Here is a 57,791-nt window from a genome sequence, read left to right on the forward strand (position 1 = left end):
CGAACCCCGTCATCCATGCGTTCAATATCGCGAAAGACAGGCCGCTGTCGCCATTCTTGCTTCCAGAGAATTCGTAGACGGTCACTGCCTTTGGGGACAATTAGATTGTAAATCTGTCGAGGGCTCGTGAACCCGTTCTCAAATGCATCATCAGCCAGCGCCATTGCCATTATAGGTATCAACGGGTCATAGATCAGCATGTCATCCTCGCGGAAGGCAAACTCCTTGGGATCCGATGTGCCGCCGGACCTCTTGATGTGCTTCAGGTTCACCTTCAGCACAATCCGCGGCCGCGGGCCTCCGCTCAGCGGCGGGAACAGCTGGAACTCCAGGTGCTCATATAGTAGCTGACCGATGAGTGCGCCTGGCCGTGTAGCCGTGGCGCCAGCGAGGATCAGGTTTGCTGCAAGCTGCACGCGAAGGCGTTCATGAGCAAATATCTCTTCGTCTCGAACCCAGTGATGGTACAAGAGCATAGCAAGGTCCTCCACGAAGAGCCCGGCCTTCTCCTTCCTGCTAGTATCCAGGCCGTAGGTAGGTGTTACATACGTACGAATCCACTAGGCATGTCAGTATGAATTGACCGGCGGACACCATGGCTCTTACGTTCCGAATGTCATATAGCACCTCCTCCTTCATCCAGCTGGCCATCTTCTGGGAATAGACCATACTGAGAAGTTTCCAGTAGGTCAGGACTGATGACTCCTTCTTTATTCTTGAATTCTCGACCCTCCAAACTAGGTATACTTTGAAAACAGGAGAGTCACACGCCTTCAGGGTTCTCATTGGGTCAAGCCTCCTGTATTTGCAGAACCTGTCCCGTCCGGTGTCAGCCACGGATCGTCGAAAAATGATTCTCGTGTCCTACTCTTCCCACTTTGCCTCCTGCTCCTCCTCCATTCTCACTGTATTTCTGGAGTGGTCGGCTAACGTCGGACCTTCTGCCCGGAATCGCTCCAGCAACTCGTCGTAGTACCGGGCCTTCTCATCTGGATCCTCCTCTTGGGAGCCATAGCCGGAATCGAAGCCAGGAAAGTTCCGGTTCCATCCCGCCCGCTCGTCCGCAGAATCATCCGATTCAGTTTCGGAGCTAGATCCGGAGCTCGAATCCAAGCCCATCTCATACTCCGATCCGGATCCTGATATACTGGGTATCCCGCGTTCTGATACCGACCACGCCTCTTGCCCAGACGGCGACAAGAGAACGGGTGACTCCTTTTCAATTCTGAGGCGTCTGCGCTGCCACGCACGCCGCGGTACAACAGAATGTTTGGTCATGAATGCGGAATATGAGCGTCTCGAGGAGCTCTCTGGCCAGACTCGTTTACGGTGTAGTTGAAATGGGTTATGGTGATAACTATGATGCAAACTGACAACGGGCGAGATGGTGAAGGCCGCTCGCAGGACTTATTAAAAAACTTGCCAAACACGATACTCGCAACATGATACCTGACACGTACTAGTTTCGGTGGAGTTGGAGGCTTGGGAGATTCTATCCTCAACCTATGGTTTTGATGGGATCGGTGGCACCTGAGGATGAGATCCATTGGTCGGACTTCGGAAATCAATTGGTAGGCAGTCTTCGTGTGGCCCTTTCATTCGGCGACTAATTTAGATTCGTATACAGTACAATCAATATAGAGCGAGGTGATTATCTTCGCCAGCAAGACCATTCCTCTTTGCTTGTTTCACATTGCATCCCTTGTCGACGCCGCCGTCGAAGCCTGCAAGCCTTTATTGCTGGAGCAAACGAAATGACAAATCTATTCGACATGTGCTGAGGCAGGATGACGAGCTAGCTACCAGTGGTGGAGTCTGGCGAAATATAACACGATAAGTCCCGTTCGTGTGTGGCTCTATAGCTCAAAATCTCACTGGCTGAACAATGATTCCCTAAAATCAAATTTGAGCTCTTGAATTCACAACTGAATTTTGACTTGAACGTCCTGTCATGCGGGATCAGTCGAAAGGCGTGAGGTTGTGATCGCCAAACATTAAAATTATTGGATATACTCCCTGTCGAAGTACTGTACAGTACTGAAAAGTCATTGACCTCTAGAATAAATCCTAGGCTTAGGTCCTGGGCCCGGCCAACAGAGCAGGGGGCTCGTTTGGACGCTTGGCTTCTGTAAGCGTCACGCTGGCCAATCACGCGAGATCACGCCGCTGATTGACCTCCTTTTGAGCCGTCGACGAATTAAGGCTGTTAGTCTCCACGCTCATCGTCGGATAGCACCCCCTTGTCATAGCGATTGCTCAATCCAGTTCAATCCGCGATTGGACGGAATTATGGGCAACAGAATGCAGTCACTAAATGTCACCCACGAAGTACTTGCGACGGTTGCCTTTAATTAATCTCGAAAAGGCAGAGGCGTTTCTCAGGCAGGACCATCCAATTGAATTACAGCCTTGCTCTGGCCAACCATATCATAACTTACCCGCAAGCCCGAGTGGGGTTAGATCATTTTTTTCTAGGCAGAGGGCAAAAGCCAGTGGAGGAAATTGGTGGCAATTGGCTACAAGGTATCCAGAAACCAGACTTGATTCGGAAGGATGGACAATCATGGGCTTTGTATGGTACTGTATAACAAGTGATTTAGGTGCACGGTCGAGACCCAGGACGGCCTTTGGGTGCTGGCCCAATCACATTTGTACTTATGGGCTTCTTCAGCCTCCGACCTTCGCTTTATCATGTCTGGACATTCGTGGTAGCGGGACTTTCAGACGAGCCCTGCTCCCAAGTCAGATATGATGTCCCTTGTCCCGGGGGTCGGAACGCTATAAAACAAGTGATCGTCTAAACTGGCATGAATGCCCTCTCCTGTGCTGTCCACATTGAGTCCTCGCTTCTGTCTCAAAATGCTCGTCGCCGCCATCATCAGAGCTATTTTTCTGTTTCAGGTCTCGGCAATGTCCAAGTCCATTGGGTCCATCCAAGATGCTGAGGTGGCTTCGACTGCCGGGGGCATTGAGACACGCCAGCTTCTACTTCTTGACGGTGATGCCTCTTGATCAGCATAACGATAGAACAACGATGAGCTAATGCCCATAACTAGACAATTCGCACTCTGACGAAGATATAGGCCTCATCAAGAAGGGCGTAGACCTCTAATCTGCGGGTCTCGAAGAACTACAGGGGAAAAGCACCTTGGGGGACCCCGCGTTCGCGCCAGGTCCGGGGGCAAGAGACCTGGCACACCGTATCTTTCTTTCCGTTCCCACGGATGCCGAGGAACAAGAACCGGCATCGCATTGGTTTCTCGGATGTAAGTATTTTCTGTCCGAGAGAATTGTGCTGCAAAGAGCTGACTCGAGTATACTGCTAGTTCTCTTGTGCGCTTTACAAAAGCACTTCAATGTGCAAAACTCTGAAGGCGGTTTGATTTTAGATGATTGGTCTGCGGCCAGGATGGCCGTGCTCTCAACAGCGGCGTAAACAAAAGGATTCAACTCCTATCAGGTAGTATGACTGGTGAATGAAAAGCTTTTCCTTAATGGGTCATCATTCCATTGGGAATCTTCTTAGGGTGTCCTTTATCTCCAGTCAAGAACGAGTGGATTGCTTGAATGCGCCTTTACCGATCAATTTGGAATTTAACGGTACCATTGTCTTTAAATCGTCAGACAAGAGGCACATGCTGTGATGTGAAGTCACCAGGTTGGTTTGGAAGCCACAGCCCTCGAAATATTGGTCGAGGGTGTTTGAGTGCGTTGGCGCGGGCACATCAGCTAGCCTCCAGAGGCAAGATCGGGCTGTACGCCTGAGCCAAGCTTCGTCATCGTCTTAACACAGAAGAAGCTGTGATTTACTTTCAAAGCTCCGGCTAGTTTGGTCAAGGGAACGTGGGAATCTCAGGAGCCCCTGGCACTTGCAGTTTAAGTTGCGTTAATAATTTTCATTAAATATCACTTGATTGCTGCAACCTGATCTACTCCCATCAAACCATCACATCCTTTCCATGAGGTCTCATCCCTTCGGAATGGTCCGAGCGCGACGTCACTTCGATCTTGTATTTCGAGCCGGCTCTCTAGATTCGCCCTAAGTAGGCCACTGGCCTGGCTACGCCAGACACACTCTCTAATTGCCCACCAAATCTCAAGAAGTACTCGAGACGCTGAACGTGGGCGAGATGCCGGGTTGTGTGTGACCTCTTGGTTGAGAGCTTGGTCTGAATGATGTGGCTGCAAAAATGACCAGGCTATTTTCACCTCAGCCCGAGCCTTCCACATTTTGCCTAGCTTTTCATCTGAGTCAAGGATCGAAGGGAGGACGAGCATGAAGCGGGGTTTTTCCGTGGCGAGATGACCGATGCTGTTCGTATACTGAAGGATATGTCCAGCGCTCTCGCATACCTGGACGGGCAAGGCATTGTGCATAATGACATTAAACCGGGTAATATCCTCTATACCCCGGCGCCCTGGGAAGCGCCTCGGGGGCCTTCTCAGCTTCTGGGAACGGAGCCGTGTTAATTGATTTCGGTCTCGCCGGGCCAGTCGGCGAGGTTTGTTGTGGCGGCACCCCGTGGTACATCGCTCCTGAATTTATGGGACAGCAGCGGGGACTGCCAGCAGATGTTTTTGCTTTGGGGGTTCTGATGCTTTACGTTATGCGATGCTTTGTTATTCCAGACCAATTTTCATGTTATCATGGGAGGCATGGTGAGTGGTTCATTTCTCTGGTAGGCAGACAAGGAAGCCGCGAGCTTGAAGCCATGAAGGAATGGCTTAAGGAAGTCGACAGGCAACGCGAGTTACTAGGAGCAACCGAATCCACGGGTGTTGTGGAGGCCCAACTTAGAAAATTGATTGGCATGATGTTGTTAAGTCATGACGAACGAATTGTGGCTAGGGACCTAGCTAAAATCACGAAGGATTTGCATATCGGCTGCACCGAAGAAGGTACGCGGAGTGGAACGAAGCGGACCGCTGCGGCGTTGAAATGATGTTTGGGAACCCTCATAGATCACATTTTGAGTAGCACTCCACATTATTCCAGAAATGGCAGGGCGGACAAGTCAATCCAGAGGATGGCACGTGGATGGCACTGGATGAGGGCGGACAGTGATGCGGCCAGGTATTGAGATCACCCTAGTCTGTGAGCGTTCATTGGCGGCCTGCTTTGCTGGGTCCTGCGCTGCCCACTCATGCGCTGGCCACAATCCTCGCTCTTGAGCTTGAGGATTCGAGCGGGAACGATCCTTGAAGTCGTGAAAGACCTTTATGGGCACTCAGAGAAGAGGGGCACCAGCCATATCCTCTTCTATTCTGCAGATGTGGCGATGTTGCAAGCGGCATGCAATGGATACGGATATGGCGCAATGGATGCAATCACAATACATTAGAATCGTAAGTATAAGCAGACTGTACCATTCTGACTGTGCTGGCGCCTTCGATGTGGTGCCCTTTTGCAAGGCTTGGGGCGAATCAACTTCGTTAGGTCTATATGGAACCAGACGGTTCCGGAGGAGCACCAACGACGCCGGATGTCTACGGAGTTATTGATCGTCTTCCCGAGCCAATAGAGGACACCCTGAATTTCCTTGATGCCTGTTCAGGCTGTGCTCGTAGAACGTCTTAAATGTGCAGTGAGACTTTGCGCAGGAAAGCGGTCTCAAATTAATGCCCTGTCCCTGGGCCACGATTAAATGCCTCTCATCTACCCTGGATTTGCTTTGCATGTGCCATTGGAGACTCCTCCGTTGCAAAGCACTAAAGTGGCACCCCTCGGTGGGGCACCGGAAGGATCTAGTGTGTGTCTTGATATGTTGTTCAAAACTTTTTGTATTGAGGCAGGTGAGTTCGCAGTGGCAGCATGTCAAGTTGTTGATCTGTGACATGGATGGCGCGGGCGATGAGGTCGTAGTCTTGGCTGGTTCTGAGAGCAAATCGTTGACGCCGTCCCTTACGATTATCTCGTCATCGTCATTGTGATTACAAACACACCGAGCTAGAGACCATCAATACAACTTCGTTGGAAAACCTGCGAATGCTTACCAGAGAACAGATGCCCACATGCAGCACGCTCCCCCTCCTGCTCTTCGACATCATCCATTATCTCATCTTCGCTAAAATAACAATCGCAGTCATCTAGAGGAAATTAATGTGAATTCGTTAAAGAAAACTGTAAATACTTACCTGCGAGGCGCTGACATTTAGGACAATCCCCCAACTCTTCCACATCAATTGTATCATTCTCACGATTGCACTGATCTAAACTTGTTGAAGCTACTCTTGAATCGTGTGGGTACCTGAGAGGGTCGAATTGCACCAATTTGTTGGACTAAACCCGCATGCGGCATTATAAGTGTCAATTTCCTCGCATAGGTTGGGGTTTTCTACCTCCTCCACGGCTTCTGGCTCGCCTTCGGATATGCCGAGTTCCTTTTGGAGACACTCGAGAAGACGACGGACTTGGAGATCCTGTTCATGCCTGCAATTCAATATTTCTTGAACGGCTCCCAGTAACCGCCTTATTTTGCCCTTGGCACACAATGATAATGAGCTAGCCATGGCTGATGGGTTCTATCGCGTCAAGTGATGGAAAGGGACCGCTGCTGTGGGTAATCACGGGGTTTGAGTCTGGGAAGCGACAAAATACAATTGCGCTCAGAATTCGAAGGGGTCAGACTGCTCGGCATCCCTTAAATTTGCTTCGACGATGCATAGTACATGCACATGCTGTTCGCACGAATACCACGGTGATGCCTCGCATGCTTCTCGCATGAAGGTGGTGTTCAGCATCTAATCAAGGGGTGACTGCATCGTGCGAGTCCCAGGAGGAAATCAGGACAGGCCGGACAGGGAACACTGCAGAGGGGTGTATCCTCCTAATTTGTCACCAAGCACAGCTGGCTGGGCGATTAACTGGTCTGGAAGATCACGCCTGGCCGAAATTACCCAGGTTGGAATGCATGCGTGGCTTGGAAATAATGACATTCTTGTGTCACCAATTTGGCAACACGATCTGTGCCGCAATGACATCCCCTATTGCGAAACAGTGGCTTGGTGATCTGGTACAACGATTGGATCTCCTAGTCCTTGTGCAGCCCCTTTGAAAGGGACTCACGCCTTGGCAGGATCACACTTTGGGTTCCGAGAATAAATTCACGGAAATCCTTGTCGTCCCAGGGATTGTACATAACTATCCCCTGAGCCCAGAGCCCCAAGAGGCCGTACTCGTTTATAGACAGGGTGTAAAATATAATCCGCTGTGGGCATAGTGGCAAGTAGAGGCACTCGGGCAGGAAATGAGGGAGAGGTGAAAGGCCACTGAGAGAGGAACAACAAGGCGCGCGAGGGCGAGGAGTTGTGATTTTGTGAAGGCGGGTTCTTCGAAAGTGCACCACAATTTATCAACACAGGCCTCCCCTGTACTGATGCGTATTGCCGCCCGAAAAAAAAGTCAGTGCAACGAGGCCGGTCTTGTCCCCCCTCCCCCCCACCGCTTCTTCCATCCTTTCCTCCCCAGCCGCACCCACCCTCACTATTTAGAGCTCAAATTTAGGCTGTAGCGCTGTCACCCGGCCAGCGAATTGATATACCGGCATGCATTCGCGACCACATCGCATCGGCCCTGAGCCGATAATCTCCTCCACCTCCCTCTCCTCCTTCTCCCCATCTCACGTAAGGCACCGACGCGTGGTAGGTTACTTGGCACTTGATCGCAATTTAGCAAGTCCTCCCGCAGAAACTCCAGCGAGGCAGGTCATCCGCCAGGAGATCGAAGATGTTGTTTCCAAGAAGTGTGAGTGACTATAGATCTGTCCTCGACTGGGGTTTCCGTGGATTTGTTCTCCGAAACCAGGGTAGTGTTCGGTCAGGGTCGGCCGTGTGTCTATCGATTGGTTGTTCCACTACTGGCAACATGTATAGAGCCCAGACACTGCAACCGATCGATGCGGCCTGAGCGAGGTTGTTTTGGACAGATTGCTGAGGCTTCTTGCATGTCGGCGTTCAGTAACCCCAAACTACCGACGTGGTTCAACACGTAAGGGTGACCAGAGTAACTTTTAGAGGTGAGGACGTTCGTTCACATTGACAAGAGGGGTCCAAGATGTCTCGGCAAGAATTCAGCCACACAGGTGATACCCGCGTTTATAGCTGCCGCTGAGTAAAACTGTATCATCAACTTAGGCCCCCGACTGCTGCTGCTGCTGCTAGCAGAAATGGTCGCATTGCGGCCTTTTGCCATTTGGTCCACACAGTTCTCACGACGCTGTGCCAATTGCGCACCTTCAGCTGGGATCAGAGAGCGGGAGGGAATTGACGCCCGACAGGTAATGAGACCCATGTGCTTGAACGACTTTGCGCATATTGTATTGGTAAACAGTTGAACAGGCCTCCATCTTTGTCCGCCCCTTGAACGGAATAATGAAGGAAATTTTGTCTCAAAGTGTACACCTTAATAAGTGGCCGAGTTCTTTAATTGCGTGAATAGTTTATGCGGGAGACAAAAACCACCCATTGCACACAGAGCCCATTTCTGTGCTTCTGGATCAATGAGTGGTGCGTCTTCCGCGAGACTGCCCGTCATGTGTTACGTTATTGTCTGCAGTCAAATTAGCGTATCCAGGTCCCTGTCTCAAACCGCCTTATCCTCGCAGGAGTTCCGAATAGATGGGAGGGGGTATGAATTAGGGACCAACGGCCCTAGAACTAGGCGTCCATCTTCTGGGCCTGATCATGGACCGCCGGGGACGTAATTTAGACTCTGGCTTAGGTCTTTAGATGTGCGCATCCCTCAGCAGCACTTCTTTCGTTCTACATGCAGAAATCATGCCCATCATGTTGAAGCGGGAGACCGTATTTCCTGGTAGCAGCCAATGGGCCGCTGCCAGAGGCTCGGAGCCTGCTCTAGAGACAGACGTTCAACCCCCTGTAACTCCTTTATCCGTCACCAAACGAAGGAACCGATTAGCCATTCCTCGCATGGACCTGCCGGTCAATATTGCACATTCTGGTGATCACCATCCACCACCTGTCATCGATGGGTCGCCATGGAAGCATTACAAAACAGCCTATGGGCTTGAAATGGGCGGTTACGTCGCCGTTGTCTGCAAGATCCCCGCTACAGACAGACTATTCTCAATGCACAGTATCTCCGGCCCCAGTCGGGCGCAAAAGGTCGACGTGCTCCGGAGCCTAAACCACGACAATCTCCTCCTGCCCGAGGAGATATTCACATACGAGGACTCAAGCTGCGCTATCACCGAGGCTGCGGCCATTTCCCTGGGAGATCTCGTACTGGTCCGCCCAGACGAGATCCAGCTCGCTGCTATCGTAGGCCAGGTCCTGCGCGGCGTATGCTACCTTGCATCTCAGGGCTTGTCACATGGATCGATCAGCCATGCGAATGTCCTTCTGACCACTAAAGGGATTGTCAAAATTGGTAAGCGCTGCACCAAAGTCTCACGAATCGCGAATGGTTGCTAACGCACGCTTGGAGCTGGTTGCGAGGGATGCTCTTCTGCTATCGGAGAGACCCGGAAAGCTGATGCGCGAGCATTGGGAAGGGTCATGTGTTGGCTGATGGGCGATGAGACCGAGATCGCCGCGGGAGGTGACGAATCAAAAAAGAGCTCGCTCCGGCTGAAAGACCCTAAAAAGTGGTCGGCGGAGGCGGTCGATTTTCTGAGTCTCACCCTTAGCGTGTCGGTCCAGACGCTGGCGGAGGTGGGTCACTATCCCCTAGTCTCTTTCCGCGGATGTTGACGCCTGTCTAGCACCCGTTTCTGAAAAGCCCTCTCCAGATCAACGAGCTGATCCCGTTAGTCGGATTGGCCCTCATTTCATCGTGCAGATTCTACGATTTGCAAAATAGTTTCATGCGGCCCAGCTCGAGAACTTAGGAAACCAACGTTAGTGGATATTCGACCTCAAAGCCGAGTGCGGGACGAATTCCTGCTGGAGGAGTGGGCATCTTGTCGAGGAATGAATAATGTAATCAAGTAGAGGATAGATTCCTCAGTCGTGCTCTCTTGGTTTTGTTCACACGATTGCTGTGCGGACCTTCTTACCTTTGTATTCGAGGCACGATGTGACAAATTTGACTGGTCGCGGGAAATGGCCTGTCCAGGAATTGGGAAGCGACGTCAACTGCAGGTGTGTGTCTGCTACCGACAAGTATGCTCTAGGCTTAGGAACCTATTACATTTTCCTAAGTACAGTTAAGAGCATAAATAGCTTCCTCTTTTGCAACATTCTTCGAAGTTCTGACGGAAAACACTCAGTGCGGATTATGTTTCATAACACACTGTACACGCTATTTGTCATGATTGAGTGGCCTATGGTTTTGCATCCTTATCGATCATCAGCACTGCCCCGGAATTGTCAACCTGTGCCTTATTGAAGGTACCCTCGAACTTATTCGCACTGTACCTGCGGAACAAAGATGATTGGTCAGGGCTGCTGTTCTTGCTCAGATCGTGGAGTACCTGCAAAAGTTGATTGTCATCGGTACTTCTGTCTGTCATCAGGCTCTCGTTGCAGATGTTCCTGGAAGACTGAAACCTTGCGAAGTAGATCGATGTGACCCCAAGTCCTCACCAAATGCGGAAGAGTAAGTTATTGACTCGTGCTATGCTCATAACTGTAGAACGGTGGGAACCCTAAAATATACTACCCTCTATATCCCTACAGGTCAAATCAGGAATGCTGCTAAACGCATTTCGGAATGAGCACAGCACAAATTCAATAGAAACAGTGAAACAGTTCTCAGCTCGGCCCAGAGGATCTCTTCATCCAGTTCCTCTCCGATAAGGACTTCGAGATTAACATCCGCCGTTGAAGCTCAAACTCCTCGGCATTCACTGAGGCTCCACTATCTCCCAGCGTCATTCGTGTTGCATATATGCTTTTGGACGAAGCTTGACGGCGAAAAGTTTGTCTGTATCTGCATAGTATAAGTTTAATTTTAGTATATAGGCAACTCTCAGATACAAATTTTAAGCGGGACTCCGTTCTTTTAAATTTAAACTTTGACAATCGGAGCTATTTATTTAAGGTTACCTAGGTAATTAGTTCCAATGCCTGATCATCACTACTCTAAGACATCAAAACTTTACAGCCTGTTCTCAATACATTCTACTTGCTTCATTTATCTAAGCTTCAAATTCTAAAAACGACATCATGGCGCCAATCATCTGCGAAGTCCACGACTCCAATGGAAATGGAGTCCAGGAGATGGAAGTCTGTCTTCAATGTTTTGTTATACCCGGCACGCCTGACGTAGAATATGTTTCCTACACCAATGAAGATGGTGGTATCGACAGGTGGTTTCGCAAGGACGAAGATGGTGCGCCGAAACCAGTGGAGGCTCTTGACTACACCCACTTCCGCATTACCTTTCGGACAAAATCAATTTTCGAAACCGGCGCGCTTCCCTGGCTTGATGTGTGTACTGATCTATATCTCATTGGCAAGGTGCAGCATAATATCGCCCTGCAGTTCGGACCTGATAATCTCGCCTATCAACTTAAGCACACGTCGCGGCCACTTTTCAGCTGGGTGAGGGACTGTGAGGTGGATTGGGCCGGAAGGAGAATTCAGCCTCACTCAGAAGATAATATAGTAGAAAATCATGTTTCTGGTTCGAGCTCTGGCAATACAAAGCAACTCTCACCGGATTATCCAGACCTTGATTCATGTTCGGAGGGAGATTTGGACGACGATGAAGACAGTGACTATATCGAGAGTCAAAGCTTGCTGGAGGAAGACAGATCTTTTAGCAAGAGAAAGGCTTCATTTGATGAAGGGGATATGCCACCAGGAAAGAGAGTTCGGTTTAATTGAGAGACAAGGGAAGAATTTAAATAGTCTGCATACCCCCTGAGTTGCTTTTTCAAGACTTATGTGTTGCGCTTTGGAGTTAGCCACATCTTTGCAAATTGAAACTTCTCATAAGATCTGGGGAAAAGAATTGTAATCAGCGCCATCAGGCCCAATATGTTATGTGAAATTTTATATTTACATTTGAAAATCATCTACACGTATATATGCATTGATGTAGAGTATTCTGGAGTCTGTTGAACTCTGTTCGAAGCTGCACCTCTCTGGGTCGGCTGTTCTCTGGTTGCATGTACTTGCATGTGTTCTTAGTGATTGTGTACAAGCTCAGCCCTTGTTCCTTTACAAGAGTGCCTAGAACACACGGTAGCTTGCTGATAGTTCTTTTCGTCCCCCTCGGAAATGCAATCTGAACGTCGAGCTCCGAATTGGGAGAGTTGACCCTCATTAGGATATACTTTCCAAATGGTTTCCCTTCTCGGCATGCGCGCATGGTTTCAAACGGGCTCATCCCCCCGGAAGAGCAAGCATGCTTTATCATTTTTCAACTTCCTCAAAAGAGCCAACAGACCATCTCCCGATGGTATGCGACAGCGGACGATAGCATAGCAAGTCTCGGGGGACTGGTAAAATCTGGGGCTGTATAGAAGCTCCAAGTAGAAGAGAGAAGCTGTGAGATAGCTGCTCACAGTGCGGAGATAGCTGCTACTGTATGAGCCTCCCTCGTATTCGACCTCAAGATCGGCTTCACCATATCGACTTGCGTCTTTGAAATCCTTGGTTGCTAGATCCCTTCTTGGTATCTTATGGCCCAGCTGAAGTGTCCAAGGTTGTCGCGTTAAGTGTTCTGTTTCCAATACAATAGACGAATTGCTCCGATTTCGGATGTCTTGTAGACTCCAGTCCAGGTTGCGTCCAAAACTGAGTAGTCCTTTTCCTACATATTTTGGATCCCTCAATCGTGGCAAGTGATACTTACAGTCTTCCAGCCTCCAGCCCTCAAGGAAGATAGCGATAGCAAAAAACATACCTGAAATAATCAATAATGTTTCTGTTCGAAATGGGGCGAGACTCACCACGGCCAGAAGCTGTGACTATATCGAAATATGTGCGTAGAGATAGATGGGGTAGGCTCATGCTTTGCTCCATGTCTTTCAGAAACCGAAAAAGACCATCGGAATTTGATCCCCTGAGGTGGAGGACTCTCGAGCCTGCTGTTGGTGAGATGATCGCCAAAGGACGTTCATCGACTATAAGAGAGTTACAAGAAGGACACCGGTTGACACGGTATAGCCCCGGTTCTACGAGTATACCACACGTTGATACACAGGAATAGCAAAGCCGGTCGGTACAGCTAAGAGTGCAGGAGGGGTTGCGGAGGAAGCAGCAGGAGCAAGTATTGCTAAGAGAAGGTAGCGATGATCTCATGCTTGCGAGCCTCACCAGGTGTACCTGATGTATCGACTTGCGTGCTCTGAAAGCGTCACGCACTGTATTTTCGAAACTGAGCCGAATATCCTGTTCCAGCTTGGAAGATTTTACCTCAAGTAGTATTTTCTTTAGCTGAACTTCGAATAAAGAGACGAAGAGATCGGCGGGGGAAATGTCTGAACGTTATTAACATAGAGATATCTCTACGACTGGATATCACTCACATTGTGTTCCGTTAGGGAACGCATGGAAAGCGAAGATTGAGGACAGAAGAGGTGTAGGTGAAACCTGGTGATCCTTGCAGGACTGAATGAGATCCGTAATGTGACCCTCCCACATTTCAGGCAAGGGAGTCTTGTCTGCGTAGGCGATGGCAATATTGAAAGGCTCTGGTGAGGACCTTGCAAAATGAGTGAGGGCTTTGTGGTAAATATAGGGTGACTGGTATGCCTCCCGAGCATCTGTTTGCGCTAGACCATGAGCCATGCTCGAGAAAGTTTCCTCGGTGAAACGGTATTGCAAGTCACACTGTAAATGTCTATGGCCTATTTCCAGAATACTTCGAAGGCTGTATGCTTTTGTTGGGTCGCGAGCATTTATTTGAGAGAGGAGACCGGTAGAGATTTCGAACCAGACCAAGGTGTTGGTCACTCCATGATTTTTGTTGCCAAGTATAAGGTGAACATGGAGCCTTGGTGTTCCTGGCATAGCCATTGCCCTATATACCCATGATATCAAGAACTCTATGGTATGTTCGAAGCCGCCAAAGTCGTCTGTGAAGAGCAGTACTGCATGACTCAAAGGTGCTATTACCTCAAGGTAGATCCGATCAGAGATAGCGGATATAGTTGGTGGAGCGTTCTCGATTCGGTGGATATGGTAGTGGCCGGGACATGGCCCACCCATTAGTCGACTGATCTTGCTGTTTATATGCATTTCACAGTCAATGATCAAAGTCTTGTGAGTTCTGTGTTGCCTTAGACAGATCTTTCCAAGTTCTTCTTCGACTGGAGGTTTCAAATAACAGTTATCAAAATGCTGTCTTTTCACCTTTCCCCCAATCACCGTAATTACGCGTGGTGTCCGCCAGGTGCTGGTACGAAAAAGCTGATACGCAGAACGGAATTCCTGGAGAAACGGCCCGTCTAGGCCTGGTGCGCCTGAGCGAAGCTCAATCCAAACAGAAGGACTTTGCATGGTGAAGTGCTTGAGAATGCTGTTTTAGAAAGGTTGTGCATGGTGAACTTTCTGAGACTCAGGCCCAAGATGAGCATCATTAAACTGGCGTATAAAAGAGAAATTGGAGCAGTATGTACCAAAGGTCAAAAATAACTATTTATTTTTAGCATAGGGTTGGTGGTTTGTGTCGCGTATAGCCTAAGCGCCCATATTCTCAAGGATTTAAACCCTGCTGCTGTGAGATCTTGCCATTACCTTCCTTGGATAGAAGACAATATGTCAAGTTCTGCCTTTGAGCATTTGCTCGAGGCCATGAAGAACAGGAGGCTACTCAGTCTATTCATCGTTGTTGGCTATTCCTGAGACTAAACATCGATATCAGCTAAGCAGGCAACCTATAGCGACAGCCAGTAGCTAAATAGTGTTACTCAGATGTAATCAGCTTAGCTCGAGAGAACTTCTATTCAAAAAACCCATCTTACTGAACATTATACTGAATTGATGTTAGCTATCATGTTTCTATCTGATCAAGCTTCTTTCTTATTTCTACCTAATAATAACTTCATTCCTTTGGTGAGAATTGCTCACAGAATGATCCTCATCGCTTTCTCTTCTTCTTTATGGGATCACCTTGACAATGATCCTCATTAACCTTTTTCTTTCTGGTTCCAGAACCATCCTTTTTGATCCTCTTATGCTGATTGGTACGCTCTGAGGCATCTGAATTGTTTTCGTAAAGGACGTGCTTCTCTTTCATCTTACGCCGCCGATTACGGATGTCCTCTTTCGAGCTGCCCGCGACTGAATTGACTAATTGTTTGTTGAAGTATTTCCATCTCTCCAGTGGTTCTTTCTTCTCATCTTCCGGATCATAGAGGTTATTCTCGCGATATTTTTTCCATCTCTCTAATAGTTCCTTATCTCCATCTTTTGAATCAGAGACGTTATTTTGACGGGGCACTGGTGGCGCCTCATCCCGTGCTGGTGGTGCCTCATCCTCGCTGGTGATTCTAGCACGCTTTGAGATAATTTGAACACATGCGAGGAAATGCTTAGGGCCAATACACTCGACAAGTTCCTCTTCCAAGAAGGGCTTTATCGAACTGTCGTAGCGTTTCTTTGCTCGAATAGCCCATTCCCAAGCAAGTAGCATATAATGAATTTGTTTTCTGATTTCTTCTAAATGGGAAATATGGGTCTTTTCCAGCATTTTGAATGTTTTCTGCATGACTTCAGATTCGCTTGAATTTCGGAGCGGTTCAATCAGTGCATCTTCGTCGGGAGATAATTTAGAAGTATGAGGGGACTCTAGCCACTCATCACAAATTTCGAAGACAAGTAACTCACAATCATGATTAGAGAGATTCCATTGCGTGCAAATAGGAATATCTTGAGCCATTTTAGAAAGAATTGATATAGAATTCGGATCGAGATTGCTCAGATAGTTGGACAGTGTCTGCCTCTTCTCGCAAATGGTCTAATATAGTATGTAAATATGAGTTTTAAATAGCATGTTATATTTAGCAGAGAACCATGTATAGAAGATTGAAACAAGATGATCAAAAATAACATCAGTGCGAAGGTATCCGTTCAAGAGCACTCCAATAACCATTCAAGATCAAACGCGCACTCAAGCTGACCCAGCTTCCCAACCACTGACTCCCAGTCACCATCCCAGATATTCATGTTCATAAAAGTGAAGTCCATTCCCTGCAAGTGCTTCCGGAGGAAAGAGAAGAGCGAAGTCTCCGAAACTGTCATGTTATCGATGTGAAAAGACTTGAGATGTGGTAGGTGAAGGCAATCGAGCGGCACTGAGGTGAAGGGTGACGTGTCATCGATTCGAATCGTGAGGCTCTCGAGATTTTTGAAAGCAGAGAGGAAATCTGTTAGGTCGTATTTGCGCAGCGGGTCAACCTCTACAGATTGGATCTTTAGTTGCCGAATGTGATCAACGTTGTAGGCCGGGGCGAAGGCCTCAAAGTTCCCTTCTATGTCGAGTGAGATGATGCGAGGGAATTGATTGAGTGCAGGTAGAAGCCGTTTTGTTGCAAATCTGGTTCCTCTCTTGAAAGAAGGCCGTAACCAAATTCGGTTGACCAAAGCCAGATAACGAGGGCTGCTTGACGGCTGCCATGCTAGGCTATGAATGGGGGTGATGCGAACGGCTGACAGCTGGGGAAGGTGGCTTATGATAGAGGAAAAGCATAGGAAGTCTGAACAAAAAGTACGCTGCACTTCTGCAGATACGAAACTCGCGTACTTCAAAAATGCTCTGTCGCAGGCAGCCGAAGAAAAGACATCCAGCCATTGTTCTTTCCCCCCATGAAGTAACGGGTGTGTTGCCCATTCTGCTCTTGAACAGATTGGCCACTCAGCGTTGCGAATGGTGAGAGTCTTGGTAGACCTCCAGTCTCCTCGCTCAAGAACTCTGCATATTTCGTTGAGGGATTCTGCCGTGTTCATCACCGTTAGGTGCCGAGAAAGAATCGCAAAACAGGCGGCGGCGCAGGCTCTGCTTGTAAGCCGAAAGGAGTGAAGGTCCTTGACGGAATCCAATCCTGTGGCGACATGTCAGAATCTCTTGTGGCAGGCGGCGATCCATGTTTCCCGATGATGCCCGGTTGTTGGAAACACAATGGGGCTCACGGCGAACGGGTTCATACCTTGTCTTAGATCAACCTGGCTGGGGCTGAGTTTAAAATAGACTGTTAAAAACAGGATTCCATATTCCAAAATGCCAAATATAGTACAACTGGGCTACATAAAACTTTGACTTGAAAACAGTCTCAGCGTTGTGGGCGAGGCACATCCAAGTCTTCTAAAACCACCAATCACAATCGAACATCTAAAAATGGAAACCCATTGCCCGCGGTAAGTCTCAAGCGCTCAAATTCCCAGGGCTGTTCTGATTTCCGAAGCTGCTTTCAGCTGTTCTTTCCATACCTTGGCCAGTCTGCTGGCCAGCTGGCCGCAAGCCACCCGCCATGTTCTCAAGACCAGGGGATAACTTCAATCAAGCCGGGCCAAACAAAACAAAAAGAAACGGGAGCTGAATCGCTTCAGCAAGCGGCGCAGGACTCTATTCTTGAAGGCTGATGAGCTCCGTCGGGACTGTGACTCTGACTTGTACATTGTTGTCCGGAAGGAGAACCGGTACTACACATACTCGTCAACCAGCGTGCAAGTTGGTTCCTGGCCCCCAAGTGAGAGGCAAATAGTAAGTGACGCCTTTCCAACTTCACCTACGTCGTATCTCACCCTCGTACAGTCTGAAACATACCCCATACCTCAAAGATTTGATCCAGTCAAGATGGAGGAATTGAGGGCGCGTCAAAAGGCCAAGGCACCGGGGAAATTGGATAAATGCACACTATGAATTCAAGTAACGTCGCTCTTAGAAGCTAGATCTTTATCCTGTACGATGTAGCTCATGAACATCATTTTGTCTTCTATCTGCTTGCGTCCTGCTCATGAGAAGAACTTGGTCTTTTCCTCGTAGAACCCACGACTTGGGCCAAACTTTACCACATGACATAGCTTCTCACTACATTATATAGTGCTTATTAGCGTATCGACAAGACTGAGGGGTAGACAGTGTCGTGGCGTACCTGAGCAAGACTGATTTAGATTCGGCAGCGACTCGTTCCGAGACTTCACACTACTTTCAGATGGAATCATCCCCTTGGAAACACCCGGTTGTATCTTCATCTGGGACTCGGAGAGGGCGATGGTGTGAAAGCATATGCAATCTCTGCAGGGGATTCGAAGAAACTCGGGATGCCCGTGAAACCTCCATCTTGGATCGAAGGAGCCATGACTCAAAGGGCGGCAATCCGGTTGCATAACATCGTCTACCTTTTCGCTTCCAATCATGGTCACTTCAACTTTCCAAGGGCTTTTCTGAAAGATTTATGATCTTGGTGATGGAGATAGAACTAAGTGTAGATGCGAAGGCCCATGAGATGGAAGAAGAGAGGATCCTGGAACGAAAGAATGAGGGAAAAGGGAATTACAAACCCAGATGACGCCTACCGTCCATGCCACCGGAAGTCAGATCCGGGCTAAAATTGGCCGAAACAATCTGACCTGGAAGGGCCCAGCTCGGCCAGCCATGGGGAGCAGAACAGACTTCGAAGGCTGCCCCGTCGAGTGCTGAGACGAGGATAACTGTATTAACAGTGGATTGATAATAGTGTGTGGCATTAGAGCTGCTCACTTCTTTGGGAGTGTGCCCCGAGATTAAGGAATATGTGTTGGCTCATTCGAACCATCAGGTCCGAATTCATCTTAGTGGCTGATCACCTGACTCATATGATTACGACAGTGTTGGCTGTTGGTCACATATGATTACGACAGTGTTGGCTGTTGGTCACATTTCAATGTGATGAGATGGGATGTCGTCTTGTGCGGCTAATTAAAGTTTTGGCTAACTTAGCGCACCGTTCTGTCGGGAACACCCGCGCAAGCTAGCCGCTCATCGCTGCTTCATTAGGCTAGCTTCTGTGCGGCGCAGTCCAATGCCAAGGCTAAGCGACTTAGCAGACCAACTAGAGTGCGCACGGTGCTCTACTTGTAAGGCTCCTGTTGTTGATCTAGCTATATTTGGCATGGCGTTGCGACAGTGACGCACACAGTGTTTGGTCAAATTGCCCTGCGGCGTAGGCACTCCCATCCGTTAGAGTGAGGGCAGGGATACGAATCCCCCCAAGCGATGTCACCCTAATGGGATCGACGAACAGGTTGTAGTGCGACCTAAAACTCAATGCTATATTCACTCAAGCTATCTGTGTTCTCTCCATCGATCTCAGTGTCGATGTTCACATTGGTAACAAGGTTTGTGTCCCGACTAGTGTTTGCCAAGTCTGCCTCTGCATATATCCGTATTTCGTCACAGTGCGGTTCAGAAGTGGAGGTATCCATGATCCGGGATTGTGCCTCTGTGAATTCTTGATATTGTTCAAAGGCCTCACTAATGGTAGTAGCAATGTCTGCGACCCTCTGACGAGTGCGGGATGCCATGCGACACAGTCTGCGGTTGTCCTCCTGAAGCTTCGCAATCAGGTGCTCTTTTGCAGCGCTCGTACTTTCAAGGAGCTTTAGCTCTCTGCTGAGGTCCTCATTCTCCCGTCTTAGCTTCTGCAAGGGGTCTTCAGTGTCATCCCGATTGGTGGAGTCCAAGCGCGCATCTCTCCTCCGTGACTTGGACTGGGAAGGATTGTAAACGCTTGGCGACAGCCGTACCGGCTGGGGTGGTTGGGCATTCTTTACCAGGATCTTCCTTGCGGAGAGGGGCAGAGGGGGGAGTGGTTTATCTGCTTTCTGCATTCTATCAATCGATTGGGCTTAGAGTTTGGGGGTTCTGATGTTCGCATGGAATCTGGACCCTGAAAAGCACAACAGCATTTGACAGATGAGTGTGTTGAAGCAACATGTAGGGAGGTAACGTGGTGCATTTATCTCATGATCTAGTCCCAAACTCGGTCACTCTGCCAGATCGTTTATTTTCTAAAATCAGTCTCTCATTTTACAGATCCTAAAACCCGGTCCTACCCGTGCTGCGCATCCCCAGCCTCATCCTCCGGGCTGGGCAGCAAGTCAGTCACTATGGAACTGACGAGACTACCAATGGCGCTCTTAACATCACGGATACTGTTCTGCACCTTTGTGCTTTCGTGTTCCTGAGCCTTCAAACACTTTTCTCCTACCAAAACCAAATAGCTCACTTTCTCATCGAGTTTCGCAAGCTTCTCAGCAATTTCATCAAGCTGGAAAGAGGAATCCCTGAAACCGTGAGGTTAGTGATGATTCATATCAAACTTCGGACTCGACAGCCACGTACCTGGCTGGTCCATCAGTACCCAGCTGATTCATTGTCTGTAAAAAGCTCTGGTCCTTTTCCTGCCGCAGTGCTGTTTCTCCCGTCTCGGGCTCTAATTCTTGCCTTGGAGTACTGACTAAATCAGAGAACATCGTTTGCAACGGATCATCAGACAAGTGAGAGTGCTGAGGTGCATGTTCCGATGTGGAATATTCCTCGGGTATTTGATCAAACATCGGAAAATCCATCATTTGGTCTGGAAGTCCAAAATAAGCAGCCCAGTCTTGGGGTAGTTGATTGTTACTCATGATTGAGTCGGAGTTTGGTGTGTTTGTCCTTGCGAAGCTTGATAGGATGGACTGTTTCCGACTGTGTTGTGCAATTCCAAGGTTCTTTATACATGAAGACCAGGTGAGCACCAGCTGCTTGGGCGGGTGTCAATCCTGTGGGCCCAGTGTAAGCCAGATGGTTTCTATATTTAAACTTCTCCGTGTCCCAGCCCCCACCTCAATTTTTGGTGACGGTACTCGTTTTCCAAAATTTATTTCTCGAATTTAAACCAACAGCCTCCTTTTCTATTTAAATACAATCAGGACAAAGCCAGAGAAACATTTTACTGTGGCCTCATCGTGAAAGCTTTGCAGCCAAGATGAAGAATTCAAAGATTTTCCTCGCAAATTTATCTATATTTCCGTTCTTGACAGCCGCTCAGTTGCCTCCCCCATTCATTTGTCTTTCCCAGCCTCCACTTGACCTAGAAGCTGGTGTTTCCACGGTATCGGCGGAGTAGGTTGGCCCTGAACTAAGAGCTGTGTCAGATTGGCTTACTCCTTACAGTTTCGAGAATGTATCCAACCATCCATGCCAGGCCACAGTAGCATTCTCCGACCTAGACTTCCTACCAATCGTGTACAAGTTCAACACAATCCCCTGCGGCGGCGTCGAAGTGGCTAGCTTTCCTGTGCCAAAGGCCGTACCTAATGGAGATGCTTTGATCACTTGGTGGGCCAGTCCAAACTGGAGACCGCTCTTCCCTGACTTAGACGCTAATTCGAAACCAGGCAATGTCCCGGGATGCCACCAATCTGCAACCGCGCGGTTGTCTCTGGTGGTCTTGGAGATCCTTCACTAGCCTTGCAGGTAAATGGGACTGTCGGCTGTGCCTCTCAGGTTGTCACAACAAGTACCGCATTAGTAACTGTGACTGGATCATCTACAACCCTTGTCCAACCGTCGACAACCTTAATCACTGTCAGAAGTACTGCTTTTCCCATGCAAGATACAGCCATATCCTGGTTCTCCACCTCCACGATGTCCAATAGTGGCATCGCAAATTCCAGCACGCAATTGCCGTCTTCTGCTGTGCCGTCAAGTATGTCGTCTAGTAGCACCAACACTGTGATAATCGAGCCAACTGCGAGTGCTTCACCGCCTTCAGAGACCAACAACAAGGCTTCAGGGTCATCCTTTTTCAACTCCAATGCGGCTACGAATAATCCCATGTCCCTGATGCCCTCCGTGGCTGCTTCCGTCGTGACCAGCGCTACAGTGATACAAACCAGGAGCAGCTTCTGTTCACGATTCTCGATTTAGAAACATGATCTCGGTGCGAATTTGTTGGTCCAGAATGTTGGTTGTCACGTGGCGCATGCTTTTTAGCGATGGTTGCTGGAGGGCCTTGATACCTAGACAGAAGTTATATATATTTGTAGATGATCAATCCCATTTTTCCTCTCCGGATCCCTTCATATAGAAGAGTCCCAGACCATTTCTCTTCGAATTCAAGTCTAATATCTCTGCCCATCATGATGTCTTCCCACAGTCAACCCACAGTTCGGCCGCGTCTGACTTACCCTCCTCAGCCTGTTTGCAACAGTCAGCCAACTTCTTCGCCTCAGACTTCCCTCACTCAGCCGCCTCTGGTCCTCCAGCCGGTACCTCGTCCTCATCCGGCACCCCATCCTCCGCTGGCACCCCATCCTCAGCCGGCAACCCATCCTCACCAAGCAACCCATCCTCAGCCGGCACCCCATCCTCAGCCGGCACCCCATCTTCAGCCTTCACCTCACTTCCAGTCGTCACCTCATTCTCGGCCGACATCTCGCCCCCATCTAGCGTTTCAACACCCTCAGATTCCTTATCCCCAGTCCGTTGCATTCTCAAACGTCCGACCTTGTCCATACGGGTGTCTCACAAACGAAGATACCATTCAAAACAAGATTCTGATTGTGTCTAAAATCCTGGGAGAAGTTGAACGCATTTCCGGGTCACTGGGCGAGGTTCGTTCCATCTGCCAGATGATGGCAGCTCAGATCCAGGTAAGCAAGCTATGATGTTCTCGTAAAATCTATACTCAATACTAACGTCTGGATAGCAAGCAAGATACCAGACTCACTGGAGTCAAAGATCTTCTACACCCAGTCAACAGACCAATACCCACGATCCTAATCCCACAAGGGTACATAGTCCAGTCACGCCACCGGCAATGAACGTTAGCACACCACAGGGATGTCGCAGTAATGAGAAAGGAAACTAGGAGGGAATTGGATTCACTACATGTGTACTTTTAGTCTGATGCACTGTCATTACAGAGATTTTCTTTAAATAAAATATTGTCGCGCGAGATATAGAGCCATTGGATCTTGATTAAAAATAACCTATTAAAATTGACCATAATAGAGACAGTTACATGTCTATCAATGAGCCTACAGTCTGTATACAACCTAATCAACTGACACAATGTATTGATCATTGCACTCCTCTCCATTATTACACTCGCATTCAGGTTAGCTAGAATATAGACTCAAAACTAGAAACGTAAGACATACCTCCCCATGACGATAGGAGGACACATAAAGTGCCAGTCCGATTAAATAATACATAGCTGAATCTGTTGCTTGGTATTGTAGCATTGCGAAGCAAGTGGCAATCGGAAGAGTGATAAATCGCGCTTTGAAGCCTATGTTGACAGCCTTGCCAACAATCTGGTCAACTGGCAGTTCTATAGTAATAATGGCGAGGCTTAGCAAAAGATTAACCGTCTGCAGTATAGGCACAGGATGGACAATTATATCAAGCCGCTTTGTAGCAAAGTCGAAAAATACTTTTGGATTGAAGAAACCAAGAACTGCAGCAGCCAATTGACCTAAGAAATAATTAGTAAGTATCTACAATAATTTCAAAGGGATCCTATACATCCAGCTGCACTTAATGTGATAAGTCGTGCAAGTCTAGCTTTTTGCAATCTAGCCATTGGTATAATCAGGCATGAAGTTTACCTCTGGTTGACCATTCAAACTTTTCCCAAACAATATTTGTTATAGACTGTCAATTGAAATTTAAAATTTAAAATTCAAAGTTCAGAATTCAAAATTTAAAATTTGAAATTTGAAATTTAAACTTTATATCTTGATACTAGATTCTATACCTTAGTATTGTCTATACTATCTTTTATTAATAACATTTAAACCCTAAATGCATATAAATATACAATACTCACTATGAGAACTAATACTCATCTTTAACGATCAATAATAAGTCTGAGACCATGGATTCCAATACTCATGATGGCGATATAGTTATGCTCTCACCAGAAAAACTTACATACGAGCACATTGACACCAGGAATGCCCAAGACTCCTCCGAAGTCCAGATGACAGGTTGGACACCCAAAATAGCTGTGCAAACCATAGTAAGGCCTGATGCGAAGCTGGACTTTGCGACCCATATCTTCGACATCTATAAGTTTTGGGCCCAATTAAATTGTGATACCACGTTGCCAAAGAACATAGCCTGCACGGATCCCGCTGTTATGAGAGCATTTCAGGCAGTGGATCGAGTTATCGAGGGCAACGAACACCGTTTAGCCAGACTGGGACATGCCCGTCTAATACGCCTCTTGACAACACTAGAGGGTATTATAGCATCCGATCGGAGACATGGCAGAATTCAAACTAGTGTTGGTTATAGGAATGCTAGTGTTGCACTCGATCTATATATCATGGCCCGGGGAGAGCAGCAGGATTGCGCACGCGGTAAGCTCCATAAACGAACACGTACAGCGAAACGGTGGTTCCATCTGGGAGGAAACTCACCATTGTTGCTATTCGCTCATACAGATGCGGCCGAAAGTATCATGTGAGTACCATTCTAGCCTTTCTATCACTTATAGTAACTAGTCTGCGACTAAGAGGAAACTCTTCGGTAACGAATCGAAACCTTATGGAGCTCGCAAATGAGACATTATGCGTCTACCCTTCTGAGCTGGTGCAAGCCGTTACATTTCTAGCTCACACTACCGAACTTGTGGTGAAGTCCAGTAGCAGATTTGATTTCAACCATCCTTTTACAGATATTCTTGCCCTGCAGCACTTGTTAGAGTCATGAAGTCAGCATCTTTCCTAAATCCAATCACGATGGTTGCCTCCTGGCGTGACTTGACCTCTCTTTGGATTTGCTGTTGTAGCCCACATGTGGCAGACAGGAGCCTTCCTTTGGTGACTGCCTGCGATGACCTCTCCATTATTGACACTTGTGTGCTTTGTTTCGTGTCCTCTTTTTGTGAATCCCTTTTGTGGTTCCCTTTTGTTAGTGGTTTCATTTTCTGGCCTCCTGCGGTGTTCGCCCTTTTATTGGTGCTTGTGTGGCCTTGTGTGGCGGCCTCATTCTGTGGGCCCCTTTCGTGATCCCATTTCGTGATATCCTTTGGTGGTTGCTTTGGTGGCTTTCTTTGGTGGCTTTCTTTGGTGGCTTTCTCTGGTGGCTTTCTTTGGTGGTTTCCTTGGTGTCCTCACCCTTGCTCAATCTGCCTTGCTGACCTCCTTTTCTAACCCTCACTGGCCTACATGATGCTCGGGGGGACATATGATTTAACTACTATCTTAAAATTATGACATTCATGATGTGTTCAAATTCATGGATACAAAAGTTAGTGCATACGTCACGATAGCACAGCAGAACATTGTCAGTGCTTGTCCTGGCAGATATTCTATTCATGTAATACTCACGAGCTGACACGATCAAAATCCTGATCAACGCCCATCCTCACACTGTTCAATGGTTCGTGTTTATGCCGCCCTTGGGACAGGATTGTTACCTCTTCACCGTCGTAAATGTCCTTTCGGGCAACAACAGCAAGTCTGAACCGGCCCGATACCCTCTTTTCCACCAGTTGTGCAACAGCATGCGCCTCGCAAGCGTGGTGCAGAAGCTTGAACTTATTGCTCTCGTCACGACAATCAACCTGGCACTTCTGGGTATCAAACACCCAGTCATCATCCAAGGTTCCGGAGGGTATCAGCTTCCCTCTGAGAAATCCAAGGAGCTCGGTGGTTTGGTAGACAACCGCGTTAGGCTCTTCTGAGATGGCCTGTAGATAGAGTCCCTTCTCCGGGGACTCCATAATTCGAAGCCTTGCCTCTGATGTCTTAGAATCATAGCAGTTGCAAGATTGCGATAAGCAGTAGCATTGCGTTTCTGCGGGTGGTATTATCCATGGGTCTGGCCAGTCTGGGAATTCTGCTGTATCAAAACTGTCCTCGAGCAGTACTGGTACTGGCTTAATGTATAACAGGATCTCGTTCTCTGGGAGTTCGTAAAGAGGCTTGCTTAACTTGGTAGTCTCCCAGGTGAAGTAAATATCACTACCACCCAGAGACTGCTGAAAAGCCTTTCCTGCCATACAAAGAGCTGTCGTATAATTGTTGTTGAGGAGGCGATGAAAGGTTTCAAGTTGATGAGGATCTATACAGTGGTACTTTGTTGCTGAAATTTGCCACGGGCTTTCCTTACCTGACGGAAGGAAACATAGTATGCCGTCGAATGGTCCACATATGCTTCGCCACTTCATCCCTAGTCGCAGATAGCTGTCGTATTGGGCTTCACTTAGTCCTGTGGCTCGTATCTCCTTTTTGACCTCTGAACTAACTCGACGTTTACCACCCCTTTTCTTCTGAATGTCAGCAGCTAAAAGATACTCGTTGAGATGTTGCAGAGTCTTGAAGCTGTCTCTGACCTTGGTCAGAGTAGCAAGGCGCTGTGCTGCCCCCCCTTGTGCTGTCGTGAAGAGTTTGTGAAGCTGCGGGTTCCGTTTCGTGGTGACCAAGTTGCAGAATTGCTTTAGGGCATGACGACTGCGCACCATCATTGACAGTTGTTCCCCACTTATAAGATCAGGGCTGCCCAGCCTGTTGAAACTGGGGGCACTGCTATGCGGGTTTTCTTCTGAAAGACGGCCGTCTGTTATTGGTGACAAACGCTGTCTTGACCGTTTGGATAATTCTTGATATGATGCTACCCTTTTGAGTCCAGAGCGAGTAGGGCTCGGCGCTTGTGCAGATTGGAGAGAGTGCTGCTCACGCAAGGATCTGTTGAATGAAGCGATAGACGACGTGTGTGTGGAAGGGATATCTGGTGTCAGACTTGAGGCAGGCGAGCTTGAGGCGGAAGAAGGCGGTGGAGATAAAGATGAGGTAGCGATGCTGGGGGAGTTTCCTGGTTGTGGGATATCTTCGCAGTCATGCTCTTCTAGCGTGATTTCTTCCCGGTCCCCGTCCCGTTGCGACCGTGTCTCGAGGGCAGAACCATCATTCTGGGCCTCGTTCCCGGCCTCATCGTCATTGATAGTTGAATCATCCTCGGCTGCATCAGATGAGGTCTCCGATCCCGGATTCGTAGAGACTGCATCATCCACAGTGTCTTCAAGATGGTTGTCCTGCCCAAGAACGCTGTCGGTCGGCTCCAATTCGTCCGGCTGAGCCACCGCCTGAGCGGTAGTGCGGTATTCCTTGTGCCGTCTCCTCTCTGGACGACCCCGCCGTGCTCCTTTAAGGCTCACTTGTCTCTCGAGCTGCTGAATGGCAGGGTGCTGGAGTTCGTAAAGCCCACAATCTGAACAAACAAGGCTTGGTGATAGGGTAGGATCCTCTGGAAGCGCAAAATTGATTGCGATAGCAAAGCAAGCCGTTAAGTTCAACACTGCGTGATATTGGCCTGGTGTAGTAATAACCATGTCTCCAGGACCAGCAAGGACAAGGTCGAATTGGATATCCATCTCTTTAAGCTTCTGAGGGGAAATAAGGAGACTCAAGTGGCGTACCCACTGGCCACAGCGAGGCTCCTTAGCTGCAGAAGGATGGAGACTTTCAATAAAGCCCTCAAACTTTGCATTTGAAGATATATCAATAAGAATCCAGAGTTTAAAGCCAGCGATTGTGATATTACAGGAGCGTATAGCTCCATCCTCGTAGTGGAAAGCCGTCCCTGAGTCTTTCTCGCCAGCATGCCAGTAAGGTGTAGTCACGCCTGTAATTTCTCCAAGTTCAAGTAGTTTCCCAGGGCTGAGCAGAGGATTAAAATCCAGAGCAAGGGGGGGGCCTACGTAGTAGGCGATAGGTTTCTTGGGGGGTGAAGCAATGATGTTCTCAAACGACTCCTCGTATTTTTGCGGAGGTCGCGGAGGATCCGAGAAATCTGGAAAGTGGAAGGGCCTTTTTTCTAGATCTGGCACGGAAAGCCTCAGCTCCGAGACCCCATTTTGCGAGGTGGACAAGTGCTGCACAAAGAGCGTGGCAGATGTGTCTGGGTCTGGGTCTGCAAGTCTTTTTGAGATACGTGCCAGATCGAAAGACTCGAGGTCCGAGATGTGAATCTTGCCGGCGAAGTTGATGCCATACCGGCCAAGATTCTTCACTAGGTCAAAACCCATATCCACTATGCTGAACACAGGATCGGCGTTCCTCAATCCAGCCTCGTTTTGGCAGTTGACGTCGCCCGCAACCAACGATGCGTCGTTCGTGGCTGTTCCATAGTCCTGTCTCGTAACCTCCCGGCCTCCCCCGGTGGACGATTGCAAAAGATGGAAATCTTCCTTCAGCTGAACGAAGCTCTTGGAAAGTTTATCAAGTTGACCGATAATCGCGCTTGTGATCAAGTCCGGAGTGGGTGGTTGAGATTTTCGAGATGTTGGCTGAAAGAGCCCGAGAACATGCTTTACCAGTCGCTGTAGCGAATCCAGTCTCTTTTCAAAGTCCATGATTGTCTCGTAATCCAGCGCCGATACAGACGAGTGGTCTAGCTCTGAAGCGACTGACTAGATCACGTCCGTTGAAAGATGTTACGTCGAGCAGAATGACTAGGTATGATGGGACTGGAAAGCCGTATCGTGTCTGCGAGAAGGCGCCAGGGAAGAGATTTGCAGCGTCCATGATCGGAGTTAGACGCGGGCATGTTGGTTATAAGGGCGAGAAGCATGGGACTCATGAAGGGACGTTGGTCAAGCCCAGCGTTGCATCCAGCCACTCACGCGGCCGTGTGAGCATGTAAGTGCGGCCGAGGTTTGCGCGCGCGCCAGGCAACAACTGCAGGCACAGCCGACCCTTTCCTTCTGCCAGGTTTGTGCTAATTGGCGGGGCGAGGTACCTTGGAGTGATTTGAGCTGTTGGTACAGGGGTGCCCAGATGTGGGAGCAACAGGAACCGATAAGGAGAGCCGAGGCTGCGCACGGAGCACTTTGGTAACTGATGCATCAGTTAGCTTAGTCAGCCACTGATGGGCTTGCTGTCCTGGCTTTGGGACATACAAACGTTTAAGGGCATTGTAAGCTGCATTAGAATAAACGACTTTGAATTTCTCAGTGCTCAGTACTTCTAAGTATCCACATGAAATAATGCTCTGCGGATCAACAATCGACTTGGGACAGTTGGCGACAGCAGATTTTCAGGCGGGGACAGCAGCGCTCAATCCGTCTCTCGCCAAACGTTTCCAAGCGGGCCGGGCAGGAGACATGATCGTGTTGCAACAGCACTGAGTCCTGCCTGCAGGCGCCGCAGGACCAAGTCACATCACCTTAGCAGGACCAACCCATAGCAAGTTCAAAGTTACTACACTTCTTCAACCCCTTTTTATTCACGTGACAACGCCGCAGCTCTTCTGCGATCCTCTACTACTTTTGCGCATTCTTCTATCGGAGCGCCGCCCACGTGCACCCATTCCCGCTTTGACTTCTCCAGATCTTGACATCGATCAAGCAGTATTTTGTCCGGGTTCCGCAAAAACTTCCACCAGTCTTGGTATGGAGAAGGGGGTGTGATCAAATAATCCCAGTCTGTCTTTTTGTGCGGCTTACGGCATCGGGCTGAGGCTCATCAGTAGTGCGGAACTTGAAGGCAGAATTTGTACTCACAGCAAGCCTTATCTTTCCTTTCAATTTCATCAAAATACATTGTTTTGCACTTCCCATGGATGGTGTAGTCGTGACACCAGCCTTCAACGTCACGACTGGGATGCCCGCATTTCCACTTATTCTAATGAGTGTGAGCACTGTTCCAATGATCTACTCTGGGTGGCGCACCTTATTCACTTTGCACATTGCGGCAAATTTCGTGGAAAATACAATTTTTGAAGGCAATGACATGTCCTGTCATGACACCAAGAGCGACCCGCATCGACCAAGGGCGACCCGAATGGCCCATGGCAGCCGGGCAACGGTTTCATTATATGGGACAGTCTCTACGGTGTGGCTGAACGTATTGCAGACAACCTGCCATGGATAAATCGATCTATTTTCGAGACGGTACCCATAATTGTGTTAGTGTATACTCGACAGGAAAGGATCATTCGTCGAAGGTAGGGATCGTCTGCGACCTCACTGCCCGACCAGCAACTTGGTATATTCTGGTTGGATCATCCAGAGAGAGCTGGTTATCTGTGGCACAATTTGCGGGCGCCAATACCTCTTTGCTTCTGCATCCCTACGTACCTGGTAAGCGTGATGCATGTCACTGGCTCGAGACGTCGAAAACCCGTGATGGGATGGAGTGAAATTCAGTTTCCCGGTGTGGGGCGTGCCTCACATCTCGTCTGCAGTCCTGTCTAGCCGGATCACAGAGCACTCTTGCAGATCCCCGCTTACGCCAGACCACCGGCTCTCCCACCACAGTGTGTATCATCTCGATTGCACACCCCTAGCTATCGATCAAGGATACACCCTGAAGTACGGAGTGAGTTTCTTGATAGTACACCGGTCTTCATCCACAATCGGCTCACATCATCAAGCTCAAGCAACAATGACTCCACCTGGCAGCCGGGTCCGAGGGATGCTGCTCCCGGACGTTTGCGACTAACCAGATCTATCCCAGCGCATTATTTCCGCCAGACCCTTGTCTCTTCCCCAGCTGCAGGGGGGCTTGAATGAATTTAGAGGCCTTGCTTACTCGCCAGCGTCCCAGTTCTTGACTGTTCAGGTCCCAACTACGCAATTACTTGTGCATCGAAAGACTCTAGTCATGTCAGAATCTATCACCATGACACCTAGACCAACAAATGCCTGGTGGCAATCTCTTGGATGCAAAATTTGTTTTGATAACGGTCGACCCTTTGTCGTCGATGATGGCGTGTCACTCCAAAGACACTACATCACAGCTCATACGACTATTCCAGCTCCATCTTGTCCTCGACAAGACTGTATATGGGCACCACCTGCTGCTCGTGTTGAACAGCATCGAATTCGACATGGTTTCTACGATGCCGGGCTCTTGCCGCCAGCATCTAGATGCGATGATTGCAGATTGATGATCGATGATGCCACCCATTTCGAAAGTGGCCCGCATCACTTGACTCGATTTTTAAGGCAATGCATCCTTCATAGGCCTCACTCGACTCAAAGATCTGAAATCACCCCAGAAGGGGTTACACAGACTCCACGGATAAGAGCAGGCTTGGACGACGCGCATCAGCAGGTACCGATATATGAGTCAAATGCCCAACAACTCAGCCAATCGAACTCCCGGATCAAGTATTCGAGAATCGGCCCAGAAGACCGAGACAGTATGGCGGGCGTCAAGCGAAAGAGAGCTGGCCAGGCCGAACCATCACGCCCCAAGCTCCCCAAGCTGGCGCCCAGTAACTCAACTCCCATGCCACAATCGAAGATGCCCACGGAACCGTAGCCGAGTAGAACTGGGTTTTCCGTGTCCGAATTATGCGAATATCCATCTGCCCAACGGTCGAACACACAATCTGGGGCGGGGCCAGCGCTGCTACCAGAAAAGGCAATTACAGGTCGCTGGGTAGGTCGGGTAGACTCCGCTCCTTCTGGCAAGTGAGGGAAATCTCTTGACTCGCAAGAATGGGCTAGGTGTGGACTCTTGTTGGATGGAACGGCTTTGTAATCGTGTTTCTTGTAACGGCAATGAACATCGAAGACTGCCCGTACTCTTTAGTGCCCTTCAAGTATCTGTAATAATTTAGTTTAAGAAGATAGAAACTCCCATGCATCGAGCACTCTGTCCATAAATTATGATTACCCAACGCGACATACTGCAAAAAGCCGTTCTGATAAGAAGACCAGAAGAGGAAACAAATGGCAACTGCGAAAGCCATACATCCAAGGAGCATATAAATCCATCCTCTCACCACACAGGGATCATTTTTACAACGGCACACAGCTGATTATCTTCTCTTCGAACTTAGTGACATCCAGCTCGTCACAGTCTTCGAAGACCTTGAACTGCGGAAGCCAACGCTCCAAGCTCATCCTATCAAGACCGCCAAATGGGACTGCCTCTAGTGTAGCGCCATCAAAAAAGAGAGAACTGAGCGTTTCGAGGTTTCCCTGGGCTGAGTTAAAGGCATGCAGCAAATTTGGTCGCGCTCTATCGCAAGCGGATTCGAATACAGCTTGTAGGAGCGATAGCTCTTGCATGTCCGCCTCTGTGCTTTGTAACTGCCATCTTGTCAAACAGATCTTTTCCAAGAGCGAGAGCCACGCGATATCATCCCACTCTGTGAACTCTAAGTCGCAAGCAGTATCCAAGTCATTAAGTGTATGTAGGATTATAAACAAGCAGTTCTGAAAAAACTGCCGCATAACATCTTTCTTGGAGGACTAATTGCTATTAGATTCTTCTCTCAGGTTTCTGGTTGCACAAGTGCACGTACCCTCACGCTGCGTAAAAAGACCGCCCATTTGATTGCAACCAAGAAGCCGCGGTTGTTGGTGTAATTGGGGCTGGAAAGGTAGTATTGGTCAAGGCCTCGTCCGTGATCTGCCGAGGAAATCGCGCGTACGGCGTTCACGATGAATCGACCTCTGGCCCTTGTTGTACCTTCGGGGGTTCCATAGACCTTGATCTCTCTCTGTTTTGGCTGCGACACGTCATAATGAATGGATTTTCGGAGCTCTTCTGACTCGATCTCGTCGTACACAGGCTCACCAGAGCCCGCAGACTCGATGTCATCAAACTTGAGCTTTCCAAACTCAACGAACACAACATTGACAGACACGAAATTGATGGGCTGGATGGGCTCGGCAGATTCGGCGTGAACGAACTCGAAGTCCTCGGACTCGAAGGATTCGGCGGGCTCGACGGACTCGGAGTGGACGAACTCGAAGTCCTCGGACTCGAAGGATTCGGCGGGCTCGACGGACTCGGAGTGGACGGACTCGAAATCATCAGACTCGAGTTCGAATGCGCAACCGATATGGTGGAGGTATTGGGCGCAAGAGTCGCACATAACAACATCGTAATACTTATCATCCGAAGTCTTCCCAACGATGTGCATTGAGAGGATTTTCTCAAAAGAGGGCAGCAGAGGTTGGAGCTGAAGTACAAGGACAAAATAGTGCCTCCATGTCTCATCGTCCGACGGCCTCGTGAGAAGCTCGTCAGGAATTTTTTCAGCTTTCTAGTGAAGATAATCAGGGAACCACTCCCGCCGCGGGTGAAGATTGTACTACCTGTTCAATCACAATCTCTTGAAAGATTCCACCGTGGCACGTTTCTTCATGGCCATTGCCCTTGGCCTGTCGAGGTGACACAGAGGCAGAAACTGTCGTAATTAACATTGGGGGCTTTGCTAGCGGGGGTATGAAAACCCGATGGAAAGGCGACAACTAAAAGTGCAAGTAAGGCAAGTAAGGCAACCAGATCTAGCTTCACAGGGAGATCGAGTATTGGGGGGGAAAGGCAGAAAGGCAACCAGATGTGGCTGCAGGAACGACATATTTCATTCCAAGACTAAGTTGTAAGACAGACCCCCCCCTCAGGCGTGCTCTTCCTTTATACATCCAGCCCCGCCCCTGATAGCTTCTGCATGGGAAAACCTTAGTGTGAGTGGGTCGCCGATTGTGATTCCGGGCTGCATCATCTTGACCGGCATGCTCCCTGAGACTAATTTCGCACAGTCACGAAACGCGGGGGTGGCAATACGAGTTACCCACTTTTATTTCGTGACTTTTGAAAGCCACAAATCAGGACCTTTCCCCGCTTTTACTTGGTAAATTCTAACACGACGAATGAAGGGCTGCCCTTCAGACTCGCAAACGACCAAACATCAAGCGACCCATGAGCGACCCATGGAGCAATGACCAAATCTTGCGCTGCAAGAGCCCAATGCACTCGCCCACTCCATGTCTTTTGCCACGCAAGCATTTCCTGCCGCGTGCGGCGAGCCAAGCTCTGCTACCAACATCCGGCCTGTGAACGGGTCTGTGGGCGGCACGTCAGCCGGAGACGACTCAGATCGCAAGCTGCGCACTCTCTCGCGCATTCTGTCCAAGAAAATAAAGACCGGGCAGGAAAAAAGGGAAAAACGTGAAGGGAAGCAGGAATGTATCGATCCGAATAACTATACCCATGCAATCTATCAGTGCATACAGCAAACAACGGACAAGAGCTTTGACGTCTACTTAGATCGAGTGGAGCATGCACTCGCGGCAGAGTCTCGAGAGTCGCAAATCAAGAGAAGATCCTGGACCTCATGGTTTATCCTCTCTTGCTTACAACTTATCAGAGACAAACGGCGCGGAGGCCGCAAGCGCCTGGCAGCCAGGGGGGCGAAGCTGGCCAACTTGATTGTCAATCGCCTCCTTGTTTCTGAGGGTGCGGCCGCGATGGGGGTGTACGATGCGCTTGCAGGTAGTAGATATGCATTCCTTCCTAAAGACACAGCTAATAGGTTCCAGAGCAATGTTACAAACTGCGTCAGGCATCTGAGTGCTCCGCTGAAGATGTTGAACGTCTTAGTGCCCTGGTATCTGAGGACCTGCGTGGCGAGATCCATATACCTCTTGACTACTGCTGGCTCCCCTTGCCTGGAGTTTTGCTGAGCGGTCTATTTACCAAAGTCCCGTAAGTGTGTACTACCTTGTTCAGAAAATCAGAGGCTGAGATAGCAGAGGTATCACACCATCTGTGAAGACATTGGAATTCCCAACCTCGCTCCTCTGCAGTTCACACCCTTCCTCTCAACAGGATTTGTAGCGGTAGGGTTCGAGATGTCCGAGATAAGGAAAGCATGGGATGTGTCTGTCTCCAAACACTTGGAATTGCAGGCGATTCGTGGGCGATACAACTTTGGTGATGGCGCGGCCGCCGGCTTCTCCGGTAGGCAGGGCAATCCTCATAGCCAGACGTTCTTTTGCAAAGCCTGCACAGTACGTCCGGCATCCGGTCGAGGTCACAGTGGCCGGCATGTGGGTGGCAACGTCACCGCCATGGTGATTGACCTCGATGATACAGTGGAATCAGGCACGAAGTACCCATGATCTGTCATTCTGGCGCGATCTCCTCCTTTTGCCTTGTACTGTGCAAAGTTGCGAGCAAACAAAGATCGTGAGGATTTGCATCACCTTCCTCGCGAGACCTCAGCCTTTCTCCCCCTTCAAGGATGATGATATCCCCCACTTGACATCTGAAAGTTGACTGAACAAATTGGTTTTCGGCAATGGGTCTATCAATTATGCCTTCAGAAGGTGGTTCTTCTCGGGGCATGTCCCCTTCCGATTCAACTTGCCTATGCTTTGGCCGATGTAAGACTATAAAAAACGAAATCCGTCCTATCTTTGCTGATACGCCGCCTTCTCGAATCCATATTATCTGTGGCCCAGCAAATCTTTGTTCAAGCTTAATATTTAAGTCCTTCTCATCGGCCAATTTATGTATTATAGCTTGCTTTTATTTTGTTAGTATTGGTTCATTTCGTATTTCTTTCTCCATTTTTAGGTAAACAAACTATGTTTTCATTATTGTGATATAGATCGTCGAGTTCTTGTGCGCAACCGGGCAGGAGAGGAATAGGTAACCTCATCAAATTTGACCCGGCGGGAACATTTCCCATGTCTTCGCAGTAACAAGAAACTTGGTCGGCCAATGTCTGGATCTCACTAAGAATCCTCTGAAGGTCCGCATTCTGATGGGCGTCTGTAGATTTGATGATCAACATAGAAATATCTGACCGTGCAGCTCTTTTTTCACTTTTACAATGTAGTCAGAATCATCGATGAAGCGGACGTGTGAGGTGGTTGTGGTTGGTAGCGTGGGTTCCCGGCCCTGAGCCTGCTTGTCTGCGGGGTCGAGCCACGTGTCTACCGCCGTGGTCCACCGCCTTAGGTTTCCGGCGGTGGGCTGGACGGGGCGAGCCCCTAACCCTGGATTGACCCTGCTTACCATCCTACATCTACCATTCTTTCACTCAGCCTCCAGCAGTCTTGGCCTATGTCACTCTTGATGAACATGACGCGCAGTTTTATTATGCAGGGCTTTTGTGTTAGTGTCTCCTTGTTCTGTTAACACAATCACCGCTAAGTCGATGGACAAAAGACTATTGTATGAAGCCTGGGCAAACAAAATGCAGGAAGTGGATCAGTCTCATACCTTTGAAAAAATGTGGCAGGCCAAAAGTGGGTATGTGTGTAAGAGAAGAGTCAAGAAAGGGAAAACGACATGCTCACACACTCCATGAAGGTTGGCCTCATCATCATTACTTAATGCCTTGGTAGCAGGGTGTCCAGTTGGTATCATAAAGATGAGAGAAACCTGATCAGTATTATAAGGAGCAAAACTTTGAACCTGGCACCAGCCTCTTTCTACTTATATTCACCGTGGACACTTGCTCGCTAATTGCATTGATAAAGCCTTGCTATATAAGAAAGTAATGAACGTGGTATATTTCTCGCAGTCTCGTGTGGAGAAATTAATCATCCCACCTTCGCTTAAACAAATCCTTATAGCGTTCATAGCATTGGGTGCAGGGACCTGGTAAAACTTTCTTAGTGAGAGCACCTATGAGCGTTAGGCCGTGTAGTGGAGCGACTGGGACTTACACATCCATTCTGGTAACTGGGCACGGTCTTGGTCTTTCTGACCCTTTGCCCCCGTCTCTTCGATGACACATGTAGCCACATGCTCGGGCGTGGAGGCTTCACCATAAACCTGCGCCACAGTAGTAGCTTGTGGTGCCGTTGAAGGTTGCTCGTTCGAGGTGTTTTCTAGTCGCCGCGATTGTCCAGTGATCGGAGACGATGAGATAGGAGGATCTGTAATCTTCACGCACTGATTTGCAACCCCAAATGCTTCTCTCACGTTTATATCAAAAAGCTGCAGAGCGGATTCATCGAGCTTCAGTCCTTCGGACGCCAGCCATGTACAAAGAGGCTGGTGAAGGCTGTTGGATAAGTCCGAAAGAGAGGTGCGCGGGAGACACATCGCACACAGTAAAGCTGAATCAGCCCCGGCACCATTGATGATAAGGCGGATCAGCGCTTGTGCTCTGTTGCCTCTGACTTGCATTTGTCGTGAGAGATCTTTTGTTGATTCCCAACCCTGGGAACCTTCCCTGAGCAGCTTGACAGCTGCTACAACCCTGCGCTGTTGGTCTTGATCAAGTTGACGAGATTTGATAAGTTCATTCCTCTGCGCTGTGATTGTCTCTCTTATATGATCCAAATTAGGCATGTAGAATGAATAGATGATCAAACGTATAGATGGGTGAATGAATAGATGGATAGGCAGGCGCATAGGTAAGTAAGTGGGTAGATGGCCAGACAGGTAATGGGTGGATAAACTGGACTGACGGGAGTATATATAGATAGGTATGAAGGCGTATATCGTTGCAGAAGGCCACCCCGCGGGGGATGACGACCAAAGAGACAGGTTATGGCTGGTTGGGAGCTGTGGCATGAGGCAACGTCGAGTGAACGATAAGAGGTGCTCAGCTCACGCAGATGGAATATATCCCGGTAATCACTCGTGTTAAAGCCCGGCGCTTAGATCGGGTGATTGAGCCCGGTGTGATTCATCTGCTTGTGGGTGGGTGTGGACGAATACTGAATCCAGCCCCCTCGACCGTTGGTGTCTTATCCCATTTCATCATACGAGACGCCGTCCAGGGGCGGAAGTCCTCTATGGAACTGCGGCGCCAGGTCGCAGCTACTGACTCATTTCACTGGAGAGCTAATCAATCCCAGTCCTTGTGGATTCATGGACGCCATGCGGCCATGCGGTCACCAACGCGCGCATGAGAGACGAGCCAGCCCGCGGCGATGATACGAGACATCAGTACGTATGGTCACATTTGAATGCAGCCCTCTTATGACAAGGCTTCTAAATGTGCAGTCGTGTACTCACTCGTGGTTGATCTACGGAATGTTTGTTGGTACCCATGGCTTGCCACCACCTGGCTTCTTAAATAGTGTTCCAGGGCTATGATCTTGGTCTTCCCCCTTGTCTTCCACCTTTTCTCCTTCCGCCCCTACTTGACGGATCTTTGTCGACGGGAAGATCCAAACTCACTTCACTTTCAATACCCCTTCTAAATATGGATACCGCACTCATATATCAAGATCTCGAGGCCCTGGCCTGGGGGTTCCATAACCTTCTTCTGCAAGAGGAGTCAAGAAGGGCAATGATGTATCAGGTACTCAACATGGAGAACTTGAGACAAGCTTCCGCCATTGAGTGGAAGGCTTGGGGGCTAGTTCATTCCAGAGTGGTTATATTTGAGTACGCCTGCGTCGTCCTCGCGCAACAGACCGGCCGCGATACATCTCCATCGTCTTTGATCGAAGCATTCAGCTCCTTCACAGTGATCCCTACTCCCCTGCCACCCGCCAGTGTGGAATGTGTGTCTGCTGTGGTTGACAAAGCGAAATGCATCCTAGCTTTGCTTTACCACTCTGTTCCGACGTTCAGAGGAATGTGGACCGATCTTCTCCTATCTCTCGATAAGTTTTGGTTCGTCTAACTAGCAAATTTATTGTAAAAGTACTCATCTGTTAGACAGGTTAGACGTACAACCTACTGCAAATTTTGAACACTCCAGCGCGGCCAGTGTTACAGGAAACACTGTGTTCTCCGACCTCTTGAACCGAGACAGCGACAATGCTATCAATTTACTACTGCGACAACCAAAAATCGTCTCCACTGCTGGACAGATTCAACGGTCAATAAATGCGTCTGCCTTCAATATTTATATTGATGCCGGCCTGTTTAGGAAGCCGCCGGGCTCTTTCAAATTTGAGCCTGTAGATGATATTTACAATTCTGTCATCATCGCAAGCGAGGACATGCCATCAGGAACAAGACATGAGAAAATGTCTCCGAGCGGGGAATATACAGGACAAAAGGTGGACGATCAAGGCTGTGTTTGAGAGGATGCCCGACTGCCACTTCAATGGCAGGACAATTCTTCGAGGATAGAAATATAGGGTGGCTGGTCTGCTGGTTTTGAGCGGGAGGCAGGTTGGTCTGGAATGGTGGGGATGGGCCTTGACTGGCACCCTAGGGATTTTTCGTGGCATCGTGACATAATTGTTTGAACGTCTATTTGTTCACAATATCTTCCTCTGGTGGCATTGAGCTCAGTCAACGGTGACGGGGAAAACGCACTGAGCGAGATGCATCAAATCACAAACGTGCGCCATATCAATATTTTTCATTCCGTTTCTGCTAGATGTACTATCTCACACTTCACTCTCAACCATTCAATTTGCTTTCTCAGACGGCTCCACGACATCATCCAAGTCGTGTATCTTTGGTCCAGCACCACTGGTTGACGACTTTTCTTCTCATTAGTCACGGTTACGAAAGCTGACTGTCCAGTACTTACCGACGAGGTGTTGGAAGAGGAAGTATTGGGAGGATTGGCGGGTGCCGGAGGCCCTGAACTCCCTTGCTCTGATGGCATGACTGAATCTGTGCCTCCTGAGGTGATAAAGATGTAGTCAGAGAGATGCGGATCACCCTGCAAGTGTTGACGTGAAGCAATAAGTGATGATGCTCTTGCGAATTTGCTACATCGAGTGCCAGAAGACATAGATGTATGAGAGAAGGGCAAGGCTTTATATTCATCGATGGGCTCATTGCCATACTCTCTTCGACACCAAAGAACACACACACGCGCGCACACACACACGACCCTTGCCTACACTGGATGGCCATAGAGTGACCTGAGGTGCCCGGAACACGTCAGCGACGTGTCCTGCAGCTCGTCGTCATGCTAGATAATAACTAGACGCAGTCTGCACATGCAGGCGGGTCGAGCTGAGTTCAACCCCCTCGAGTGAAATATCCTAACACCACATATACTTGCTCTGATTGGTGTGTAATTTACTGTAAGGAGCAGCAAGGTCAAGTCGATGTGAACCAGATCCTCATCCAGTATGCACCAAAGATCAGTCGATAGAACATTGTACAAATTTGAATATAAATCCGAAAGGGAAAGCCGATGTGCCCATCCTCCCCCTGAGACGGATGAGGCCAGGCCAGAATTCGCTCTCGGCCTCACTGAGGGGAGTGCAGTAGGACGTGCTGCCTAATTCGCCGCCAAGCAAGACCAAATGAAATGAGATCTCCGGCGCTAGAGCTGGCGGTACCCTGTGTTTGCCAACAATTTGTTGCATGTCGAGGTCAACCTGATGTTGTTGAAGCCGTCCACAGTCTTTGACACCGCAGCCGTGCCCTGATCCCCCACCCGTCCGGATCTAATCGCTTTCTATCACAGTGTTCCAGTCGCTGATAACTGGGCTTTGGTTCTAACTAGTCAGTCAGATTGCAGATGATCAGGAGTCGTGCGACGTGGAGCGTTGGTCGAGCGTTCTTGCCGAAGTCTCAGAAGTCGTCTCGCACATTGGAGGCAACACAGACGGGGCACCCCTGGTAGGATTCGTGGTGCTTTTACCTGCGACTTCTCAAACACGATATGCACTGTGCACGTTCAGCGCGTTCCTTCTACCAACCAGAAAGATGCATTTCTGCAGACGACCCTGCCGCCCCAAGCAATGTGTGACCCAGTCGCTTCGTGGCTGCCAAAAGTCACGAAATAAATGTGGGTACTTCAAGTACATGCTGCCATTAGCTCATTGATACCAAGCGCCCCCCCCCCTTGCCACCTCCAGCGACAGATAAATATAGCGCTACTCAGTCATAAGGGACCATTATTCTCAGCAACCATTTTATCTCCGTTCTTTGTTACCCTTGTTCCCTCCACCATAATCCCAGGCTCGAATGGCTAGCAATCGAATGATACTCCCTCTGGAAAACTTTGATCCATCCAGAAGCCCAAGCCCAACCAGATCCTTTTCGCCCGCGACCGATACGCATGATCCAAATAAGAGAAGGGGGATGGCGGCTGATTCTGAGAAAACTTCAGGTAGGTTATGTAGCTTCCTTTGATATTCAAATTATATGCTGACCTCCCCAGTTCCTGAATCGACTTTGTGGGTAATCACCAACGCACATGCATCCGAGACCACGGTGGGACGTGTTGTAGACCTTCCTCACACCAGTCGCTCTAGAGGTAAAAAGCCGACTCACAATATATCTCTACTACATATTGACCTCGCTAGATCTCACTTGGAGGGCCACGCTGTCTTCAACTGTAGCAGGTCGATTGTTAGATACAGACTCTATTCGATACAATCTCGAGGGACATTTAGTGGCATTGTCTGAGCAAATGATCGTTCCAAGCGATACGATCCGCCTTCATATAGATAGCAGCTTGAAAAGGCCGTCTGACAATATGTGTTTCAAAGTAAACACAACAATGCCAGGCTCGCCTAAACACAAGTTTTATCTCACTCTCTCTTGCACTCTGATCTCCGCAGAGTTCCAAGAGAGTGTAAAGAAACAGATTTTTATTTTTATCAAAGATAATAATGATTGATAGTAAAGTATATAATTTTGAGGACACTGCGTTTCCATATGTGTGCTTGTCTGTTTTGGGCACCTCGTATCCTCCAGGCCTGTAGAAGTGAATTAGTCTACCAAGACCCCCCTGCCCTTTTCCCAGCACCATGCGGGTCACTAGTACAGCACCCCCAAGATATAGAAAGGGCTCTGGACAGGGGCACAGAAAGAGCTCTGGATCACAGAATGGGCTCTGGACAGGGGCACAGAAAGGGCTCTGGACAGGGGTATAGAAAGGGCTCTGGATCACAGAAAGGGCTCTGGATCACAGAATGGGCTCTGAACAGGGGAGAATGGGCTCTGGACAGGGGAAATGAGCTCTGGACAGGGGTATAGAAAGGGCTCTGGACAGGGGAGAATGGGCTCTGGACAGGGGAGAATAGGCTCTGGACAGGGGTATAGAAAGGGCTCTGGACAGGGGAGAATGGGCTCTGGACAGGGGAGAATGAGCTCTGAACAGGGGCACAGAATGAGCTCTGGACAGGGGTATAGAAAGGGCTCTGGACAGGGGAGAATGGGCTCTGAACAGGGGTATAGAAAGGGCTCTGGACAGGGGAGAATGGGCTCTGGACATGGGAGAATGAGCTCTGGACAGGGTATAGAAAGGGCTCTGGATCACAGAAAGGGCTCTGGATCACAGAAAGGGCTCTGGATCACAGAATGGGCTCTGTCTGTTGAATCAAAGTAGATGTACTTTCAGGCGCCAGAATTTACGAGATACCCATGAGCGATAGCGCTGAGGATGTAGGCCCATGTGTGCCAGTGATGCGTGCTGGCCCAACACACTACCAGCCACTGCCGATCCTGTAGCTTGAGGTTTCATTGTTACAATGCTCGCCGGCAGCGCCCTTCCTATCAGCCCTCGATTAATGTACAACTGTTGAGGTTACTCAACATCGGTCCGGTCAGAATTGACACAACTCCAATCGGATTTCACAAATTGGCACGGAGAAAAGATCTGCCTAGCTGTGTGAACAGGGCTGTTGGGATGCCACCGCTGTAGGTGTGTCCACGTGCTCATCAACGATTGCACTGCGATATAAAAACAAGGCCAGTTGGCCCCAGGCCCCAACTCCGTATCCACAATCAATTCCTTTCAATTAATCAATTTCTTTCAATCTTCCCTTGAACTCTAGAACAACATGACCAACAAGAAGAGCAACGACAGCCAAATTCGTGCTGAGATTGCTCAGCGGTTGGGGTATCGCATTCAACCAACCTTTAAGAAAGACGCAATGGAAATCGCAGAGTCGTTTCGTAGAGGTGGTGATAGTGCAACAGCAAAGGAAATTGAAGGTTAGTCTATACAACAAGATTAGGATTCGTCTTCTAACAACCCAATTTTCAAAAGCCGAACAGAATGCAGCACCGAATGAGCGGCCAAGCAAGGAAGAACTGGAGGCTTGGGACAAGGAATGTCGCGAACATGGCATCCCACGTGGTGCCGCAGGGGAACGGGAGGACGAGGATTATCGCATTTTGAGGTACAGATGAGTTACTAGTGAGAAAAGAATGGTCCTGGTTCATTACTGGTTTTGCCTCTATGACTATGATGCCTCAACAGAATACAAAGAGATATGCAAATTGCATCGTGCCTTGATTTTACTCTGAGAAGCACTGCAGACCGGATATTCTCGCTTGGACAGCTCCCAGCACCAGGAGGCGTGAGCAAGTCCTGCACAGTACATAATCCATAACATGGCTGCCTCATTATACGAGTGCAAACACTCACGTTACTGCTCACGTAGTAAGAAGGTTAATCAGCATGAGCTTGATGATGGATTTCCAGTGGAGAGATTGTGGTGGACTTCAGATGTGTGTGTGGAGGGGCCCAATAATGAATATCCTAAAGACTGATTGGATGCATGATTGGAAGACCACACTGCCTCGACAGCCTACTATCAACTCCGTTACCATTCACTTCCAGTCACCATTCACTTCCAGTCACCGTTCACTTCCAGTCACTATATGCAGTTCACAGTGATGGTTGCTTTTAAGCTGGTGGTATAAGAAACATAGAGAAATGTGTTGGTGATCAAATCAGAGTGCTGATAGACCCACATGCCTCAATCACATGCACAACAGCCTATGCACCGCTGAATCCTGAGAGCTTGTAAATCATGTGTCTGTATCCGACACTCTCATAGATTCCCTTCACCGATTCAACCCCTGCCCAATGTGAATGGCACAACTTGGGTTGGTTTTACAAGGGAGAAAGACGAAGTATTTGACTTATCAGAAGAGTGTTCCACAACAAGACTCCAGCGTGGCCGAGGGTCAAGAGGCATGGAGCGTGGAGCAGGAGAGCTTGACTGACGCCCAACCGGGAGGACTGGATATCAGTGCATCAGACTGGTGTGGGGTTGCACCGGTTGACAATGCTGGAAGAGGCTTCCTCTGCCGCCTGGATGGGATCGTGAGTTCTATTATTATATGCTCGGGTCACTGGGGGTATAACGTCAGGAGAGCGTGCGCCTTTCTGCAGCCAGAACTTTACGCCTGCTTCGGGTACCCGAACAATCGCACATTTGGCAGACCAAAGTCGACCCTGCCACAGATCTCCTTGACCATCTGAGCCAACCCTTAGTGTGGTGTTTGCTTTTCTGAGGGGCGACCCAGACCTTGCCTCTCCAGCGGACATTCCTTCTCTGAGCAGGCCTTCAGAACCGAGAAAACATGTTGTAGATCAACCAAGACAGTGAGCTGTCATGTGCTTGCTAATAAACGGGAGCGGGATAGTTCCAGCCATCTCCAGGCCTGGCGCTGGTACGCTGCCCCTTCGTTCCAGTCATAAGTCGTCGGCTTCTGGCCAACGATGCACTTTGTCCTAGATGCCAGTCAGGGCGAGACGATCTGATAACGAATATAGCAGCCTCACATGCTTGAGAGCCAGCTGTCAGTGCATCTATCCGCGGCCGCCATTGCAACTGCCACACATCATTCCGTCCTTCGTGCCCGAACCACCGCAGTTTCCACATTTGGGTTCGTTCCCAGGCATCTCTTTGTAGAATAGTAAAGAATTGACAGGATCGGCTTCAGACTCAACAAGGAGTGGTGTCTTTTAAAAGGTAGAACTCATGAAGGCTCAAAGTGGGGAAGTATCGGCGACGTGGAAATAGGTATCTAAAATGGATGAAGGTTCCTGCGGGATTTTCACATCACGGGGTCCTCTATCTTCTGCCACGTCGTCCCGCGAACGCCAAGAAGTCACATGCCAGGGCCCACATCTTAGCCCCGCATCGGGGCAATTAGCCTTAATTGACAGGACCCGCCCAGCATAAAGCTGGACAAATCCACGAGCGGATTCCACCTCCCGCATGCTCGGGCGTCATCCATCCTATCACCGCCATGGCCAAAGAAGTCCACAAACGCAAGCAGTGCCAACATTGTCAGGAAAACTTCTCCACAAATGAGTTACTTCAGAGCCATATTAAATACTACCAAGTTAGTTCACAACAGCTCTCAATTGTCGTTTAACTAACTGGCCCAGGAGGAGGAAGAGTATCTTCTAGCTAGACTCGAAGCTTGTCGAGCGCACCGCACCAGAATCCTCAAAGATGACTCATCCTCCTCGAGAATTTGTCCAATTTGCCAATTTAAAGTTACCAGACCAAGAAATCTCCGGAGGCACTATTTGACGCGTGAGACTTTTCGTTCTGCAGAGGGTTGAGTTACTGACTGAGGCCCAGACTTTGCCTGCGAGGAAACGTGTGTCTTTTGCTTTAAACAGTTCAAAAGCGCAAGCGCTTTCATTGCCCACAAATGCGAAACAAAGTCACACGGTACAGGCGCCGTGGTAGCGAATCTAAAAGCAGATGCGGATTCTAAATTGAGAGAAATGCAAGTATGTCATGGGCCAGCAGCGGAGAAGGTCAACGCTCAGCCTAGGAAGAGACCACTAGAAGCTGTCAACTCAAACTCGGACACGCCACAGCCATCCAAGAAGGCTCGAGTCGATTCGGTCTGGTCGGACGAAGTCGTCATGTTGAAATCCGGAAAAGAGGCGGTAAGAAGCACGGGTCCGGAGTTGCGACAGCCCTCCAAGACAGGTGAAGAGCCGGCCCAGAGGGCCCAAGTCGATCTGGGCGAGTTGGGCGAAGCCTCTACTTTGAACCCTGAACAAGAAGATAGATTGGCAAAACCCTTGGGTGTTGATCATCTCAACATTGATGAAGCTGGAAGTCCCGTCTGCGATTCTCTGGCGCCAACCTTCGGCAGTCTACCCGACCCTCTTGCCCCTTACTGGTTCAATAAGCCATCAACTACCTATGATTTCACCGGTTTAGACGACGTGTCTACCCAAATTTATCTCCACCAGCTGGCTACGGACCTCTGTCGCGGTGATTCATTGGAAGCTTGCTACGACGACTCGACTGTCTTGAATTGAGCGTGCAGCCCGGGCCGGCGCCTGAAATGGGACGGCGTGTTTGCATCACTGGCCGGTGCTTCTGCAATCTCTGTGACCTTTTGTCTGATGTCCGGCGTATCCAGTAAGATCATATGGGGCCACCTTTTAGCTATCTCTTCCGTAGCAAAGACCGCAGCGTTTAGAGCACCTTGCTCAATTCTGAAGGCAGTTCGGGCGTCCTGGAAAGTTCTATAGAATGTCAGAAAATATCACCACGCTGGCATCTTGACGTACAGTCCGCCGTGCTCAAAGTCTACTGTCGTGCGCTCGCTGCAGCCTGCGTTCTTCAAAGCAGCGATAGCCGGTTCAAACAGGCCGTTGGAGGCGTGTACTGGTCCCAGCGCATGGCGATGGGAATGAGCGTAATAACCACCTCTTGATCCAATGTCCCATAGCTGAACCACTAAGACTCCTCGGCCTGCCTCACCTCCAACTCTGTATTGGAAGATATGGTTGGGATCGCTTGAGAAATTTCTGTAACGCGCCATGACGATACGGGACGAAGGCGGAAAGAACGAGTCGAGGATGTCTTGTACGCGCTGGGGAATCGTCAGCTGGATCAAGGAGGTACTCAATATAGGACCTACACTGTCGTTCAGGATGTTGGCCTCGTAAAAGTCCAGGCCTTCTTTTGACTGGCAGTCGATGCGTCTCTTGATCATGGCTGAGGTTTTCGTTCCGACAGTCGCGTCATCCTCGTAGTAGAAGCCCAACTCCCGAATCGCAACGTTTGCATCTTGTTTTATTATTTCCGAAACACTGGATGAATCCAGAACCACATCGTCTGCACCTTCGGTCGACATTGTTTCCGAGGTACTGGGTGAAGGAATATGATGCAGCCAGGGACATCGTGTCTCGGATGACATTTGGTGGTGACCCCGCCAGAAATCTACCGCACATGTGCCCAAGCTCGAACCTGACCCGGATCACCCCGCTAAATCCCGGGGCCTGCCGTGCCACACAGCCTTACGTCTGCTATGAGCTGAATAGTCCAGCTTCTTCGTTCCCCATCACCATCAAACGGCCTTCCTCCTCCAAATGCGATCAGAAGCGGTCGAGGGCGGTGCAGCATGATACGAAGAGCACAATCACTCGGCTTGGAGAGGGGAGATGGCTGTTCGTCCATCCTCTCAAGCTGGCTTGACCTCAGCGATGCGAGCAACCCCACCGCGAGACCGTGACATCACATGGTTCAGGGAAGCGGGCCGCAGCAAGGGCAGAGGCAAAGCGGGTCAGGCAGCCATGGCAACTCGACCTCTCGTCTGTTCGTGTGTGGTTGGCCTTGCAGGCCTCGTCGAGCTGAACATCCAATGTTGCTCCGGCATTTCCCTGCGTGCCGCTAGCCGCCAGGATCGTCTCGCTGGTCAGATGCCAGCATGTAAGCATTCAGAACGAGCGGCTGGGCGTGGTATCTGTGCGGGGAGCTTGGCCGCGCCGTATCCACGCTTGCCTGCCTGGCCACTACGAGCGGAAGCACGCGAGCGTTGCACAGCAATGACTCCGTTTTTGAGAAACGTGTGGCTGGGCCCTAGCCCACTGCTGTAATTTACGTACAGATACATGTGGCCGCGTTCGAGACAAGTGTCATCTCACGGGGACGGAGAAAACCAATTGGACACCAAGGAGTGCCCACCACCAATGATTACCTCCGTTGAACCGCGGACATGCAGGTCCGTGGCTTGGGGCCCACCACCTAGCATCTGGGTCATCTCCCGCGACGAGAGAGTACATGGCATACCCCTGCTGGGAGAAACCCATCACGCAAGCCCCCTCCCGGATACATTTTCACCGGGCGCCTACCGCGGGAAGTAGTCCGCAAGCATGAAGAGGGTTCCACCAGAACTCCCGGACAATAGTCACCCCGATTCGGCAGTGCACTCCACATATTGCCAGCTCCCTCCCCAGCCTGTCACGTTTGATCGTTCACGAGAACTCGCTCTTATCACACCCACCTCGGTATCTCTACCCCATTACCCTTTCATGGACAGTTTAGTCTCCAATCGCGCTTCATTTCAACCCGAGCCACCCTCACGAACAGATACCGGCAGTACTGCATTGCACTTCGCAGTACACATCAACGACGATCCTTGGCCGCGCTTATTGCCAAGGTATAGACCGTAAGGCGGACTGCAAATCCCCTCTGCCACCTCGATCCTCGTCTCAATCGCGCTGCTTTGCCACGCTATACAGACTCTCTGCCTGGAGTACACGGCATGTGACTGCGGCTGAGGGCTGGGCTTATGCAGCACGGAGTGGAACTGCGTGTGCGCGATTGAGACTTGGATCACTCGAGGGGAGTCTGCAGCGCCGCCCGGTCCACCAGGATCACAGAGTCAAGGCTGCTCTACATCGCCACGGAAAGCCTGGGAGGATGGGCAGCCTGTGTGTCTCTCGTGTCATCCAACCAATGATGCTTGTCTCGCGCAGGGGATTCCGGATTTCTTCGTCCTTTGCTAGGAGTTTTGACTGATTACTTGTGCAGGTTTTCCACTCGATCTGAAGGTCCGCAATGGCTGCGCCGCCTTCAACTATTTTCTCGCGTCATGGCAGCTCCAATAAACGTCGCATCGACGGCTGCCTTGTCGATACCTACGATGGGGGCGTAGAACAGTCACCGTCCTACACGCCGGAACTCCTGCCTGTTTCTCTGCATCTTTCTTACGACAAGAATGGTGTTCTGTCCCTCAGGCTCCGTATATCAGTTACCCTGCGAGAGGATCCTGGGATCACTGCTATCCTCCTCGACATACCAACCGATAAAATCGTCTCTCTTTCCCTCCGCCGGCGACCGGATCTTCCTGAACGGCTGATCTCAAGGATACAATCGTCACAGGCCCGCCTCCAACTCGTCCTTGCCAACCCAGCGGGTACTCTCATTGCCCCCTTGGCTACCAAGGCTTTGAATCCGGAAACACCGACTGATGCACAATCTCTCAGCACTATGCGGAAGCTGTCTCAGTCTCTCAGAGTTGTCATCTACCTGCCATTAGGTGACGATCTGTGGGACCATGTTTCCGCAGCTCAGATGTTAGCCCCTCCCAACGCCACAGTGTCCCCAGAGAATCTTCTCCGGGTCGTCAACAGCCCCTTGCAACTGGATCTGAAGACACTCTATGGTGGCAAGGGCGGCAGGATTGTCCCGCCCAGCGAGACATTCGGTCACCCCGTCATCAAAGGCGATGCTCAGGACAGCAGAGCTGGTGATGATGCAAGTTCCCCGCCAGACGCAGACCTTCCCCCGTCATACAATGACACTGTCCCACCTGGCGCGGCCAATCCTTCGCGAAAACGGCTGCGGCCTAGCCTCGGCGATGATGGCCCGCAGTTCCGCAAGGGTGAAGGATCAGACGAGAAGGCAGGGACACTCGATAACCTGCGTGAAGCATGGGATCAGGCGGGCGCGATAATCGAGCAATTGCATGCGTCGACTGCCGCCGCAGCGGCGATGGATGCAAGGCTCAGGGCCACCATACAGGAGCTCGAAAAGGCGCAATACCGCGAGGCGGAAGCCCAACGCCCGAAGAGTCCTCCGCCTCGAGCGGCCTCAGACTCGTTATCGCCCACGGCTTCAAAGGCCGAGACAGGGTCCCACACAAGCTCTGTCTCCGAGACTATCTCTGAAAAGCTAAAAGTCTATCTTGACGAGCGGCTGGCACAATTCTCGCGGGACATGCGGGCGCACCACAACTCAAGACTAGAACGGAGGCTCGACGAGTCGCTAGCCGACTATTCGACCATCGAATATATGGAACAATATGTAGGGATAGAGTTTGGGGAGCTGGCTGTCGACTTTGTTGACGAACATGAGATGTGGGACGCGATCCAGGAAGCAGTGGGCAAGGTGGAAGAGAACATACGGACTAGGATGCTTGATGCGTGGAGTGGGTGAAACACGCTTACATTGATTACAGAATAGGTAGCCGAGTTCAGTATTTCCAAGCGGCATCAAGCAAAACCTGTCTCCCGACGAATCCAACACTTATATGTCGACCTTCCCCTTCATCCGCCGGTAGGAATGTTCCCACTTTCCCAATCTCCGGTTCCATACATTCTCCCAAATGTCAGTAACTCCTTCATCCTTGACCTGAACTTCAGGCTGGCAGCACACAACAAATCACCTATGATCCGGGATTCAGGTTCCCAAACACCGAAAGTATACACTGCGGATGATAGGTCTCACATGTACACTGCAGATGATAGGTCTCATGCATATTCCATCCCTGCCTTTATCATCGTTGAATACACAACTTGACGCTAAGTGCATGAGGTTCTTTTCCACTCACCCACGATTGTCTGAATCAAACGCTGTCATAAGCAGTAATGCGAATTTTCTTCTCCCTTTGCGTTGCAACGATAGCACAGGACAACCACCCTCATGCAATGTACGCGTAGGCCGTGCCTATCCCTGGTACTCAGCCATGGAAAACGCGCGAAATAGAGCATCTCACGCACAGTACAAATGACGGAGAATCTCGAAACTCCGCAGACACTGGACATGCCCCCACACGAGAACCCATTCCATGTACCTATTCACCACGACCCCCGAGGAGCCTTGCTCAGTGTTCGCTACACAACAAACTTGACGATACGAAACTTACGTACTGTATATCCTCGAACTGCTCGAACTGAGTTGGGACATGACTGGCCTACTTCTACTACAAAGCCTAGGAGTCCGTATGGCTCGAATTACGATATACTTTGCGGATCTCCGTGACTATGCAAATCACTAATTCAGGGAACATTTCTGAAATCCTTTGATCACCTCTATAGATACCTTAGGAGTGATCCATTCAGGAACTCCTCACACGACACACCGATCATGCGCGAAACGCTCACCGTCGTTGGAGTCTATGAAATTCAAGGCGCGGAGGAGACTACGCTTAACAATGGCCTGAAGAAGGAGCTTGGAGAAAGAGACTTCCTCTTCCTCGATGGCTCAGACATGATTGCATCAGTAATCGACGGTGGATTGAACGTTTTCAAGAGCATGAAAGCATCTTAAAAATCGTTTTACCGCGACCTTGCCATCCAAGAGATTGAAAAAAGGTGTCTTTTGAGCGGGTGGATCAGCGACGTCACCGGACACGCCATTTTTGGTCAGAAGAAGAGCAGACAGCATACACCGTGTACACTAACACGGACCTGCAGACGCACATCCATATTTTGCACGTGGAAGTTGACCCGCAGACCATCTTCATGTACCGACAGGACGACGCGAATTGTCTGCGCTCTTCTCTGAGCGTGCCAATCCTACACCAGTGGCAAGGAATTGAGCGGACTACTCTGCAAGACGTCTGTCGAGCGCACGTAATCCTGCTCTCGACATTGCCCGACTTGCCTCTGGACTACAAGACGGCTCACGTGGTGCTTCTGCTTCGGGATATACGCAACCACAGCGAAAAAGAGAACGTGTGGCGTCATACATAGAATTTGCGGTATTATAGCGCCCGTTGCCCACAAGTTGTATACAGTGCTATTGTTCGACGCAGACAAGACGGTAGCTTCGGTAGATGCCGGGGTTACATTCTGGAATCAACGACTAGTGGGGGACTGAGGTAAACCACTGAGGCGGCTTTTCAGTCATGAGGGATGGATGTACTCCCACAAGCCCTTCCGCCAGGGCACCTGAATGTCAGTCCGTGGCTGAAAATAATTGACAGGGTCAGCACATACCTAGGACGAATCCTCGATACCCGGGTGTCACGAACGTGACAGGAATAGAACCAGGGGAGCACTGTTGGTCCCCTGAAGGCGCAGATAAACCCCACAGGCCAGCAGGGCAGGCCTGGAAGGATTCGCTACGTGACAGAAGCAGGTCACGTGATGGAGCGAAAGGATGACTAAGACAACTGGAGCGACGCTTCGCTCCAGATGATCCAAATGATCCAACGCTCCTGTCGCTCCAGGTGAGCGACGCTCCAAGTGAGCCGCCAAGAGCGACGCTCCCGTCGCTCCAGCTGAAGAGATGGACTATATAGATCACGCTCATTACCAGTAGATAGCATTAGCTTAGGACAGCTCTTCAGCAGTCAATCTAAGTATTCACCCAGAATAGCTGTAAAGCTTTCGATCCACTATCGTCACACATTGCTCAGAACATCACCACCTTGAACGTTCCCTGAACATAAACCCGCTCACTAGGTTTATCAGCCAGGAACCAGCTGTGATCGTCACACCTATTTTAAAATAATTTATAGATTTATAATTTTACTATTTAAGGGATAGATGAATAAGGATAGACTTTTAGGCCAGGCTAATACTAGCTAGCCTAACTAATAATACTAATATAACCTTATTTTAAATATTAAGTAATAATAAAATAAAATAAGATAAAGAAGTATAATTAGTAGATTTAGCGGACTTAGTGGAATTAGTAGGTAGTAATAAATAGTAGAAATATAAAATTAATTAATTAATTAATTAACCTTTTTAGTATATAAGTGTTAGTATTATAAAATCTAACTAAAAATACTTATTAAATATTAAGTAGTATTTGGCTTATAAAATAATAGTAACTTTTATTACTTAAACCCTTAATATATAGGCTATATTGTAAAAATTTGCTATAAGGTATGCTTTTAAGATGGATTTAAGGAAATGTAGCTTAAAGGCGTAAACTGTTAATTAATATAAGCTAGTTTAAGGGTAATAGAACTAATTTAAAGTTTTGCTACTTAAGTTTAGTATATTTTATTATTATAAATTGATTTTACCTTTAATAGTTTTTTTTTTTATTAAGTTAATTAGTTTTAATTTATATAGCCCTTAATCTTAATAGTTAACCTATTAATAGTAATAAGTTATTTAAGTGCTTTATTTAAATTAACTTTAGTAAATATATTTGCTAAATTATTATTACTATTAATTTAGTATAGCTTATAAATCTTTTATTATTTATATAACTATTAAAGTGCTATTATATTTATTATTAATTGCTTTTTTTTAATAATTTTTAACTTAATAAAATACTTATAAAGAAAGTATAAGTTTATATAAATTACTAGTAGTATTATAGGAATATTAAAGTAAGTTATAATCTATTATAGAGTTATAGTAAGTACAATTTTTATATTAAAGCTATTAATTATACTATAAATTTTTAAAGTAAGTATATTTTAGGTAACTTTTTTATATTTAATTAAAAATTAATACAAAATATTATTAGTTATTTTTTATTTTATAAAATTTTAATTTTTTTTTTATTAATTAAAGTAATTAGAAAGCTAATTTAAAAGCTAAAGTTATAATTATTTATAAAAAAACTATTTATAAAAACTATAAGTTTAGCTAATATAAGGTTAATAGGAATATATTATAGTTTATAATTAAGGTTTTATACTTATTATTAAAGTTAATAATTAAGTTTAATATATATAGTATTATTTAGATTTTAGATTTAAATAGCTATAAATAGATTAAAAGCTGCTTTTAGCTAATATATAAATACTAAGTATACTTTATAAGCGCGTTATTTAAAATATTTTTAAATATAGTTTAAAGATTTAATATTAACTAAATTAATCTTTATATTTTAACTTTTTTAAATAAAGTTAATAAAGCTGTTAGGATTTATAATAATCTTTATATTATTAAAATTAAAAAGGTTATTAACTATAAATTTAATTTTTAGCTTATAGTAGATCTATTTTTTTTAAATTTTTTTTTTTAATATTAAAAAGGCAGGAGTAATTATTAAAAGTATGTTATCTGTTTATATAGCTATTATACTAAAGTAGTTCTAATTATAAATAAAAATTAAAAGGTATAAATTATAAATAAAAATCTTTATACTTAATTTATTATAATAATAATAATAGTATATTGCTTATTAATAAATACCTGCTTTAGTAATATTATAAAATAGCTTAATAACTTTTATAATAGTATTTTCTAAGTATTTATTATAAATCTTTAATAATAAGCTTATAAAAAAAGTATATTTTAGTATTATTTTAAATTATAAATAGGCTTAAGTAATATTTTAAAGTTTAATAACTATATCTATTTTTAATAAAAATAATACTAAAGCTATAACTAAGCGTTAGCTAACTTTTTATATAATTAATAACTATATTAAAATATTCTCTTTTTCCTTATTATTATATCTTTATATAATAAGCTATAACTTCTTATATAGCTTTTTAGTTTTTCTTTTAACCTTTTAAATTATATAAAACTTAAATAGCCTAAATATACTATATTTATTAAAATAGTAAAGTTTAAATTAAAAAATACTATATTTAATTAGATTTAATATCTTTTAAATATTAAATTCTTTAAAAGGGTTATTTAAAATAATAATTACTTTATTTTAGTAAAGCTTAAGTATAAGCTTATAGTTATTCTTTTTCCTTTAAATAAATAGGGTTTTAACTAGCTTAGGCTTATTCTTAAATTTATAAGGTTATTTTTACTATTAAAGCTAAAAAAGCTTAAAAGCTAATTAAAATTAATTTAAATTAAATTTAATTTATAGCGGAACTTATTACTATAATTTAGTATTAATAGCTGCTATTATATTATTTTTTAAATTTATATTATTATTATAATAGTATAGCTAAACTAAGGTTAATTAAAAGGTAATTAGACTATTAAGTAAGTTAAGGGTTATATTATAACTATTAATAGCTAAAAGTTTATATAAGCCCTATTAACCCTCCTTTTCTTTCTATACTTAAATATTACTTTATAAAAAGAGTGCTAGAATATTTAATATAATTAGTTTATTTTAAGTATTTAAAGCTATATTAACTTATTGTTTAGCAATTAACTTCTTTAACGCTTTTATAGCTTTTTAAATAGCCTTAGCTTTTTTTAAAGTAAATAGTATAGGTAGAAAGTTAGATGTTATTTAAGAGTAAGCTTTAAAGATAAGGAGTGTAAGTATAAATCTATTTAAGCTAGCTATATTGTTAATAGCTTTAAAAGCTATTTAAAGTATAACCTTTATAAAGAAAATACTTAAAAGCTTGGTATATAGGATCTTATATACTTATTAAATAGAAGTATAATACTATTTAACCTTTTTAATAAACTAATAGGCCTTAATAAGCACTTATTTATAGGTTATTTTTATAATTTTAATAGTACTTTTAAACTTTATAAAAGCAAAGTTAGTATTAGTATTATAAATAATATAGTTAAAAAGTTTAAAGTAAGTATTAATTTATACTAAATATAATACTTTTTATATATTTTTTACTAATAAAAATAAAAAAAAATACTTAATTTAAAAAAAAGTTATTAAGTTAATAATATATAAAACTAGCTTATTATTTAAATATATAATATTAATAATAAGCTTATAATTAAAGTTTAAGTTATTTTTAAGGTTAAATTTAAACCTTTTTAAAGCTAAATTATAAAGTTAATAATAATAATAGAATTTAAAAATTATTTTTAAAATAAAAGGTTTAATAATATATTTAGTATTAGTTAATAAATAAAATAATTGCTTAATAAACAGATATTTAAAACAATAGTATAGTTATTTAAGCTTAAATTTAGTTAAAAATATATTTTTATATAACAATTACAGCTGGTTTCTAGCTAATAAACTTAGTAAGCAGATTTATATTTAGAAAATATTTAAGGTAGTAATATTTTAAGCAATATATAATAATAATAAATTAAAAGCTTTATAGCTATTTTAGGTAAATATTTAAATTAATTACTGAAAAGCTATTTTAAGCTAATATTATTTATTAGTAATAAGTATAATTTATATAGTTTATCTTTTTAGCTAAAGTAATAGGAGTATTGCTTTAAGCGGCTTATTTAAAATATTATTTACTTAAAACAATAAAAGTATTAGATTATTTAAATTATTTAAAGCAAAGCATTACTCTAATTATTTTAATTATTCTTTTACTTTATTATATAACCTGCTTTTATTATATAGCAAATCCTTTTAAGCCTACCTTATTAGCCTATAGGGTTTATCTACGCCTTTAAAAAACTAATAATATTTCCTTAGTTTTATTCCTATTATATTTATAATATTATTCCCCTTTTCTATTATTTCTTTATCCTTAAAAAACCTAAATAAGTTCTTTTTCTTTCCTATTTCCTTCTATATATTTATTATATTTATTCCACTAATAATTATATTATTGTATATAAAAAAACTGCGTTTTAAAAAATTGGATTAGTATAATTAATTATTCGCATTTATTAAATCGTTAGGCTTTAAAGTTATACTTTATTTATTTTATTTTATAAAAAGGTAGTTTTATTAAATAATAAAGAGTATTTCCTATTATTCTGCTTATATTAAGTAAAGTAAAAGGTATAATAGCTTTAAGGTGCTAATAAGTGCTTATAAGTTTTAGTTTTCCTTATTTTTCTGTTTTCTTTTTTTTTTTTTTTTTTTTTTTTTTAACTATTCCTTTAGTATTTTGGGTTATTGTAAAAGAAAAAAAGTTATATTTTTAAAAGCTTAAAGCCTAAAAGGCCTTATATAAGGCTTATTGTTAAGTAAGTAAAGCAATAGCCTATCTAAATTATTTGCATTATTAAAAGGAATCTTTAGTTTATTATAAGGCTAGTTTAATAAATAAAGGTTTAACTGCTTTAAATATATTTAAAAAAGCTAATTATATTAAAGCTATTAACTAAATTATAGCTAAAAAGTTTAAAACTATTTTTAATATTTAATAAAATAAAGGTTTTAATATTATAAATTAAAGTTTTATAATAAAGTTTACTAATATAGATTTTTTTAGCTAGTTATTTAATAATATACCTAAAATGCCTTTTAGTAGTTTACTAAATTTTAAATAGGTTTTTATAAATTATCTTTATTACTATAATTCTCCTATTTAACTAAGTATTTTATTATTCTCCTATATATCTAATAGTTTAAAATATATTCTACCTTATATTCTAGTTTATAGTTATTAAGCTTAATACTAATAGCTAATATTATATTAGCTAATATAAATTCTAATATAAAAATATAAAAAATTAAATAAATTCTTATTTCTTTTAATAATACAAATTTATAATTTATTTCCAATATTCTTTCTTTAATTTTAAATAGTTTAATCTTTTTAAAGTTAAATTTATTACTAAATTACTTAGTTTTAATTTATTTTTTATAGAATAAGTAAATTATATCTCCCCTTTTAAAAATTAATCCTTTTAACTTTTATTAATTTACCTATTTTACTATATATTTTTAAATAAATCCTAAATCTACTATAATTTTTCTATAAATATTTTTAATTTATTTTATATAATTAATAACCTATAATACTTTTATATTAAAAATTAAGTATTAATAAATATTTAAATTAAATTTATAATTAATATAAAATAGTAAAATATTAATAATATATATATTTATACTATTATATATAAATTATATTAATAATAGTAATAGTATTTAATTATTTTATTAATAGTTAATATAGCAGTATATATATTATTCTAATATTTAATTAAGTTATTTTATTTACCTATCCGTTTATAAATATACTATTATTAAAAATCTATATTTAACTTTTAATTATTTTATTAAAAAAAACTAAAAATTTAATATAAATAATTTATCTTAATTAAATATAATTTTATTTAATAACTTATATTAGCTAATAATTATTCTAAAAAATATATAAATAAATTCTTTTATTATACTAACTTCCTTATAAAGTATAAAATATATATACTTTATAAATCTATTTATTATAACTAAAATACTATTATAACTAATTTCTATTATTAATTTTTTAAATAAGGAAAGCTTAATAATAAAATTTAAACTAATTAATTTTTATAATTTATCTAGTATTAATAATAATTATAATAACCTATATAGCTTATATTTTATAAGCTTACTTTTATTATAAAGGTTATATTTATTAATAACTTAAGCTACCTTTTATTTTATATTAAAGAAATCCTAATATTATTTTAGCTTTAAATATATAGCTTAAATACCTTAATAGCTATATACTAATATTTTATAAAATTCTTTAATAACTTTTTTTTAAAAAGCTGCTAAAAAATAATATTTTCCTTTATAAAATAAGATTCTATTTATATTTTATAGCTACTCTTTTTTATTACTTAAAATATTTTTATAGCTTTATTTTACTTAATTAAGTTAATTTATAATAAATTATATTTAATGTCACGAACGTGACAGGAATAGAACCAGGGGAGCACTGTTGGTCCCCTGAAGGCGCAGATAAACCCCACAGGC

At 46.0% G+C, this 57,791-nt stretch overlaps 19 protein-coding genes across 19 annotated transcripts; 8 read left to right on the forward strand and 11 right to left on the reverse strand.

Annotated features, from left to right (window-relative positions):
* On the reverse strand, positions 1–1,278 carry J7T55_004196 (uncharacterized protein; the record flags this gene model as incomplete). The annotated part of the gene is made up of 3 exons (XM_053136163.1): positions 1–560; positions 607–814; positions 869–1,278. Coding segments are annotated over 3 exons (1,178 nt in total), but the record flags the coding sequence as incomplete, so codon positions are not given.
* Positions 1,279–8,784: 7,506 nt separating this feature from the next.
* J7T55_004197 (Serine/threonine-protein kinase dst2) lies at positions 8,785–10,786 on the forward strand (the record flags this gene model as incomplete). Its single annotated transcript, XM_053136164.1, has 6 exons — positions 8,785–9,388; positions 9,446–9,672; positions 9,750–9,766; positions 10,076–10,101; positions 10,522–10,558; positions 10,711–10,786. The coding sequence occupies 6 exons, from the start codon at positions 8,785–8,787 to the stop codon at positions 10,784–10,786; spliced, it is 987 nt and encodes a 328-aa protein (XP_052986219.1).
* A 341-nt stretch (positions 10,787–11,127) lies between these two features.
* Positions 11,128–11,790, forward strand: J7T55_004198 (restless-like transposase; the record flags this gene model as incomplete). The annotated part of the gene is made up of 1 exon (XM_053136165.1): positions 11,128–11,790. The coding sequence occupies one exon, from the start codon at positions 11,128–11,130 to the stop codon at positions 11,788–11,790; it is 663 nt and encodes a 220-aa protein (XP_052986220.1).
* A 491-nt stretch (positions 11,791–12,281) lies between these two features.
* J7T55_004199 (uncharacterized protein) lies at positions 12,282–13,701 on the reverse strand (the record flags this gene model as incomplete). Its single annotated transcript, XM_053136166.1, has 3 exons — positions 12,282–12,599; positions 13,237–13,274; positions 13,440–13,701. 3 exons carry the CDS (start codon positions 13,699–13,701, stop codon positions 12,282–12,284), a joined length of 618 nt encoding a protein of 205 aa, XP_052986221.1.
* A 1,291-nt stretch (positions 13,702–14,992) lies between these two features.
* J7T55_004200 (uncharacterized protein) lies at positions 14,993–16,860 on the reverse strand (the record flags this gene model as incomplete). Its single annotated transcript, XM_053136168.1, has 3 exons — positions 14,993–15,497; positions 16,025–16,537; positions 16,658–16,860. The coding sequence occupies 3 exons, from the start codon at positions 16,858–16,860 to the stop codon at positions 14,993–14,995; spliced, it is 1,221 nt and encodes a 406-aa protein (XP_052986222.1).
* A 2,289-nt stretch (positions 16,861–19,149) lies between these two features.
* J7T55_004201 (uncharacterized protein) lies at positions 19,150–19,722 on the reverse strand (the record flags this gene model as incomplete). The annotated part of the gene is made up of 1 exon (XM_053136169.1): positions 19,150–19,722. The coding sequence occupies one exon, from the start codon at positions 19,720–19,722 to the stop codon at positions 19,150–19,152; it is 573 nt and encodes a 190-aa protein (XP_052986223.1).
* A 221-nt stretch (positions 19,723–19,943) lies between these two features.
* On the reverse strand, positions 19,944–20,523 carry J7T55_004202 (uncharacterized protein; the record flags this gene model as incomplete). Its single annotated transcript, XM_053136170.1, has 2 exons — positions 19,944–20,178; positions 20,237–20,523. The coding sequence occupies 2 exons, from the start codon at positions 20,521–20,523 to the stop codon at positions 19,944–19,946; spliced, it is 522 nt and encodes a 173-aa protein (XP_052986224.1).
* Positions 20,524–21,261: 738 nt separating this feature from the next.
* J7T55_004203 (uncharacterized protein) lies at positions 21,262–22,396 on the reverse strand (the record flags this gene model as incomplete). Its single annotated transcript, XM_053136171.1, has 4 exons — positions 21,262–21,372; positions 21,457–21,786; positions 22,069–22,078; positions 22,125–22,396. The coding sequence occupies 4 exons, from the start codon at positions 22,394–22,396 to the stop codon at positions 21,262–21,264; spliced, it is 723 nt and encodes a 240-aa protein (XP_052986225.1).
* Positions 22,397–31,643: 9,247 nt separating this feature from the next.
* Positions 31,644–32,776, reverse strand: J7T55_004205 (uncharacterized protein; the record flags this gene model as incomplete). Its single annotated transcript, XM_053136172.1, has 2 exons — positions 31,644–32,003; positions 32,153–32,776. The coding sequence occupies 2 exons, from the start codon at positions 32,774–32,776 to the stop codon at positions 31,644–31,646; spliced, it is 984 nt and encodes a 327-aa protein (XP_052986226.1).
* An 847-nt stretch (positions 32,777–33,623) lies between these two features.
* On the forward strand, positions 33,624–34,760 carry J7T55_004206 (uncharacterized protein; the record flags this gene model as incomplete). Its single annotated transcript, XM_053136173.1, has 4 exons — positions 33,624–33,766; positions 34,007–34,114; positions 34,240–34,344; positions 34,394–34,760. The coding sequence occupies 4 exons, from the start codon at positions 33,624–33,626 to the stop codon at positions 34,758–34,760; spliced, it is 723 nt and encodes a 240-aa protein (XP_052986227.1).
* A 1,525-nt stretch (positions 34,761–36,285) lies between these two features.
* Positions 36,286–36,783, reverse strand: J7T55_004207 (uncharacterized protein; the record flags this gene model as incomplete). The annotated part of the gene is made up of 1 exon (XM_053136174.1): positions 36,286–36,783. The coding sequence occupies one exon, from the start codon at positions 36,781–36,783 to the stop codon at positions 36,286–36,288; it is 498 nt and encodes a 165-aa protein (XP_052986228.1).
* A 5,537-nt stretch (positions 36,784–42,320) lies between these two features.
* On the forward strand, positions 42,321–43,753 carry J7T55_004208 (uncharacterized protein; the record flags this gene model as incomplete). The annotated part of the gene is made up of 4 exons (XM_053136175.1): positions 42,321–42,474; positions 42,530–42,662; positions 43,444–43,594; positions 43,664–43,753. The coding sequence occupies 4 exons, from the start codon at positions 42,321–42,323 to the stop codon at positions 43,751–43,753; spliced, it is 528 nt and encodes a 175-aa protein (XP_052986229.1).
* A 1,263-nt stretch (positions 43,754–45,016) lies between these two features.
* Positions 45,017–45,565, forward strand: J7T55_004209 (uncharacterized protein; the record flags this gene model as incomplete). Its single annotated transcript, XM_053136176.1, has 1 exon — positions 45,017–45,565. The coding sequence occupies one exon, from the start codon at positions 45,017–45,019 to the stop codon at positions 45,563–45,565; it is 549 nt and encodes a 182-aa protein (XP_052986230.1).
* Positions 45,566–45,725: 160 nt separating this feature from the next.
* On the reverse strand, positions 45,726–46,389 carry J7T55_004210 (uncharacterized protein; the record flags this gene model as incomplete). The annotated part of the gene is made up of 4 exons (XM_053136178.1): positions 45,726–45,765; positions 45,821–45,917; positions 46,014–46,125; positions 46,174–46,389. 4 exons carry the CDS (start codon positions 46,387–46,389, stop codon positions 45,726–45,728), a joined length of 465 nt encoding a protein of 154 aa, XP_052986231.1.
* Positions 46,390–46,732: 343 nt separating this feature from the next.
* Positions 46,733–47,148, reverse strand: J7T55_004211 (uncharacterized protein; the record flags this gene model as incomplete). Its single annotated transcript, XM_053136179.1, has 2 exons — positions 46,733–46,946; positions 47,141–47,148. 2 exons carry the CDS (start codon positions 47,146–47,148, stop codon positions 46,733–46,735), a joined length of 222 nt encoding a protein of 73 aa, XP_052986232.1.
* Positions 47,149–48,095: 947 nt separating this feature from the next.
* Positions 48,096–49,475, forward strand: J7T55_004212 (uncharacterized protein; the record flags this gene model as incomplete). Its single annotated transcript, XM_053136180.1, has 1 exon — positions 48,096–49,475. One exon carries the CDS (start codon positions 48,096–48,098, stop codon positions 49,473–49,475), a length of 1,380 nt encoding a protein of 459 aa, XP_052986233.1.
* Positions 49,476–49,601: 126 nt separating this feature from the next.
* Positions 49,602–49,838, forward strand: J7T55_004213 (uncharacterized protein; the record flags this gene model as incomplete). The annotated part of the gene is made up of 1 exon (XM_053136181.1): positions 49,602–49,838. One exon carries the CDS (start codon positions 49,602–49,604, stop codon positions 49,836–49,838), a length of 237 nt encoding a protein of 78 aa, XP_052986234.1.
* A 567-nt stretch (positions 49,839–50,405) lies between these two features.
* Positions 50,406–51,013, forward strand: J7T55_004214 (Shikimate kinase; the record flags this gene model as incomplete). Its single annotated transcript, XM_053136182.1, has 2 exons — positions 50,406–50,540; positions 50,633–51,013. The coding sequence occupies 2 exons, from the start codon at positions 50,406–50,408 to the stop codon at positions 51,011–51,013; spliced, it is 516 nt and encodes a 171-aa protein (XP_052986235.1).
* Positions 51,014–51,125: 112 nt separating this feature from the next.
* On the reverse strand, positions 51,126–51,575 carry J7T55_004215 (uncharacterized protein; the record flags this gene model as incomplete). The annotated part of the gene is made up of 2 exons (XM_053136183.1): positions 51,126–51,196; positions 51,260–51,575. The coding sequence occupies 2 exons, from the start codon at positions 51,573–51,575 to the stop codon at positions 51,126–51,128; spliced, it is 387 nt and encodes a 128-aa protein (XP_052986236.1).
* Between the last annotated feature and the right edge of the window lie 6,216 nt (positions 51,576–57,791).

This window comes from Diaporthe amygdali (assembly GCF_026229845.1).
Source record: "Diaporthe amygdali strain CAA958 chromosome Unknown NODE_67_length_57791_cov_81_407388, whole genome shotgun sequence".
Classification (NCBI taxonomy): Eukaryota; Fungi; Ascomycota; class Sordariomycetes; order Diaporthales; family Diaporthaceae; genus Diaporthe; species Diaporthe amygdali.